This window comes from Siphateles boraxobius, unplaced genomic scaffold, assembly GCF_051911475.1.
Source record: "Siphateles boraxobius isolate OS27281-9 unplaced genomic scaffold, OSU_SipBor_1 53, whole genome shotgun sequence".
Lineage (NCBI taxonomy): Eukaryota > Metazoa > Chordata > Actinopteri > Cypriniformes > Leuciscidae > Siphateles > Siphateles boraxobius.
In genome coordinates, this window is record NW_027509175.1 from 9240167 (window position 1) to 9312255 (window position 72089).

Sequence of the window (72089 nt, forward strand, 5' to 3'; positions counted from 1 at the left end):
GAGTTAGGATACTACTTCATCGAAAAAAAAAAAAAAATCCTGACGTGCTGAACGTCAGGGTTCTGAGGGTGGTCCCTATCGTGAAAGACCTGAGTTCACTGCACAAGAACACGGTGCCCTGTCTTTTCCGATGCCCTCAGTGGTCTGCTCTACTAACCCTGCCTTCACAGGGCGTAGAGAGACTCGGCGAGCGATTTCCCGAGGGACGCTCGCCCCCTCCGAGGAGGGTTGTGGAGTGCCCAGACCAGCTGTTCCCTGCCAGTACGTTACAGGGCGCTGTGTCTGTCACTGGGGATGTTCAAATCAGATCCGAGGACTTGTTTGTCATGATAGATCTACAGGACGTTTACTTCCATGTATCTATCCTCCCTCAACACAGGAAGTTCCTGAGGTTCGCTTTCGGGGGCGAAGCGTACCAATATCGGGTTCTTCCGTTCGGCCTAGCACTGTCACCCCGAACATTCACGAAGTGTACGGATGCTGCTATAGCCCCGCTGAGGTTACAGGGCATCCGCTTTCGGTACTATATAGACGATTGCTTGATTCTAGCTCAATCGGAACAACAGGCGGTTCGGCACCGAGATGTCGTTCTTGCTCATATCAAGTGACTGGGGCTGAGGCTCAACGCCAAAAAGAGTGTTCTTTCTCCATTACAGAGAACCACTTTTCTAGGTGTAGTGTGGGATTCAACGACGATGCAGGCACGATTGTCACCTGCTCGTATTGCTTTGATTCTCGCTGCAGTAGATCAGGTCAAGCTAGGCCAGTCATCCACTGTAAAACAGTTCCAGAGACTGCTAGGTCTCATGGCAGCTGCGTCCAACGTGATACCTCTTGGCCTCTTGCACATGAGACTGTTACAGTGGTGGCTCAGGACCAAGGGATTCTCCCCAAGGGGAAATCCGCTTCGCATGATCGTGAGTTTGCGACGGTGTCATCACGCCCTGATCATGTGGAAAGATCCTTGGTTTCTGTCCCAAGGCCCTGTGTTAGGAGCTCCTTGTCGTCGCGTTATGCTAATGACAGATGCCTCTCTCACGGGTGGGCTCAGGGTCTGTGGGAGGACCATCATCGTCTGTGGCACTTAAACTGCCTAGAGATGTTGGCGGTGTTTCAGGCTCTGAAACACTTCCTCCCAGACCTAAGGGGCCACCATGTTCTTGTCCAGACAGACAACACATCGGTGGTTTCTTATATCAACCATCAGGGGGGTTTGCGTTCTCGCCCGCTTTACAAACTGGCACGTCAGATCCTTCTATGGTCCCAGGGGAAAATTCTTTCTCTGAGAGCTTTTATCTCCCGGGGTATTTAAATCAGGGGGCAGACATCCTGTTAAGACAGGGGCCGAGGCCCGGGGAATGGAGTCTTCACCCCGAGGTGGTGGAACTCCTATGGAAACATTTCGGTCTTGCCGAGGTAGACCTATTTGCTTCTCGAGAAACATCACACTGCCCGCTGTGGTTCTCTCTCAGCCATCCAGCCCCGCTGGGGTTGGATGCGATGGTACATCCGTGGCCGAGGTCACGCTTGTACGCTTTTCCCCCGATCGCTCTGCTCCCAGGAGTTCTGGAGAGGGTTCGCCGGGACGGGCTCAGTCTCCTGCTAATAGCCCCGTTCTGGTCGGCCCGGGTATGGTTTGCGGACCTAGTGTCTCTCCTCAACGGCTCTCCCCTAGAGATACCGATCAGGAGAGATCTGCTCTCTCAGGCGAGTGGGTCGATCCTTCACCCCCGTCTAGAGCTATGGAGGCTGTGGGCTTGGCCTCTGAGGGGGCCCAGCTCATAGATTCTGGTCTCTCGGCTGAGGTCGTTGAGACCATCCTCCGATCCAGAGCTCCCTCCACGAGGAAGTTATATGCCGCGAGGTGGAAACTTTTCACCTCTTGGTGTGGAGAGCGCCAGCAGGACCCAGTTAACTGCCCGGTTGGTACAGTCCTGGATTTCCTGCAGGACCGTCTCTCCACAGGGTTATCCCACTCCACACTGAAGGTGTATGTGGCGGCCTTAGCTGCTTACCACACCCCTTCAAGTGGAGGTTCCCTCGGGAAACACCCGCTTATGTCTCGCTTCCTTCGTGTCACCTTGAGGCTGAGGCCTGCAGTTCGCACAAGGGTACCAGCTTGGGATCTGGCCGTCATCTTAGAAGGTCTCTCCCTTGCTCCTTTCGAGCCCATCGAGGAAGTTTCGGAAAAGTTTCTTACTCTAAAGACTATCCTTCTCGCTATCTCATCTCTAAAAAGAATTGGAGATATTCAAGCACTTTCGGTGGCTCCCTCGTGCCTGGAATTTGCTCCTGGTTGGTTAAGGCCTTTCTCTTTCCGAGACCAGGTTATGTTCCTAAGGTTCCAACTGTTTCAGTTAGACCTATAGTTCTGCAGGTTTTCTGTCCTCCGCCTTTTCTGACGTCAGACCAGGAGAAAATTAATTTGCTGTGCCCAGTTTGGGTTTTGATGCTTACGTCCACAGAGCTGCCCTGTGGAGGAGATCGGAACAAATGTTCGTCTGTTTGGGTCACCTAAGAAAGGGTGTCCTGCATCTAGAAAAAGGATGAGCAAGTGGGTGGTCGAGGCCATCCCACTTGCTTATGGTTCGGCCCATCAGCCTTCACTTTGGCTGTAAGGGCTCATTCCACCCGGAGTATGGCTGCTTCTACAGCTCTTCTTTCAGGAGCTTCTCTTCAGGACGTTTGTGATGCGGCAGGCTGGTCCTCACCGCACACTTTCGTTAGATTTTATTCCCTCGATCTTAGCTCCACTCCCGGGGCTAAGGTTCTCTCGTCGGTTTGTGTCTCCTAATGACACACGACGGGGATTTGGTCGTATGGGGATGTGGGTATTGCATTCCCACTGCGATTTCACGCAGCGGTAGTCCCTGAAGGGGAACGTCCCGGGTTACGTATGTAACCCTAGTTCCCCGAAGGGACGGACGCTGCGTGTCCTGCCATACTCTCGGCATCCCCTTGGGTCGCTGCTTCAGTAACTTTTAAGCTGGAGTGTTGTGTACTCAGGGGATATTTATAGCTTCCTGGTCGATGACGTCACTCGCCGTACGCTCATTCTCTCCATTGACTGATTTCATTCATGCTTCAGACGCGTCACGCTGAGGGCGTTCCCACTGCGATTTCACGCAGCGTCCGTCCCTTCGGGGAACTAGGGTTACATACGTAACCCGGGACGTTTTGCTGGCATCCAATGGGGAAGGTCTGTTACTGTGCCCAAACAAAATCTTAATGAAAGCTAATTTTTCTCAGATATCATCCCCTAATTTGGAACACACCTTATTTAGATGTATGGTTTAGAATTTTAATCAGTTTTAGAGTTCAACCTGTTTCATAAAATATATATTTTATATAAAATAATGATAATAATGTTCATAAATATTTTTTCAAAAACTTAAGCCTCTATAAAAAATAAATAAATTGGTTTCACTTTTTGCACTTTCTTTAACTTCAGCAATAATCTGCCTCTTTAAAATGAGACCAAACTTAAGTCTTTGCTCCCAATCCTAAAGTTTTTATGACAGTTTTTTTGACTTGGACATTTTTGTCGTCTACTTTGGACTGAGTAATTTTTTGTTAATGCAAACTGCATGATTTTTGGCACAGGTGTGTATTTTTATTGGAATTTTACCATTTCACCCCAATTTCCTTTTAAAAAATCAATTTTGCACAAGGTACAAAACACATTTCCTCTCAGCGCCCTTTGGACAAAAATGTCCCCATTGAAATCAATTAAAACTGCAATTTTGAATCCCAGGGCCATTTAACTACAAAATGATGCAATCTTTGTTAAGAAGCTTTCATTCTGTTGGCAAGGCTTCAAAATTAAATTATAATTTTTTAGCATATGGCGCCATTTTTTTATAGTTTGGACTATAGAGCAATAACTCACTTAATTCCTGTTTTCTGCTTCTGCATATTATAGAGCCAATTGGTTAAATTATGCCACGATAATTGTGTGGGTGTGTTGGTATGGATGTCTGAGTGTGGCTGGTATGTGTGTTATAAAAAGTGTGCGTGTTTGTAATATTGAGAGAGAAAAACTCAACTGCAAATAACAAATGCAATCACTGTGTTCACCAGTGGAGTTTTGCTGGCATCCAATGGGGAAAATTTGTTACTGCTCCCAAACAAAATCTTACGGAAAGCTAATTTTTTGAGACATCAACCTCAAATTTTGAACACAATTTATTTAGATTTATGGCTTTGTAGCCGTTTTAGAGTTTAACTGGTTTCATGAAGTATATATTTTATATAAAATAATGTTCATAAATTATTTTCATAAACTTAAACCAATAAGTTTACTTTAGCAATAATCTGTCAAGGGTCTTCTTTAAAATGAGACCAAACTTAAGTCTGTGATCCCATGCTTCAAAATTTTATGACAATTTTTTGACAAGGACATTTCTGTCCTCTATGGACCTATGTGTAACTTTTTTTAATTGATGTACAATGGTTAATGTTTTTAAAACTTTTTGGGGTTTGAAGTTGGATTCGACTTTCCACTTTCATGTGTGCGCTATTACTTACTAGTTCGTTAATCAGAGTTTCTTGTTAGTTAATAATAGTTACTAGATTGTTAATATTGTGTTACTCGTTGGTTCTTGGGTAGTTATTCATTAACGAAGGAACCGTATTCTAAAGTGTTACCGAAACCTCAAATAATTAACAGCATTATTATAACCGTTTAAAAAAAAAAAAAAAAGAATAAGTAGCTATTATTATTATTATTTGCATCTAGTGCAATTGGTCAAATCGGTGTCACGGTGAGCAAATTAATTGCATTCCCGCTTAAATCGAGCGTTCGTAAATATTTCCAATAAAAGTTGCGCTCATCCTCAAATGTGTATCACTGGATCATTATGGATCATCGCGAAGTTGTTATGTTTGGTGATGCTGTATTGCATTTTCTCTGAACTAATGTTTTGGTAGGAACGAACGTTTACATCGTATGTTTCTCCAGAATCAGGCAGTGCAAAGGACGTCTATATTCCGATTGGTTGCTGCCGTTTTTCCGCTACTTGCTGCTGAACCGTGCCATAGCTCATTACCATATAGAGCTACTTTCAACTTTCTGATTGATGCTCTGGTCGCTCAAAACTCCCAAAACGCGACGCCGATGGATTTGACGCTCCTTGCAGCAGAGAGAAGCCAGCTTCCATTGAAAATGAATGACTTCCGGTAACTTTGGAAGCTCAAGTCGGCGGCGGTGTGTGCGTACAGTTAGGTGATCCGCTATATGTTGCTCCAGAAAGCAGCTTTGAAGCTGCAAAGGAGCATGTTGCAGTTGCTCCATGATAAAGATGGTGTGGACGACCTGCTTAAAGAAGACTTTGACATTGGCCAAAAGCGGGAGAGCTTACTAAGTCGCCACAAACATCTGATGAAAGCACGCAGCCTCTTAGTTACCTATTAGAATTCACTTCATATAGTCGATTGCAACGGTTTTAATGCAACCAAATCATATGCCCACGAGGATACAGCTTGAAATATTACATTATTAATCTACAAATTGATCCCTGAGTAAAATAGTGGTGTTAGGCACGCCATCTGGAGCGCATTTGACCACCTTCTCCATCAAAGCAAAAAGGGCATGCAAAAAGTCTTGCAAGGACTCCCCCTCTTCCTGTTTACGGGAAAAAACTGTTTCTGAAGGGAAATATATGAGTGTGCACACCCATATAACTCCTTTAACACAGAAAACCCCTTTTATGGATCCTCCCTCTCTTCCCTTGGTCAGGAATAAAAAGAGCTTCCATTCATGATGATAAATTTCGAAATTTCATTGAAAAAAGTACTCACAGGTAGTTTAAAAACTGCCAGTCTCGAGAAAGCTTCCCTTGATCACTGCTCGCTGCTGCTTTGCCGCTGTAAAATAAACACTCACCAAAACATTCAAATAAACAGCACAAAAAGAACACCCCCCCCCCCAAAAGAAAAATACACCTCCAATTTCAAACACACGCAACAAGAAAACAACAGAAAAAAAAACAGAAAAAATACACCTCCAATTTCAAACACACGCAACAAGAAAAAAACAGAAAAAAACCCCCAGAAAAAATACACCTCCAATTTCAAACACATGCAACAAGAAAAAAAAAAAAAGAAAAAACAGAAAAAATACACCTCCAATTTCAAAGACATGCAACAAAGCATCCAATGATTGGAAGCACACACCTCTGTCTGAAACCAAATCCTGATGACTACTCCAAACAAATGGAAAAAACAAGCAGAGATGTGTACAAACAATCTTCTTTATTTGACACTCAAAGAGGTTTAAATGTATAACCATTAAAAAAAACACAAACATTTGGGGGGAAAAATACAGAAATTACAAATACAATAACATTTACACAAAAGATAAAGTTTCCTGACACCATACAGTGGTCACCTGTTAAAATCGTATCTTAAACGGTCAAAATCAATATCCCATGGGATAAGGCATCATTTGGGAAGGAGAACGATGTTCCAAATATCCAAATAAATCTAAACAATTTCAAGGCAAACAACCTAAATTCACACCTTAATACAAATTTGTGAATTAAACCAAATTACCATCACTCAAAATAAATAACCAAAACCACAATCCACACAGTAAACAAACAAAAATAATATAAATAAATAAATAAAGTTAATCCTCCCAGTCACAGCAGATAATAGCCCCTGTTGGTTATAAAGGAATTGACAACAGATAATCAACGGTGGCGATAGCTCACTCACAGTACTCTAGAGCACGTTGAACAAACAAATGAATTGCTCCAAAGATGGCTACTGCCTATATACGCGAAGTGTACTGTCTTTATCTTCTTATTAAACTGTCTGTACACTTACAAAGTTCTCAATGCTTCGGTTTTCAGGTAGAGGCCCTAATTATGCTACCGTGTTATTGTGGGGCTATTTTGAGCCTTGTTGTGGTATTAACTAGCAATTTTTATTTATACTTATTCGATGCCCCATACACTAGCGTTATAAGCTAATCTGTGGTTAAACTAAAACTAACATTAAAACTGAGTACAATCGATTATCATGAAAACGCATCCCAGAGAACGGTCGACTCGGTACCCATGTGTTATTTAGCCCTAGGTTCATTTTTGGCCGGAATTGTCCTTAAGAAAAACTGTAACTGTGTGTTTATGTTCTCATAGATGTGGTTACAAGGATGTTTATCCAACTGGCCCAGGTAGCTTTAATGGATTACCTAATCTTCTGAAAATAGCTAAAGTAGTTGTTGTTTTTTTTGGCAATAAATCTGTCAATACATAAATTCAAAGTGTTCATATCGAACTACTTTCAGTTGGCTTTCTTGAACTATCAAGTGGACAGTTTGAAATTGATTATACGGTTTTTTTATGCTTTTAAATTTCACAAAAATAAATCATTAATTTTTTGTTTCATTTTAACGTGATGGCAAAGTTCGAAACCCAGAGCCTGAAAGATGCAAAGGATAAACTGGAAACGGATGAAAACCCTAAACTAATGAGAAAGGGCATTAGCACAGACAATCATGCCCCCTTGCGTGAGATGAGGTTTCACATTCAGTCCTACTACATGGTAAGTGTGCAAACTAAAGTTTTCTTTGATATCGTATAACTCAAACTGTAATGTATATCTGAGATGCGGTCTTATCTCTCTTACCAGATTACAAGCAAGCATCTAGCTGACCAGAACCCAATGGTGATTCGCTATCTGCTAATCTATGAAGCAGCTTTGGAGATGGAATGAAACATGTTGCAGTTGCTGCAAGAAAAAGATGATGCCAACCTGCTTAAAGAAGACTTTGACATTTGTCAAAAGCGGGAGAGCTTACAGAGCTGCTAAAAACGTCTGATGAAAGCATGCAGCCTCTTGGTTACCTTTTAGAATTCACAATATATAGTCGATTGCAAGAGTTTTAATGCAACAAAATGCATTTTATCAATTTATTATTCTATTTAATCATAAATTCACTTATAATAATAATTTAAACCATGTATATACTCATTACATTTGATTAATTCATTGATCAGCTAGTTTATGTTATATTATAATATTTTATATATATATATATATATATATATATATATATATATATATATATATATATATATATATATATATATATATATATAAACAATTCAATTACTGTTTATAGTTTTATATTGTGTTGCCTCCATTTCAAGGGTTTTAAATCACAGGACAATGTTGTAAAGCAGAGATTTTCCATTTTTACTGCATGTATGATAACACTTGTTGAATTTGTGCTAGCCAGACAAAGTTTTACTGAGTATTGCAACAGACATAACAAAGATTATTAAATAAACTTTACTCATTTTACCATCACTTTGTCTCCTGCTTTCTGCTCTTCCCTGGCTTCCTCAGTCTGCCTCTCAGACTAATATCTTACTTTGTGCACTGGCCCTTTATCAGCTGTTTGAGAAGCTACTTTTAGCCCCTGAAGTGCCTCTTATTGCAATATGAATGCACTCACTAGTCCAAGATGTGCTGAAAAAGCTTCCTGTACTACTTTTAAGTCTTAAGCAATACATTGCAGTTTCCTTTCAGAGTACTTTCAAGCTAGCAGAACTTGTATTTCAACAAATGTTGAAAATTAAATTTCATGGTAGTATCTTATCAGAGTATCAGTGAGACAGCAGAGCTTGTTTCAACACATTAAAAATTAAACATCATGGCACCACAAAATTCCATAATCAACTGAAATGAACGTGTTTCAGGTAGTTGTCCTCTATCAGCAACAGACACAAATAAAAACTGTTTTTTTCAGTGGGGTTCTGTATTGTTTGGACAGAATCAGAATCAGAAAGAGCTTTATTGCCAAGTCTGCTTGCACACACAAGGAATTTGTTTTGGTACTGAGGCTTCCAGTGGACATATACAAATACAAGTACAACATGAAACATAATACTACAAATTATAAGAATAAAAAAAATAAAAATAAAAATATATGAGAATAAAACTATCACAGTTGGGTTTAGTCAGAATAGACATTTTCAGATTTACAGATTATGAACCTATTTACAGTGTTTTGAATATTATAAATAAATAAATCTACATATAAGTATCACCTGAGTTGTAGGATATTGCACTAAACAGTGGGAGTATTGCACTTACAGGCATATGCCTTGGGAGGAGTGTTAACTGTTCAGGAGGGAAATGGCCTGTGGGAAGAAACTGTTCCTGTGCCGAGATGTTCTTGTGGCCAGTGATCTGAGTCTCGGTCTTGACGATAACAGTTCAAACAGGTGGTGTCCAGGGTGAGTGGAGTCTGTGATGATTTTACCTGCTCTCTTCCTCACTCTGGAAGAGTACAGGTCCTGGAGGTTTGGCAGGGGGGCACCAATGATCCTCTCCGCAGTCCGGACTGTCCGTTGTAGTCTCCTGATGTCTGATTTGGTAGCTGAACCTAACCAGACAGTGATGGAAGCGCACAAGACAGACTCAATGACGGCTGAGTAGAACTGAATCAGCAGATCCTGTGGCAGGTTGAACTTCCTCAGCTGGCGAAGGAAGTACAGTCTCTGCTGGGCCTTTTTCACAGTGGAGTCAATGTGATTGTCCCACTTCAGGTCCTGAGAGATGATAGTGCCCAGGAACCTGAATGACTCCACTGCTTCCACAGTGCTGTTCATGATGGTGAGTGGGGGGAGTGCTGGGCTGTTCCTCCTGAAGTCCACGATCATCTCCACTGTTTTGAGCGTGTTCAGCTCAAGGTTGTTATAACTGCACCAGGCAGCCAGCTGTTCAACCTCCAGTCTGTAAGCAGACTCGTCACCGTTTTGGATGAGACCGATGACAGTGGTGTCGTCTGCAAATTTCAGGAGCTTGACAGTGGGGTCTTTAGAAGTGCAGTCGTTAGTGTACAGGGAGAAGAGCAGTGGGGAGAGAACGCACCCTTGGGGGGCGCCGGTGCTGGTGGTGAGAGTCCTGGATGTGTGTTTCCCCAGTCTCACTCGCTGCTGCCGGTCCGTCAGGAAGCTGGTGATCCACTGACAGATCGATGATGGTATGGAGAGCTGGGTCAGTTTGGCTGTGAGAAGATCAGGCATGATGGTATTGAAGGCCGAACTGAAGTCCACAAAGAGGATCCTTGCATAAGTCCCTGGTCTGTCGAGATGTTGCAGGATATAATGCAGTCCCATGTTGACTGCATCATCCACAGACCTGTTTGCTCTGTAAGCAAACTGAAAGGGATCCAGCAAGGGTTCAGTGAGGTCCTTCAGGTGGGCCAGCACCAGTCTTTCAAACGACTTCATGACCACAGACGTGAGAGCGACAGGTCTGTAGTCATTAAGTCCAGTGATTTTGGTTTTTTTGGGGACAGGAATGATAGTGGAGCGTTTGAAGCAGCAGGGAACTTCACACTGCTCCAATGATCTGTTGAAGATCTGCGTGAAGACCGGGGCCAGTTGGTCAGCGCAGGCTTTTAAACAAGCAGATGAGATGCCGTCTGGGCCTGAGGCTTTCCTAGTCTTCTGTTTTTTGAAGACTCGGCTCACGTCCTCCACACAGACCTTAAGCTCAGGTTGGATGGCAGGAGGGGGGAGTGATAATTGGAGTGCAGGAGGTGATGGTGAAAGTGTGAAGTGCAGATCAGACCGGGTGTGTGGTGTGAATGAGGGCTTTTCAAACCGGCAGTAAAATGAATTTAAATCGTCAGCCAGGTGTTGATTGTCCACAGATCGAGGGGATGGTGACTTGTAGTTGGTGATGTTCCTCAGGCCATTCCAGACTGATGATGGGTCGTTGGATGAAAACTGGTTTTTCAGTTTATCAGAGTAGTTCCTTTTAGCAACTCTGATCTCCTTTGTCAATCTGTTTCTGGCCTGGTTATACAATATTTTATCCCCACTTCTGTAAGCATCCTCTTTGGCATGACGAAGGTGTTTGAGTTTCCCAGTAAACCATGGTTTATCATTAGTGAATGATAAGAATGTCCTGGTAGGAATGCATGTATCCTCACAGAAACTTATATATGATGTTACAGTATCTGTGAGCTCATCCAGATCATTGGTAGCAGCTTCAAAAACAGTCCAATCAGTGAAATCAAAGCAGGCCTGTAGATTCTGCTCTGCTTCATTAGTCCATCTTTTTACAGTCCTTATTCCAGGTTTAGCTGATTTCAGTTTCTGCCTGTAGGTCGGTATGAGATGAACCAAACAGTGATCAGAGAGCCCCAAAGCTGCCCGTGGGACTGAGTGATACGCATTTCTTATTGTGGTGTAACAGTGGTCCAGTATATTACTGTCTCTGGTGGGACATGTAACGTGCTGTCTGTATTTTGGTAGTTCACGGGAAAGATTTGCTCTGTTAAAATCCCCAAGAATGATTAAAAGAGAGTCTGGGTACCTTTGTTCCGTTTCAGATATTTGTTCAGCCAGCTGTTGTAGCGCCGCGCTCACGCATGCGTCTGGAGGGATGTAAACATTCACGAGAATGAATGCAGTGAATGCACATTCAGCAGTGTCTATCTGGATTTATCAATTACAGTACCTTTGAAAAACTTGCTAGGGAACAGAACAAGCTTTTGGAAGAATCTGCCATAAAGGTGATGAAGACTATCTCCGGTTTGGTTGTTTTTTATTATTTAAAATCCCACCCTCTTCATTACCATAGTTCATGTTACCGGTCTAAACAGCGAAGGATGAGATACAGTAACTGTATAAAATGATAAGAAACACACATTAGTGTCTGCAGCGTTCTGGCGCTTTCTTTTAAAGACTTTGCACTTTTTTTTAACCTTTTCAGGTAACAGGTAAGTATAACTCATTCAAAACAGGTCATGCATACATAATTCAACTCACAGCATTTAAAGGTGCAAAACGCAAGTATCTGAGTTTTTGCAGAACTACGCCCCCTCTGGCGACAAGCGAAACAGCAACCAGAGTTGTGCACGCTCATGGACCACATGCACACGCACGCATGCACGAGCACGAGCTGTTCATAATCTGCCGCACAGATCTTTGGTGTACAGCCAAAATGTCTTCAGTGGTAATAAAGTTATAAATCTGCAAGTCATTTCAAATATATGGAAGGAAAGACATTTGAGTAAATTACTCTTATGTGTGAGGGGAAAAATGGGGGTAGTAGAAAACTTTGTTTATGTTTTTACTGTATCCATCTATGATTGTATTGTTATGAAAACACATTCATAAACAATATAATTGATTACTTCGCAAAAGCTCAAAATAATAATCATACCATACACGGTTGGTCAACAACGTTCACTCAAATGTCTCAAGGTAATAAACAATCAAATGTCACCATGACGTTTTCATAAAAGCCAAACAGGCTAATCCGCCGAAGACTTGCGGGGTTCAGCCTGTTATTGATCTGCTAAGTAGAATATTCCAATAACAATACATCCTTTTTCTGTTATAATTTACTCAAAATTTCTGTCTAATTATCGGTCATTTTTTCAGCATGTTATATCACACTCAAGAATCTTGAACTGTTTTGCTAATCACTAAACTACATGTAGATGTATTTAGTAGATATTTTGACAGGGACAATACACACTGACAAACATTAATGTGAAATGTGTCAATACTTTATTCAGTAAATAGTTAGTCTGCTAAACAGTAAAGTAAAGTAAAAATATTTACCCCTTTACCATTGTATTTCCCTTCCTGCAATGTTCAGAATAAAACATGTATTTAATCACAATACCAAAATATTTTACGTTTTCCTCGTTTTGATAGAATACGAGCTCCCACATACCTCATATATACTACATACAAAATGTACCACATTCACGGGAACAATTTGCTATTTTTACCGAAAAATACAATATAGCCAATGCAACGGCGTTCTTCCTTGTTGGTAAATGACATGAACACCTTAGCATGTTAGCAATGGACACAAGGCTAACGTTACCGGTAGGCCATACACAAAAACATAGTTAGCATCTTTTATTGGATATGTTTTATGTTTCATGTTGTACTATTCTTCCGAACACAATTCCTAGTTTATGAAACTGTTCACTAACAATGGTAGTAAAACCAATTCTGATTGTACATGTATCTAGGTTACGCTAAAGCATTACACATTTTACGCATCGTCATTTGTTGTCATACATAGATTGGCTGTATCAAACATTAGAGACTGGGCTATATCTTACCGTTTTAGCAAGAAAAAAGCCAACTGAGGATCCCGTTTGAGACCAAGAGCAGACCGGAGATCTCTCCATTTGTTGAATGCCTTCTCGAGGTTGACTCTCGTCTTACTCCGACGCCTGTCTGACTCCAATTTGGACCTTTTGGTGGCACTAGACAAAAATTTTCTTTTCTTTACGTGGAGTTTGCGTTGGGGTTTGGGACGGGCATGACGTCACGCCCAGTCTCAAATTCGAACCCGAATCCCCCTCATTTATTTTACTGTACAGGATGATAGAGGCAATTGCAGTGATCAGAGAAGGGCTCATTCAGCCCATCAGGCAATTGTTTATGCATGTATGGGTTAGAAAACGTGTATTTTTAACATGAATTGTTGCGCAATGCACCTTTAAATGTATGTCCATTGAGTCAGCTAATATAATATATTTGACCATTTTTCTTCTATATTATACTTTTAAGCAACTTCAATAACATCTGGACAGGGCTCTCAAGTTTTATCAAAAGTTTAGAGTGAGATTTAGGGGAGGAGCCACCCAAATATTTGCAGCAGCGGTCCCTCGACCCAACCAAATTCGCTTCAATTTTTGCTATAGCAGTTCAATTTTGCCTATTGTTCATAATTGACCAGCACAAATGAAAATTATAACAATTGTTAAATCTGATAAAAAGACAAATTCATCCAAATAAAATAAATAGTTATATTTAAAAAATACAAATTTATTGAAAAATAAAAATAAATTTGACCCCAAACAAGCCAACTGAACATCAGTGCTCAATGTATATAACATTGTGTCATAACATTGTGTCATAACAACTTGCCCTGAGCATGTATGTCAAGACCCAAACCGGTCACCTTTACAGGGGTCATCGGATGCCCATTTTCCACAAGTTGGTATGATTCTTTTGGGTCTTCATGTAAAGTTTGTAACATACTTTGGTTAAAATTTCTCAATGGTTGTGTAAAACAACACCCTTTTTACCTCTTCAAAAACAGCTCTGTTCACAGTGACCCGTTTCGGTGCATGTCTCTTTAAATGATAATGAGCAACAACTTTTTGGCTTTTTGAGGATTAAAAAAAAGTGAATGGATTTTTTTTCATTGCATGGTTATTGTGTCCACACTCTGCAAAGACACATTTATTTGCAAATACCATATAAACGTGTATTTTGCATCCGATGACCCCTTTAAAAGCAGTTGGAGAGTTTTTGAATGCATCAAAAAATTATTTAACACGAATTTGGCTATACTCCTCAACATCAGCTCTCACTGTCTTTGATCACAGGCAAGAGATATCGTCCAGGAATCGTAAAATCAAAATTCTAAAAAAAAATAAAAATAAATGAAGATGTCCGCAAACCGCATTCATCAGATCGTGCTCTTTCAACTTCCACTCCGTGTGTGCGCGTGTTGTCTAGTAACGAACTTGCTTGCAGCGGGAACAGATAATTTACCCGGAAAAAACGAATTCTAATTTCTGATTGGCTGGTAGCTAGCTTTTAACTCTGTATAACTCGAGACAGATGCTATGAACTCGGCAGAGAACTTCCCTCCGTTTGCCTGCGTCTCGTCCATTAATTGTATAGCGGGACAAGTTCCCTTACTCCTCAGCGTGAGAAATACAAGGTGTGGCGTGTGAGCGTGTGAACGGGTTGAAATGCGTGTGAGACTTGAGAGCCATGTCTGGATACAACTTTACATGTGTTTTGTCTTGTACCATCACACTGTGTTTCCACTCAACACTTTCAAGGTTTGCTTTATCTATTTTATAGATATATTGAGTTCTGAACAAAGAGAAATCAGGTCAGGATGCATTCTATGAAACAACAGAATAACTTCGATGGAATAACCAATCAATAATGATTAACAGTCTCACTTGATGTAGGTATGTTGTTGTTGTTTTTTTTTTCCTTTACACTTACCAGTGTACATTTTTAAAGAAAACATCATTTTGATTTTCACTTTTCCACATAAACAAAATGGTGTGACTAACTCAATATAAAGCACATTATACAGCTCAATCTGGAAATTCTATCAAGATTACATAGGAAATATAGTTGTTGTTGCTGCTGCTGCTGCTTCAATTCTCTTACTTGCACATCACATTTTCTACGAGCATTGTGAATTTGGACTGTTTACTTAGCTGGAGATTGCATCGAGGAAACACAGATAAACTAATCATCTGAACACTTACAATCAGTAAAACTGCATTTATGCTGCAGTCTAAAAGCATTTATGAATGTCTCAAGTATACTGATCGATATTGATCCATACAAAACATTTTACAAACCTGTATAAAATGATGAGAAACACACATTAGTGTCTGCAGCGGTCTGGCGCTTTCTTTTAATTACTTTGCCCTTTGACCAGAACGTCATTTCTCATCGCTCTAGTGCAATGCGCCACCTACAGGCCTATTTCAGAATAAACTTAAATCTATAGAACATTAGAATAACTTTTTTAGACTCTTGAACCAGACTCTTGAACCTCAAAACTTGAACCACTAGCTATGTTTTGCATGCCTGACAACAATAGCAATAATAGAAAATTAGTACCCATTATTTGGGATTTTAGAAAATTAGGGGTGTTAGTTAATCCAATCATTAAATACACATTTGAGGTAGTTTTTTATTGCTTTATTGAGTATTTCCAATTTATGCAACTTTACACATTTACTACTATTATTAGTTACCAACTCCACAAGCCCTGAAATATATTTTGTACATTTTACCCTTACAAAAATTTTATATATGGCCATATATGTACTTATATTTTAAATAGCATAACATATCTATACATATATTTGACTTATCTGAGAACACAATATAGCCTATGCCTGCAACATATATGAACATTTATGTGTCCAAACATGTGCAGAAAATATTTGAGTTCATCCATAGGCCTATTATGATACCATATATCTGCATATATTACAGTATAGTATTGGTTTCTCGCATAAGGTCTATATGCACATAAATGTTAAATATATGTAGCCTAAGACGTATATATGTATGCATATATGTACTTATTTCAATGAATCAGTATCACATGCATGTTTACATACATTTATTAAACATGTGGGAAACAAATATGTATGTCACATATTTATACTTAATGTTGTCCATATGCACCAGAGAAACGTGGGCGCCGTCATCTTTAGAATATTGTCTTTGAACTTCCGTTTTTGCGGTCGCTCTGTATATTTCTATGGCATCGCTGTCCAGGAGTAATTAGCTGGTGAAGTGGATTTACTTATTGTAGAGTTAACAAAAGTTATCATGAGCATTGTAATGTTTATCATAAGCATTGTAAAGCAGATGTCTTAACAAATGTCGACGGGGAATTTTTTACGAGCAGTTCATTCATACCTATGCAAGATCGCTGTGAAAATACAGACCGGAAGTCAAAAGACGAGCGCAGAGCTGAAAAGCGGCGGGGCTACATAAGGTCTATAGGGGAAAATATAGGGCACTTAGCCTACATGAAAACGGCCATTTTTGCAATATTGTTTCATATATATGTCTATGTGTTTTATATGAATTTTGCATATATTCTCATATAGGCAGCAGACATATGGGCACTGACTTTAGGCTATATATGTAATTTACTTATATTGACATATATTACATTTATGTATGGGTAATCCCCTGGATCATGCTACAAACATGGTGATCTTATAGAACATGATGGACAGTGGCTGTGTTTTTTTGTTTACATAGTCTTGCTTTAAAGGTCATTAATATAAGATAGTATACTGCAAAAACAAAAAAACAGTTGACTGTAGAACTATTCTATTGCTGTTATATATAAATATTGTCCAAGATTCCCAAATATCTGATATGTCCTATTCTTACGTTTATATGTTGGTATTAATTAGTGTTTGTAATGCTATACTAAAGGTTTTGTGGGAAAAAAGTAGAAAACTTGCCTAAGTCTGTGAAATAAACTGCTAAAAGGGATTTGATGATCACTAGTCTAGTGATTGTACGTTATTCTGTGTTGTCATCATTCAGATAGGATTTGATCTTTAAAGTAACACCAGGTAACTTTTGCTCTCGGGGTCCCCCTACAGTTGGGAAACAGTATTGTCCTCTACTACTGTCGTAAACTCTGTCATCGTGCATTTGTTGACAACCATGATAGCCCTGAACACTGTAGGAGGAGGTCACATGCAGGTGTTCTGCTTGCGTCGCGTGTGAAATGTCTTCATCCCAGGTACAGTGGCATATATTTCAGCATGTCATATGAATATAATTTCATGGGTTTTATTTTTTTTCTAACGACAAATGATCGCGATGATCACGTTTACAAGCCAGTGTCATTATAGTAGCCTAGTCTATTGGTTACCGTTTTACTGAATCTATATGATACTTCAATGCAATGTTTGAGTGGTAGATAATAACCATATATCGTCAATATTATAATATCAAGCTACCATAAATAAATCTGCAAATTTTACAAATCGATTTGCATTATAGCTTGAGGCAAGACAAATAATCATTACCTGATTCATGAAGATAAACCGAGGATAAGATAGCTTCCATAACATAGTCAGGCAGACAAAAAAACAGTCTGGGGTGTCATTGGTTGTTGCGTTAAATGTTACCCAGATACAATAGTGCTATTTTCTGATTGGCTAACAACACCAGACGAACAACACCAGAGGAGACGTGCTTGAATTCATGCCTGTTCCACAGTGCGCGGCCAGAGTTTTGGGCGCTGCGGCATATTAAATATATTACAAATAGTTTTTCAGCGTGAGAAATACAATGTGTGGCGGGAGACAGTGACAAAAGACCGAAATGAGTGACTGTCACGCTCAATGCGTGACACTTGACAGCCCTGCGATTTTAAGGAAGTGGGGGTGGTGGTGGAAGTGAAGTATATGCCGTAAAGCAGTCGAGTTTTGTAGTTCTCTTTGTTCGCCGGTTACTACCCGAAACCCGAAGTTTAAAAGTATGATTAAAAACGCTACAGACCCCGTCAGGCTATGGCAGACGTGTCATTCAACCTATTGTAAGTCGATGTACCATCACAAGAGACTTGGAAATATATTTTGAAGGTTGAAAAGTTACCTGGTGTTACTTTAATGTAGGCTACTTAAACATTTTTTTACAAAGCAGCTGATATTGCCATAGCGACAGCAAAAAGCTAGTGGATAGTGATGGAAGTCCGGCTCTTTTCAAAGAATCCGCTTTTAGAGCGGCTCGTTCGCGAACGACACATCAACACTAGTGGACTGCCGAGTCGCTTTCACCCCGAAAATGGTGGAAGCGTAGCGCTGCTGCTGGGCGCTGGTGTTGCAATTGAACGTTATATACTGGCTGTATCCCCCTTTATCACAGTTTCAATCAGTTAATTATCAACCTAAATTTCTAAATTAATCTAAGTCAATAATTATTATTATTTATTTTTTTACTAATGAGCACTTTCTGATACTTTAATTAAAATGTCTCGGGTTACTTGACTGTAATCCTGTTCCCTGAAAAAGTGGGTACGAGATGCTGTGCTAATTCTAATGCTATGGGAACACCTTTGACTGGCTGTAAAGCACGTGTGCCTTTTCAGAGGCTACAAATAGATGTGCAACAGGTACGTTTCAGGTATCACTTTGTCTAGACACAATTAAGCGCAGCATCTCGTTCCCGCTTTTTCAGGGGGTTTGGTGAGAGCTTGGATGTTGACTCAAGGGCATGTGAGCCCGGTGTCACATGAACACCCAAACTATAAAATCGAATGAATGTACACAGAGAGGACCAGACTGCAGCATCACAAAGCCTACTTGTTGCAACGGGGCGACCCTTAGCTTTGAAGACTACTACATGAAAGACTACTACATGAATAGAGCTGATGTTATTATTTTACTTTCTGTTTGCAACAGTTACAGCCACAGACATAAACACTACATGCATCCCGCATGGCACCTCTTCTTCAACTATCTTTTCAGGGATAAAACCATGGATAAAACATAACACTTGTAATACAATGACACCTAGTGGTGACTCAGGGATACTACAATTCCTTTGTCAACATTAAGTCATTGAATCAACATCGAACTCTGATGTTGATTCTACATCATTTTGCACCCTGTTTTAATATTGAAACAACATTGAAATCCTGTCCTGGAATTTCAATGGTATTTCAATTATCAGGAATATTGAAACAATGTTGAAATTTCAACTGAACTAAGGATCAACGTGATTTCAATGGAATTTCAATCGTTTGTAAATGTTAATTTAAATGCAATGCATGTCTGAGGTGGGACAAATGTCTTTTTCTGGAGGTTAAATATGTCATTATGTTGTGGGGTGTTCAGAAAATTAATACATATTGGTAAAAAATCCCAAAATGTGTAAGTCCAAAATCGTACCGGTTTCGTGGAATGACTCCGGTTGAACACATACACAATGCCCGTAGCCTATGCCCGTATCTACACAAATATTCTAAAAGAAATAAGGAAGCCATGCCTATTCATTTGTATAGAAACAGGTTATGCCGGTAATGCCAATGGTATCCAAACAAAGTCGAGAGCGTACTTTAAGGGGTAAAACGAAACTATTGTGATACCTTGGAAATGAAACTTACGCACATAAACTCTCTAGGATTCACTTTACCGGTAAAGAACCAGCATCTCTCTGAGACAATCCAAATCCAATCGAGGAGTGCGCGAATAGGCTACAGCACCTGACATTAACAACCTTTAGATTTGACATTTTGACGTTGTTTAAGGATGGAGAAAATGAGTTACACGTTCAGTCAGCAATATGAGGAAAAAATCCGTCCTTGCATCGACACTATCGACAATTTACGGTCTTTGGGAGTCGAAAAGGACCTGGCGTTGCCTGCCATCGCCGTCATTGGAGACCAAAGCTCGGGGAAGAGTTCTGTTCTGGAGGCGCTGTCAGGGGTAGCGTTACCCAGGGGAAGTGGTAAGGACAACACATAAAATTAAAACACCAATATTAATTGTATTGCTTTTTACGAAATTAACTTCTAACTTCCTATACTGTGGATGTACCATGACTATGGAAGTAAAATAATGACAAATGTTCTTGAAACAAAAAAGCTTGTTGAATTGCACTACTTGCAAAAATATATTTAATTAACTGTATTGTTAGGGCTTGCGGTTTTTATGGGCTGAAATGCAACATGGTTGTAGGCCTATATTTAAGATGTGAATAATACAATTAAAAACATTTCACACACATTTATTATTAAAAATTAAATAATCCATATGCACCTTTCAGATTTCACTTCCTAAATATTCATTCTGTTTAAAAAATACAACCTAAAATATCCGACAGGCAATTTTCGGTCCATTTTAATTCGCTTCTACAAATTCAGCGGTTCAAATTGGACAAAAAATTCAACATTTGACATCCGGGAATGGTTGGAATACGGAGCCCCTAAAGGGACGTGGTAGTGAAAAAAATTTATAATGGGAGAATTTTTTTTTTCCAAATCTTTTGCGTTCCCTCGCAGATGTAGCCTATTTGCGTTCCCACACAAAACTTTGAATTCCATCCCACCAACGTTCATCTTCCCTCGGGAAAAAAATCCATCCTTCCTTTACCAGCAATGGCCCCTTTGGCTGTATCAGTACCACATGATCGGTAACGTTACAGCAAATGGGTCTGGGTGGATGCAAGAGGAGGACTTTTTGGTCTTCCTCAAGCACTTCCAGATTCACATCAAGTCCTCACTGGGCAGTAAAGTACTGCTGCTAATTCTGGACAACCATACCCACCTTTCTGTGGAGGGGATTTATTTTCGCAGGAGCCATGGCATCATCCTTCTCTCATTCCCCCCCACACTGTTCCCATAAGCTGCAGCCCTTGGATCGCAGTGTATATGGGCCACTGAAGAGGCTGGTATACAACTGATGTGACTGCTGGAAGAAATCTCATCCAGGAGCCACAATGACCATTATGATCTGCCAGGCATTGTGAAGAGTGCCCTTCCCCGTGCAGCATCACCGGCAAATTCAGGCAGAGTTTGCATGCACTGGACTTTGGCCTTTTAATACAGATTGTGCGCCTTTATCAGTTTTTTCATATATACTGGCCCTGATAATCATCACAAATACTTCGCTCTTGCTCCATTTCTTTAAATCCGTTTTTATGCATTAATAGACCATTTTCGAACCGACGTCACAGTTACGTCACGGCGCTAGCTGGAGGCAAAACAAAGGCAAAGCTGTAGCCAATAGCTACAAACCAGCACAGATTCGGCAACATAATAAGGAGCTTAAATTATTATCATTATTATTAAATGTCATCTTGTTGTGTTGTTGGGTGCAAGAATCAATGGAAAATGAATATCCTGTATCTGGAATTTTTATTGCTAGAAAACATTAAAATTGCACCGTAATGGCACTCTTTACATTTTTGTCGTCTTCATGTCGCTGGCTAGGCAGAACTGTTACAGTCTATGATCGTACCACACAAGTCTTGTACATTACCATTCATCACATAGTTATAGGAATATAAAGATTTATATGCCCTCAGATACTCTTTACGCTCGGTTTCTCTATCCTATAGGTGTAGAAGTCAGGCCACTCAACCGAAGGAAGCCTAGCGTTAACGTTAATCCTGTCAGATCGTCCATCCATTGAGTGAGTGTGTACGGGTCAGCCAATCTGGTTCCGTCCGTTAAAATTAACTTTTGCAAATAACAATCGCGGTCCTGGACAATGAGTGACCTTGCACATTAGGATAAAATCGGATTTTCTCCAGTCATTGTTAAAAAACAAGCTAACAAAACTTGCAAACTAACGTTAGGGAAGCGGCCAGAGTGATCGTTCTGCAACAACCTAAGCTCCGCCCACAAAAACGTCACCTTACCAACTGAAAAGGGGTCTAGTCTCTCACTCGTTGTTCTATAGTTTTCTTCGTCAGCAGCTGCTTGCGTCCCCTGCTGGTGAGGAGAACTAACAACTATTGAGATTATTACAGTTTTTCTCGATTGCTAAGACACATTTCTTGAAAGCTGCTCTCCTTTTCTCTAAACTGTGAACACAAAACCCAATTTTCAAGCTACATTCACAAAACCTCAGACTCTTCTTCCAAAACCAAACTTTCACCTCAAAACAGTTCAATCTGTGCTCAAAACTGAACTATGTTGTCAAATCGTGCCCCGAGTCAATCAAAATTAAAAACACTACCGAACAGTCACTAAACACTACGTAGAAAAATAGAAAACACAATGCTCAGTACATGAAGCTGGAGAAATAAATGTTTATTGTTCACTGTAGGCTAAATGCATGTTGCAAAACAAAACAAAACTGTGCATTTAGCACTTGTACAAAAAGACAAAACAGAAATCTTGTGTATTTACACATAGCACTTGTAAAAACAAACAGAAATCTTATGCGTTTGCCACTTGTGTACAGTAAGTGTGTGTGTGTAAAAATAAAGTACAAAAATATACAAATAAGTGCATTACTCAGCCACAGCATCATGTCTCCGTACTGGGTCAGGCCACAGGACTTCATCCACATCACAGGCCACATTTTGTCTGGCCAGGCAACGGGAGAAAAACCCCCTGGCATGCCGTATCCAGGCTTGGCGTGCCTCCACACCGATGTCACCACAGGCAAGTCCCATGGCTTGCAGGAGATTTACCCTTGTGTAAGGTTGGCGTTCATATACCTTCCACCGCCATGAGGAGAAGAATTCCTCAATGGGGTTTAGGAAAGGGGAGTACGGTGGAAGGCAAAGATTGATAAAACCTTGGTTCATATTGAACCACTCTCTACCCTGGAGGGCTCTGTGAAAACTCACATTGTCCCAAACAACAACATAGATGGGATGCTCATCCTGCTGCCCTAACAGAGCATCTCGCATGTGATTGAGGGAAATCAGGAGCTGGTGAGTGTTGTAGGGCCCCAGGTTGGCATGATGGTGGACAACCCCATGATTGCTGATGGCAGCACATAATGTGACATTGCCACCACGCTGCCCAGGAACACCAACAATGGCCCGATGGCCAATCACATTACGGCCTCTCCTTCTCCTTTTGGTGAGATTAAACCCAGCTTCATCCATGTAGATGTATTCATGGGGTCTTTCCATTGCATCCAGTTGAAAAACCCTCTCTAGAAATAGATATAGTTTTGTAAGTGATATGGAAAAAGTGATTTAGGCCACTACAGTAAATCACAACTTAGAGTAATCAACATTGAATGTGTCTGGATATATGCCAACCTGTACATACTGGAATCTTTGCTCAACAGTAGAGAGGCTGACACTGTTGATACCCTCAAAATTTACATGGTCCTCAATGATCTTTTGCTGAATTTCACTCAGTTTAATGGCATTGTTCTCACGGACCATATCAACAATTAGGGTCTCTTGGTGTGTGGAGGATTAGTGACCCCCCATGTGGCAGTCTTTCAATTCTACAAAAATAGAACATGGAGTTACAAAAAATATACATTGAATACCAGGCCTACAAACAGTTAGACCAACCCTCCATTACAATTCTACAGTACATTGGTACAGTGATGTACTGAAACATATATTTACTTACAGTATACTGTGGTACAGTATAAAGTATGTCATACAGTAATTGCTGTCAACATTTACATACTGTATTATAATGTCAAAAAAAGGTAATTACCTGTTCTCTTCTCTAAATCTTCAGATTATGGTGGACACAGTGAGTCTACTGATGTTTGGTTGTACCCTTTGTCCAGCCTCCCCATGCTCATACCATGGACAAGAACATGGTCAATCACAGTAGCTCTGATTTCATCAGATATTACTGTTCTTTGTCTTCGCTGACCACCTCGACCTCCTCTCACACGAACTCTTCCTCTCAGATTTCTGTCCATTGTAGGGCCTCACAAACCAGTGCTCTCTGAACTGGCTTACTGTATATGTCCCTCACATCATTAGCCACAAGTGTGTTCAATTTTGAGTTGTTGTGTTCAAGCGGTGACACCTTTGCTTTAATTGTGTTTGACTTTTGTCACCTGTGCTCACCATTATGCAGCACGGGTGCATCACAATGAAAATGTGTTGGCAAGTTGTGTCTAAACAGGTGAAAAGTGCTTATAGTTTTGCCAAAAGAGTGATTGATTCAATCAGTGGTTTCAGGCAACTGAGCATTTGGTTCAGACAATAGGGTTTAGTGTTTTAGCAATTGAGAAAAACTGTAATCAGCATTCCATTGATATTCCCACAACACTTGATATCCAATGTTGAATTTTCTGTCGAATTTGAACCACTGAATTTGTGGAAGCGAATTAAACGAACCAAAAATTGCCTGTCGAATATTATAGGTATTTTTAAACCGAATGAATATTTTGCTAGTGAAATGTGAATATGGATTACTGCATTTTTAATAATGAAAAGTTTTTGATAATGAAACGTTTTGAATTGAAATATTCACAGTTTAAATATACAACCATGTTGAATTTCAGCCCATAACAAATGCAAGCCCTAAAAATACAATGCATGAAAATGCAAGCACGTTTAATGCAATGCATATTATTTCAAGTAGTGCAATTCAACAAGCTTTTTTGTTTCAAAAACATTTGTCATTATGTTCCATACATGGCACAGTGGTGGTACTCTCTATACCACAATAAACAATAATTTCCATATTCATATGCCATGGAATGTATGTACATGGTAGAGTACTGTATGAGACTTTGAACAACACCAGATCTCTCATGAAAATTAACCTTGGTTTTACTACACCCCTAATATTCCTTTGTAAGGAATCGTTACACGGTGCCCTCTTGAGCTCAAGATGATAAGAACTAAAGGCGAAGAGAAATGGCGTGGGAGAATCAGTTACCAGGACTACGAGGAAGACATTGATGACCCAGCAGAAGTGGAGAAAAAGATTCGTGAAGGTAGCAAATGCTTAGAATGCATTTGAGGTCTTCCAAAAAAGTATAGATACATTTATTAAATTCTTACATCTAATTATGTTTGTAGCCCAGGATGAGATCGCTGGAGTAGGTGTTGGTATTAGTGATGAACTCATCAGTCTGCAGATCCATTCTGCCAATGTTCCTGACCTCACTCTCATTGACCTCCCTGGGATTGCACGAGTGGCTGTCAAGGGTCAACCTGAGAATATTGGAGATCAGGTAAACTTTTTATATATATTTTCAAATTACATTTTGTTGGAAAGACACGATCATTAATCAAATGCCTTTCTTCTAGATTAAGAGACTGATCAGGAAGTTTGTTACAAAGCAAGAAACTATCAACCTGGTTGTGGTGCCATGCAATGTTGACATCGCGACCACAGAAGCATTGCAGATGGCTCAGGCGGAGGACCCTCAGGGCGAAAGAACTTTAGGTGTGCATTTCTCATTGCATTTCAATGCTATACATCAGTAAAACCATAGGTTACCATGCATATTCTGATTATATTTTTGCTACACAACAGGCATCTTAACAAAGCCGGATCTGGTGGATAAGGGCACTGAAGAGACAGTGGTAGACATTGTACACAATGAGGTCATTAACCTTACCAAAGGCTACATGATTGTAAGGTGCAGGGGACAGAAAGAGATTACAGATCAGGTCACTCTTAATGAGGCCACAGTAACAGAGAATGCCTTCTTCAAAGACCATCCTCATTTCAGGTGGGTAAATGGTCACTCTAATCTGTTGAGAGTGGAGCTGAACGAATGGTTTAGTGTCAAACTTTTAATCTACAAATACATATATCAAACATGATATATATATATACACACACACACTAAACACCCACAATATGATCAAATATATATCAAACAGTATAGTGTTTACTGAGAACCTTCATGTTAGCGGCATGGCTAATGTTTTTCATGCATGCTTGTTTGCACAACTGTACTTAGTACATATATATATATATATATATATATACACACACACACACACACACACACACACACACACACACACACACACACACACACACACACACACACACACACACACACACACACACACACACACACTAAACACCCACAATATGATCAAATATATATCAAACAGTATAGTGTTTACTGAGAACCTTCATGTTAGCGGCATGGCTAATGTTTTTCATGCATGCTTGTTTGCACAACTGTACTTAGTACATATATATATATATATATATATATATATATATATATATATATATATATATATATATACACACACACACACACACACACACACACACTAAACACACACAATATGATCAAATATATATCAAACAGCATAGTGTTTACTGAGAACCTTCATGTGAGCGGCATGGCTAATGTTTTGCATGCATGCTTGTTTGCACAACTGTACTTAGTAAATCAGGTAGTGTATGTGATCATGCAATCATTAGTGCAAACAGATTAGTATACTTGTTATTTGAGATTTTAGTAAATCTATGCTGTTCTAGATTGCATGATGTATATATGCCATTTTTCCTCAGCAAACTCTATGAAGAAGGTTTTGCTACTATTCCCAAGTTGGCTGAGAAACTAACAATTGAATTGGTTCATCACATTCAGGTGAAATAATTCATTTTAACACAAGAGAACTACAGGATTTTTAGACTTATCATAAACAGTTAATTTTCATAATTGCTATGTAGAAATCCCTGCCTCGGTTAGAAGAGCAAATTGAGGCAAAGCTCGCTGAAACACAGAGGGAACTGGAAGCATATGGAAACGGACCCCCATCAGATCCTGCCGAAAGACTGAGCTTTCTCATTGATGTGAGTACAGCCTTGAAATCTACTATAACAAAGTATGGATATTTAGTAAAGGGTCATACTGATCTTCACTGAAATCTTCACTGGTCACTGAAATCTTTCACATCTTATCATTATACTTAGAAAGTTACAGCTTTCACTCATGATATGTTCAGCCTGACCTCTGGGGAGGAATTAAAGTGTGCTTCAGATCTACTGATTTTTCCAGAACTTCGGGAAGAATTTGCTAAATGGAATGGCTTCTTAAATCGTTCAGGAGATTCCTGTGAGTGAAGCTTTTACTTGGTATCTCCTGATTGTACTCTTGCTTTTGGCCAATGTGCTATGTTATTACTTTGCTTAAAATGCTTTATAATTTTCACATCTGATGGATCCTGTTTTACCAGAGTTGCAATCAAGAAATGACCTGCCTAAATTGCTAAATTAATCTTAAGTGACTTCAGTTCAGAAAAAAGCACTTTTAGAAGCCAAACTCATAAGTAAGTTGTGGAACTGAATCTGTTTTTCTGAAAATGTTCGAAAACTCTGTGCAGTCAGGAAAAAGGTTGAGAAAGAAGTTGATAACTATGAAGCCAAATATCGGGGAAGAGAGCTTCCAGGATTCATCAATTACAAGACCTTTGAGGGGCTTGTCAGGGAACAGATCAAGCTTTTGGAGGAACCTGCATTAAAGACACTGAAGACTGTCTCTGGTTTGTGTTGTTTTCTATTTCAAATCTATTTGTGCAGTTTTCAGTCTTTTTCTGGTTGTTGCTACATCCATGTACATATAGTAATGTATACTATATACATAAGTTATTCCGACTGTACTGTTCTACTTGAGGATACTCCCATAATGCACTACATGACCAAAGTATTTGGACACCTGCACATTGATCATTAACATATTGGGTATATACAGCATTGACAATTTTCACGTGGGCCTCACTTTGTGCACGGGATCTTGTTCATGCTGAAAAAAAAATGCAAATGGTATTCTCTCTGTTGCCTCAAAGATAGAATCTTAGAATTGTCAAGAAAACCAGGACCAGGAAATACCAAACACAATGAACTTTCCAGTTGGAATAATGCATTTGAAGTTAGTTGTGTTGCCTACTGGATAAATATCAAAGATTACATTAAAAGGCAACCCATGAACTTAACATTCTCTCCTTGAGTAAGGCATGCAACCCAATGTTGCTTCAGGTGGATTTTCCTTCTACTAAAGGAACTGTAAATTAGTGATCGGTGCAGTTGTTTGTGGCATGTGGCAAAACTGTTTTCATTGGATAGCCTAATCAACATTGAAGTGAAAGTTTGCTAAAGCAGTTGTGCCAACAGTGTGTTTGTGTTAAAATAGATGTGGTCAGGAAGAGGTTCATCCAGCTGGCCCAGTGCAGCTTTATTGGCTTCCCTAATCTTCTGAAAATAGCAAAGGTACTTTTTTTCCATGTGTTGATGATGCTAATAAATTCTACAGAATTACAAGTATAGCATTAATTTTTATAATGTTCAATTATGCCTTTAAATCAAAATACAGATTTAAAGAAAATTGTGTTCTTGTTTCATTTTTCAACTAATCTTTTATATACTTTCTTAGACTAAGATCGAAGCCATCAAGCTGGATAAAGAATCCATTGCAGAATCCATGCTGAGGACCCAATTCAAGATGGAGCTCATTGTTTACAGTCAAGATGGCACATACAGCCAGAGCCTGCAGGATGCAAAGGATCAAATGGAAGAGGCGGAAAATAACAAGCCCTCTAAAAAGGTTATACAAAATAACAAGTTTACTTTTACGATTGTGAGCCCAGAGAGTCATGCCACCTTGCGAGAGATGAGGTTGCACCTTGAGTCCTACTTCACAGTAAGTGTGCCAACTAAAGCGTTCTGTGCCATCAGTGGAAGCTCAAACTGTACTGTATATCTGAGATGCTGTCTTATATACCTCACCAGATTGCAAGCAAGCGTCTAGCCGACCAGATCCCAATGGTGATCCGCTATATGTTGCTCCAGGAAGCCGCTTTGGAGCTGCAAAGGAACATGTTACAGTTGCTGCATGATAAAGATGGTGTGGACGACCTGCTTAAAGAAGACTTTGACATTGGACTAAAGCGGGAGAGCTTACTGAGTCGCCAGAAACGTTTGATGAAAGCACGCAGTCTCTTGGTTACCTATTAGAAATCACTAATATAGTTTAATATATAGTCGATTGCAACAAAATTAACGTTTAATATTGCTATTTGTGAAGCTACTTTTAGCCTCTGAAGTGCCTCTTTATGCAATACTATTGTACTTGCCATTGTCCAATGTCAATAAAGTTGTGTACTACTTTTGGATCAAGCACAGTACATTGTAGTGTCTTATAGTATCTAGTGGTGAAGCATCAGAACTTTTATTTCCAAAAAACTAAACTTCATTGCACCTTTTTAACAACCAAAATGTCAGAAACAGTATACAGTTCTTGTAGTCTATTGATTACTAAATTCTTAAGAACACTGCAACAGATAGTCTTTTAAATACTATTATTCTTCCTATTTAATAGGAGTTCTAGAATTTAAAATGGTTGCTCACAGCTCACTTATCTTTATTAAAGCAGTTTACCCAAAAATTAAAACTCCATCACAGAAGAAAAAGTCATGCAGGTTTGGAACAAAATGAGGTTGAGTAAATAATGACAAAGACCCACTGATTACAACATACTAGAAAAAACGATTCTTCAGATCCTTAAATTGATACCACATTTCTCATTTATTAGTGAATTATAAACTACAGTCTTCTTTGATTGCAATGAATGAAACTTAAACAATCCTAAATGACTGGACCACAACATTCCTTCTCTGGAGAACAACTAAACTATAGGCCAATGTTAACAGGGGTCCGTGTGGCACAAACTATTGTACAGCAATAAAGATTATGCTCATTTTCTGTCGTGATTTGCACCTTACAAGGGAAGGCATTTTTAACCACAGCATGGTTAAAAAACAAAAACTAAATAGTACAATAAAAAGATGCTTGATAGCATAAACATTCAATACATATATACATTTGTACAATGTTCGTCAAACAATGACAGATAGGACAAATATCTCTGTGCCACAAAGCAAGCTATTGGAAGAAGCCAGACACTACTTGTCTGTGTGGGATTTAAGCTTCCTCTCCCAAAGTTTCTGATGGTCTGAGAATCCCTGCTTTCCTTTGTTGAAGGAATTGGGTCCAGCTGATGTGGGCGTTTCTCTGAAAATCAAAAGGTTGTCAACAGTACTGTATTATACAGTACAGTACTATAACTTACAATTAAAATGAAGTTCAATTGAATTCAAATGAAATCCAACCTGCCAATATTCTTCATCCTCATCTTTGCTTCAGGTGGCATTTCTTCAGGCTCGCTCTGAAACATAAAATAAAAAAGGTTATGAAACTGGCATTTAAACATACAGTGAATGCAAAATTAGTAGGCAAGTTGATATTCTGCTCATATTTTTTTGCATTTGACCAATTCCAAACCTCATTCATCTTAACTATAGATCATATATAATCATTTATAAGTGATATATAATTGTTAACGAGGGATGGAAGTGAAAATCGGCTTATATTCTGATGTGCTTAATAAACAGGTTTTCTTTTACAGGTAATAAGGGCCAAAAAAAGATTTAACTCACAGTGAAAAGTCAAAAATTATGTAATGCCTATAAGGATGCAATACTACAGAAATTTCAAAATCATAACGAGACCAAAAAAAAAAAAAAAAAATGATGATGATGATCAGAATATCCAACTTGCCTAATAATTATGCACATTAAATTATATTAAATTAAACATTAGTAATTTGTCAATACGGTAAATATGTAAGAAACAAATTTAACGAGCACAGCACATTATCAATTATTACACAACTTGACATGCAGCATTATTATTAAATTACTATATTAATGAATGACACATACATCATCATCCTCGTTAAAAACAGATGCAAGTCCAGCTTTCTTGGCAGGTAAGGCAGGTGTGGGTTCTTTAGGTTTCTAAAATAGGAGGAACAAAACATCATTTTTAAATGTTAAAAACTCAAGTCATTATTTAGTTTAATCTATATAGAAGTATGTACACAGAACAACAGACATACACTTGCTCCAAGCTTGATAGAGATGGACGTAGGCTTCTTCGCAGTCATGCTAAACCCCGATTTAAACATTTTAGGGGCAGCTGGCTTGCTTTTAGCCTCATCTTCTGGATCGGTCTCATGAGCAGGCCGCTTTCGCAGACTGTCCCCTGATGCCGTGCTGGAAGAGACAGTCTTAGTTTTCACACTGCTTCCCTTCTCTTCTGGTCCTGCTGGAGGCGAAACAACTTACCAAGGTGAGCGACTGTTGCCTTGGAGACCAAAGGTGAGCTACAGTTACCTGAAAGATGAGGGACGCCAGGAAGACCTGCTCAGAGAGAAGCTGTTGAGGCTAAAATCTAATTGATTAGCTTGATTCATTTGATTAGAACTAATTGTCAGATAAAACAGTAATACCAAATAAAATGGAACTGGCTGCTTTCACCAAAAGACTGGAATTTGAAGTGTTAAACTGTACTTTTGTCTTTGTTACAAACATTACAATATTGCAAAACCATGGTACACATATGGTAATAATTCATATGGAAAATATCAAAGTACTATGGCATTACTGTCTGATGATACCATATATGTACCATGGTACTGCCATAGTGATGATTGTAAATGTAGACAATATCATAATTATGGTAAATAATAGTATGGTTGAAGTGTTAAAATGTGCTATCACCTATGGTATTTACATCATACCTTATGGTAGGATCACAACACCATCAAATATCAAAGTACTATGGCAGAACCATGGTACAGATATAAAATCATCACAGTAATAACATGGTACTTTGACATTTACCATAGGGATTATTACCATACCACCTATGGTATTTACATGGTAGTCCATGATAGAATCACTAACTTACGCCATATAATTACCATTGATTAACGTAAAGGCATTTCTAAGAATATCTCAATGATAGTATAATATGGCAAGTCCATAAAAAAACAAGTTACTAAAATTCATGTACTATGGTACTCAAATGTAAGTTACTTCCACGAATGAATTATGGCATTAACGTTACTATTTTACAAATCCAAAAACTCATGGTACTTTTTTTGAACTTGTCTTTGTGAATGTATCAAAGGTCCACCGATCAAAATTCAGCCGGACAATGTGCAACATTCTAATGCATTTGGTGTTGTTAAGGTATATTAAATATTACTGTTAAATGTTACGCATCTGAAACCATAGCATGGAACAGAAAACAGCTCGTTACCAGCTAACTTAGCTAGCTTGCTAAATTTAGTTAACAAAAAAGTCAAAATCTATCGCTATAATTTTATTTTTTAACTACATTCAAAAATACAAGAACTACACATATTCTCGAAGACTTTTAAGAGTTGATTAATTGCAAAATTAAAACAGTTTTGACAGTTTCACCTCCTTCTTTAGAGGGGCCTTCGCTGCAGCACTTCACATTCGCCATCGTATGAATCTGCTTTAAGCAAGTACGGCTCCCGGATAGGACAAAACACCTCTGCAGTCGCAAGAAGAAAAGAAAAACCTCCTTTGTACTGCTCCGGCTCTTCCACTGATAAACATCGCCATCTAGCGTACAGAGTGAGCCAACGACCCCGTATAATAATCTATACGGGGTATATGACAAAATCCTGGAAATGAAGTGACAGACTCACATGTGCCAACCAAGTGAGAAATGTTATTATCTAAATCTAAATTATCTAAATACCATATATTCCATGGTATTTAGATAATATTCAAGATAATTCATAGAAAACTATAGTGTTACCATGGTATCATGTCCAAAACACCATTAAAACAAAATATATAGGCCTATAGACGGTATGCAGGCTGTCTAAGTTTTATTCTCAGCATTTCGCATGTGGCTATTTTTGGTGTTGTCAAGTTTTATTTATTTATTTCTCCTGTCATCAATCAACTATTTCCATAATAACTTAGATCATGCCCTTTTATATCTTTATTAAATGTTTTCTAACAAAAAATATTATTATTTTTTAAACTTTTTTTCCAATGAAAAGTTTGCCTATAAATTGACAAGTGAAGGCCGAGTATGGTAACCCATACTCCGAATTTGTCCTCTGCATTTAACCCATCCAAGTTAGTGCACACACATTAGGAGCAGAGTAGTGAATAGTGAACACACATACACACACTGCAAACCGACACACACCCAGAGCACTGTGCAGGCATTATACTGTGGCACCCAGGGAGCAATTGGAGGTTAGCCTTGGTCACCTCAGTCATTCCGGGACTGGAATCGAATCAGCAATCTTTGGGTTACCAGTCCAACTCACTAACCATTAGCCCACGACTGCCTCTATAGTTATTATATACATTTATTCAATAAATTCAGTGTAAATCATCAACATTTTGGTAACAGTACAGGCTTCATTACCTTCAACTAACCAATTTGATACAATATTCATTAATCTTTGTTAACGTTAGGCCTACTGCTGTTCATTGTTAATTTATAATATTAACAGACACAGCTTTTGTTTTTAATTATGTATTAGTAAATGCTGAAATTAACATTAACTAAGATTAGGCCTAATACATGCGTTCGAATCCTTTAGTTCATACTAACCAATAGTAAACTAATCTTAACAAATGGAACCTTATTGTAAAGTCTAAATATTTTTTCCTAGTTTCAAGTTTGTTTTTATTCATATAGCACATTTAAAAAACAGCAAACATGGCTGACCAAAGTGCTGAACAAAACACAAGATACAGAGACAAGGGAAAACCACACATTCATGACTGAAGCTCGCAATAAATTAAAAGCTAGAAAAAACCGAGATATTTCATCTGAGAACCCAGATATTTCATATGAAAAAAGGCATTAAAAACTATTACCATACGTTTTGGCTTTCGGATGGGACCTTGGTGTATATGTAATTCTCTATATTAATGTCCAGCTTCATTTCCTCTATGTGTTTCTATACTTTTCCTTGCACAGTGCTGCGGAAAGTTACTTTTAAAAGTAATGGGGGAAATTGTGTTACTTTTATTGATTGGGCTTAATTGTTTGTTTTTTAATTAAAATTTACTTATTAAAATTTACTGCATTTTTTTTACTCTCAACATGAGGACAAGAGAGCTGTCAGTCAAGAAATGGGAAAACAAAGTAACTTATTTGTAAAAGTAACTCAGATATTTTGTTGTACAGTTTCAGAAAGACTGTATCCAGCATGGATGATTTTCACCTCCAACCTAAACTAAGCTTAATTCTTTTTAAAGATACACATGCATCAGCATTTTTATGTTTACATTTGAATGTTTGCCACTGATTTGGGATCTGCAAAAGATGCAAGCCAAATTCAAATTTGCATCGCCCGTATAGGCATCTCTTATCTAGGCATTTTCTTATCTAGAGGCTTCACATTGTGACCAAATCGGTTAGCATAAAAAGGAAGAACTCTGGGTACTTTTGGAAAAAGGTTTATTGTGAAATGAATGTGTGAAAATTGGGCAGCCTGGCCACAGCAATGTCATGTGCCTTTAACACACAGCTGGCGGTGCTGTTGTAACCCTGGATGGGTGGAGAAAGAGGAAACCAACCCTCACTTCATGAGTGGCCTTTTCCTTCTTCCCCGATCTCCATCCCGCTGTGGACAGCCGTCCCGGGCGGAACAAGAAGGCAAGGAGGGTCAACTGCATGACAATGTAACTTCCAAAAAGGTGGGCGAGAGGGGAGAAAACAAATAAAGGGGGGGGGGGAACAGAATGGTTTAGAAGTGACATCCCATAGTCCTTTTTATTGATTGGTCTTCGAAACAATGGATGTCCTGACACCATGGGGTCTGCAGATATATTTCAGTCTTCTTCACCACTCCCTCAACGGAGGGCCACTTACACGGACAAGATGTGCTTGACGAAAGCTGTAAGAGGAGAAGCAGACATGCATAAGGAAATATCCTCCCTACTGGCTCGCCATACAAGGCCCGAGGTGGCTTCTAAAAATAATGGTTGTAATGATACAGTGACAGGTGAGCTTATTATATCATTCATATCAGTGCAGAAAAGACCGCCAGTACAGTCACTGTTATGCAGTGTGTCCTAAAATAAGTTAAATTCTTAAAAATATAGGTTCCAAAAAGAGGTTTTTGCAGTGATGCCATAGAAGAAGCATTTTTGGCTCCACAAAGAACCTTTCATTGAATTGTTCTTAAAAGAACCATGTTTTTTCTTAGTGTGAAGAACATTTTAAAAATCTAAAGAACTTTTTTCACTATAAAGAACTTTTTGGGTAATGGAAAGGTTCCATGGACGTTAAAGGTTCTTCACGGAACCATAGATTCCAATAAATAAGCTTATTTTTAAGAGTGAAGGGTTAAATCAGAAGGGGTTTTCCAAACACATACCCTCGTAGTGGATACTGCCGTTCTCATCCTCCTGTCCCTGCATGAGAGAGTCGATCTCGGGCTCGGTCATCTTCTCACCTGTCGGTGCCATGAAAGGTATTGGTTAAGACAAATCTTTAACATATATTAAAAAGTATCCATGGTATTATTATGGTTTTTGGACATGGTAACGCATGAGTACCTTAGATTACAATGGTACACTTTAAAAAATGCTGGGTTGTTTCAACCCATGTTTGGGTCGAATATGGAGAAGCCCAAACCGTTGGTAAAATTTGTCCATATTTGACCCAAATATGGGTTGAAACAATCCATTACGCAGCACAACTGGTTTCAACATTGATAATAATAAGAAATGTTTCATGAGACCCAATTTAGCAAATTACAATGAATTCTGAAGGATCATGTGACACCGAAGACTGGAGAAATAGCTTAGTCATCATAGGATATAATTACATTTTAAAATAACAAAATATTTTGAATTATTATAATATTTTAAAATTTTGACTGTATTTTTGATCAAATAAATGCAGCCTGCACAGGAGACTTATTTTAAAAAGAATAAAAAGTCTTACTGACTCCAAACTTTTGAAAAGTAGTCTATATGTCAAAATACATATTTTCTGATCACTGTGCTGCCTGTGGTAATTTGTTTTTGTAATTTTCTTTTACTTGCATGGTGTTAGTGACATAATAATTGAATTTGTACTCACCCAGTGTTGACAGCACAATACGCAGCTCAGCGCCCATCACTGTGCCGTTGCCCTCCTTGTCGAAGACACGCAGACCCTCAACGTAGTCATCAAGGGTACCCTTCTGGATGGCGTCAACAGTCTTCAGCATTGGCAGGAAAGCTTCAAAGTCAATTCTTTTGTTGGCATAATCTGTGTGCGCACAGTTCCACACACACATCACAAATCAGGGAGGGTTTGTAAAGCATTTCAAATTGTGTCCATTCGTTTTAAGCTAGCATTATATAAAGTAAAAGTCTTACCGTCAGGGGATGGGTCACCCAGGATTGCCTTCACGTCCTTGTTGGTGGGGTTCTGTCCCAGGGCGCGCATGATGTCGGCAACCTGGTTGTAGGCAACCTTGCTGTCACCAACTCTGTCGAAGAGACCAAAAGCCTCTTTGAAGTCTGTAACAGAAGGACACAAGGGACCTTTTCAGTTGTCTGTCTGTCTATCTATCGATCTATCTATCTATGGACATTATTGCTTTTAAAACAGGCCAGGTCAAGGAAACTTTGTGTCCTAACATTGCCTCCTACACATCCCTCCTTTGCCAACTGCACATGAAGCAGAGGAGGAAGGAAGAGGAATTAAAAAGAGCTTAGCAACTGCATTTCCATGGGCTGTGAGGGAGACTAAGTTGAAAGTGATCTGCTGACAGAAAAATAGCATCCTACGACTTCCGTGCTCCAGCAGCTGTTGGATGAAGGTGGCACTTAATGCGTGACGTGACAGGCGATACCCTCAGAGAAAGTAGCCCTGGCCATAAATGGATATGGCACTTTTCGACTGACCCAAGTCAGAAGCAAGAATGCTGACAGCAACGTAAACTACACCCACAACCAACCGCATACTTTTTGACCCTAAATGAGTAACACCAGGCTGTGAACTGTATGCTTGAGAGGATGGGTAACTATGAATTCTTTCTGTGGAGAGGTAAATGTATGCTTTTGATCAGACTACTTTGGAACAGGGTATGGGAAATAATTCCCCATTCTACTCAATTTATCAGTCTTCATGCTTTTTAAGCAGATTTGATGGCATACTGAAATATTAGCATCACTGAATCAACCTAAATATATTAATTTATACTAGCAAAACTAATTTTTTTAGTTAAATCAGATAAAAATGGCTCTTTAAGGTAACAATAGCAGGTTACCACTTTTTACAGTCTTGCCAGGATATCACAATACAGTTTCCTCCAATATTTTGATTTAACATTAATCGATTACTTTACCTTGAATACTCATTGCTAGGATATTGGCTGTTTATTGGTACTTATAAAGCACATATTGATGTCTTATTCTTCATGACCATATTCTACATCCCTTAATCCACCCAATACCCAAACTTAACTACCTACTAACTATTCATAAGCAGTAATTTGAGGCAAAAGTCATCGTTAATAGTGAGAATGGTACCCTAATCTAAAGTGTGACCAGAAATACAACTGTTCTTTGTTAGTTCATGTTAGTCAGGTTCATTATCTAATGTTACCAGATGCAACTTTTGATTTTAATCATGTAATAAATGTTGAGATTAACATTAACTAAGATTAATTGAGGCTTTAGAAATATTTTTCATTGTTAAATCATCTTAACGTATGTAGTTAACTAATGTTATCAAATGAAACCTTATTGTAAAGCGCTACCATTTTTTTAGTATAGTGTTATTAAAAAAGAGCCCTATATATATTAAAGAGCTTCCCAAAGTAATTATTTACTTTAATGAGGAAGAATTGTCTTTCATCTTTAATTCATGACATTTCACATTTCTGACATCCCCATTATATTTATAACAAGGAGAAGGGAGAGTTGTACTTTGTCAGTCAATTATAGTCATAAAGCCATTTTCCCATAATAATAAACTCCAATGTGAGAAGACTCACCCTCAATCTGGTCAGCAGAGAATTCTCCAGCCTGCCAGAAAGACAACAATGCATCAGTCCCGTTGGCAAACCTGCCAACATCTCACAATACACACTAGTCTAGTCTAAATAATGAGATATTTTATAGGTATTTTAAAATACATTTGGAAACATAAGCTCTCTTTGGACATCAGCAAAATAACCGCTTCAGAAGTGCACATAATATCCAGCAAGAGAATAAATTATCTGCATGATTTTCTCTTTAACAGTGACAAACAGATTGGGATTGGGGGGTCTTGCCCCACCAAAGTCAATTTGAAAATCGAAGAAAGGTGTCCTAATTCCTTTCAGTGGGCTTATTGACCGTTTTTGAGCCAGACGAACATGAAAAAAGGTAGGATAAAATAGCAAGCGTAATCCAAGTACACACCATGATGTAGTTTTGTGGTGCAGGAGCAGAGGGGCAGAAGCCAAGAAGCCGGAGTCCCAGGAAAGTGGTCCTGAGCAATGGACCAGCTCCTTCTTATTTATGCTATGCTAATGATGTCACGGGGCGGATCTTGTGACGCTGTGGAACTTCTTTAACTTTCTTAGGTCAAGCTGGACGGAAGGTTGCTGCTCTCTCCAGTGTACATGTGTGGTGGTATTTTTAGATTATGCTCCAGGCTGCTTGTAAGACCCTTTGGCTTTGGTCAGCATTTTAATTTCATGCATTATATCTTTATTTACATGGTTTCTGCATATTTTCATTTTGTATCCCTGGTCAGGGATGATCCTGATGCCACCTGTTATTTGGCTCTGTGCATGAACTGAAGGCAACTGAGGAAGGCATTTGATTACACTGTTGATATTTATAGCTTGCATATGGTGGTCTCGGCCACTTATGGTTATATGGCAAGCCAGTAAAAACACTCCTCAAAGACTGTTACCACAGCATGAATGAACTTGCACTTCGGCCACATTCCTCTCTCAAAATATAATAATTATAATCTTAAAAACAGTAACTGAAAATTTTCTTGTAGTAGAATTCAAATGAATTGTTTTTATTATGTGATTGTGAATAATGTGAGCAGTTCTTTGATAAATGTAATGTTTTGGGTGTTGTTTGAGAGCTACCAGCTACAATACTTGAAAGTGAAACCAACTTTCAAGGTAATTCCTGGTTATGTTCAGAAGGTGACCGTGTTTTCACCAAGTACATCATGTTCCTGGATCAACATTCCAAACAACCAATCAGATTTGAGGGACAGGTTTACTGTCAATGTCAAGTTTAGGCTTACAACCAGGGTTTAGTGCTGCTTATCCACCCATTTCCCTCTGATCTTAGGGATAAGTTATGGGTGGGGTTAGGTTTAGGGGTAGGGGTAGGGATAGGGTTAGGACTGAAGTTTCAGACAGGAATGTTGTTCCAGGATCAACAAAATATGTTGATCCAGGGACGTTTTACTTGTCAAAATCAATATTCAGTGCTAACTGCATTCTGCAACCACTGTATGCTGTATACTTAAATATTAAAAAACAGTATTTGAACAGTGGTTAAAACCTGTGAACTTTGTAGTTGTCAAACATTAGTGGATCAAGTTAACAGTTAATGCGATAAATTTACATCTATGGTTACACCTGTGTGAACTTGAGAACATACTTCATCCACTAGTAAACTACCATGACAACAGTTGATTCAAAGTCATTGCAAAAATGGCTCAGAAAAGTGAAGTTAGTTCTAAGAAAGACTTCAAAGTATCATTTTTCTGCAGATGCGACTTGGTTTAATATTCTGTCACCTATATGAAGCGAAAACGTGGCTTGTGTCCACATACTATACATGCTTTCAAGTTAAATGCCACCTATGGATGTCAAATCCGCTGTTTACTATTAAAACATCAATGTGAAATAGCTAAAACACGTCATACATTTGGCAGCTCAATCATTAGGTTGTTCTGGCTTTCTCATAAGGGTAATGTCATTGCTTTTTAATGAAAAGGGATAGTTCTCCCAAAAAATTACAATTCTGTCATCATTTACTCACCCATGTGTGTTCCAAACCTGTATGAGTTTCTTTCTTCTGTTGAGCACAAAATAAGATATTTTGAAGAATGTTGGTAACCAGACAGTTGATGGAGCCATTGAATTCCATTAGTAGGAAAAAAAATTGTCAATGGCTACCGTCAACTGTCTGGTTGCCAACATTCTTCAAATTTTATTCTTTTGTGTTCAACATAAAGAAACTCATACATGTTTGGAACAAACAAAAGAGTGAGTAAATGATGACAGAATTTTCCTTTTTGTGTGAACTACCCCTTTAAGAGTTTTATATACTACATTTCATTCTCATGTGATATGAGTTTATGCTCTGATATCACACACTAACAGAGAACCAGTGCATGATCAGAGAAAGACTAGTATATTTATTAGGAGGACCACGGCTTTACCAGCATGTGCATAAGCTCCTCGCATATGACTTTACAATAACTGGAGTGTTGTGTGTACGTATATGTAGTACTTCAGAACTACATTTGTGATACTTTTTGGAGCTTAAAGCTTGTACATTCTGCAAAATAACTCATTATCTACTAGTTTAATCAACATTAGGGATAAAATATATTTTTCTTTGTTTGCAAACCAAAGGTTTTTGACATGAGTTTTTTTTCCTTCTTTTTTCCCCACGAATCAATGAGCCTGCCTTTGTTTTTTTCCAGAGGTAAATCATTAATATGCATCTCCAGGTCCCAATTTCACCTTTTTGGAAACACTACACTGAAAATAAAAGTTTAATAGAAATATCTAACTTTAATCTAAGCCTGGGGTCTCCAACAGGGGGTCTGCGTTGGCACAGCAAGGCTTCACGAAATATTATTTGATCTCAGCTGTTTCATGCTCCAGTCAATTAGATGTTTCTACAAACTACCATTGCAAGAAACATTCCATTCCCGCCCTGAGACATCGACTCTTCTCTCTGAACGCTGCAGAAGCCATGGATCTGCAGACCTCGCCCCTGCGCAGATGAGCTCTATATTTAGCCATTCTTTTAGGGGGTGTAGAGTTTCTCTGAGAGGAACGGTAGCACCTCAAGGGTGGTTGACACGTCTCAGGCCCTTACACCCCCATGCCCAACTAAGCGAGCAAACTTCAGACCGTAACGCTGCTGCTCAGGTTACTGGTCTCTGTTCTGACACAGGTTCAGTTTCTCAGATCTCTGGGATCGCCGGTGCAATTACACTCCACATAGAGCGAGACTGGCCTCGGATTAGCTGGAAGGAACACGGAGGAGTCCAGTGTTTAAAAAAAGCTGTCGTATTGGCCAAGCATTGTCCATCAGCCCTTGAGAAAGTATGAGCCTTATTTGGATTTGCCAGAGGGTTTCAAGTGAGAGTAAATGACCCGTCAACTCACTGATCTTTATATGTGAAATGCATAGTGGGCACCAGAAGACTGAGAGCGCTAGTGAAAAAGCTTGTTTTGCATTTTGATTACAAATTATATTTTCAGTAATTTATGGTAATGGTTTAGGATTTAGACTTTCAACACTTGTGGAAAAAAGGTAAAACAATCCTTTGTTCACTTCAAACTAATAAATAAGGCAAGTCTGCATCACCCTGATGGGATGTTGATGGACTGCGACATTTCTAATTACACCATTTGGGAAATATTTAATTCCTTCTCGACTTCCTTTGGATTGCCAGTGTGACTTAGAATGAATAAAAGTAAAGGGGATTTCACCTGCATTTATTTGATCAAAAATAGGATTCAGAAAAAACAGTAATTATGTGAATTATAAACAATTTTTTAAATATATATTATAAAATGCAATTTATTCCTGATCAATGCTGGATTTTCAGCATCATTACTCCAGTCACATGACCCTTCAGAAATCATTCTAATGCTGCTCAAGAAACATTTCTTACCATTATTAATGTTGAAATTTTTACTGCTTATTTTTTGAGGATTCTGTCTAATAGAAAGTTCAAAAGATTATTTTTTTGTAGCAATGTCAGTGTCTATAATGTTACTGTCAATTTAGCGCATCCTTGCTTAATGAAAGTATTAATTTCATTAAAAAAAAAACTTACTGACTCCAAACATTGACTAACATGCGTTAAACAAAACTACAAAAAAGCCAGTTTATGATAAGCTTTTCATCTTAAGTGTTAATATTTTTTAAAAACAAAGCACTCTGATTTAATACTTAATTTCCTCGATGTGCAGCATCTGTTAATACTTAAAATGTGATATGACATTATGAACATGTCATTATTTGTATTAATGAGGCAGAGCACCGGTATACAAATGTTTTCCAGAATCAAGACCTGAGATACGATTTATGGAATTTCAAAAAGTGAACATTTTAAGCTGCTACCCACTGATCGAACTGCTTAATTTGCAAACCGACAAAAAACTAACAAAAAAAAAAACAGTGGATTTACAGTGGATCATTGACTGGTTTGAAAAATGCATAAAGGAAGTACAGCTAAATGAAAAAAAAAAAAAGATTATTAGTTCCTTGGACTTTCCAAAGATCTGTACTAAATCATTAACTTGCAGGGTTGTATAGCTCCATCCAGTGGAGACAAACGTCTGTGGCACTTCTAGAAGCCTTGACATTGTTGAAGGAGCAGTAACGTTAAGCGATTTATGGACACTGTTGATATTTGTAAATCAGCCCAAAGAAAAATTCATTGGCTTGCCCGCAAAACGCACAATACAATACAAGAGTGGATGACTATCTTCCGTGACACTCAAAACTGCACTGCAACTACAACAGCGGTATATATTGGTTGTGTAAAGCATAGCAAAACTAATGTTACTTACATACGGAACAGAAACAACGCAACATCGACGTCTGTTTTCAGGCCTTCCCGCTTCGGTCTCGCCAGCGCTGGAAAGCCTTTCTAATATTACCGCGGGTTCTAAAGCTCTTGCCTCATCATAACCCTTCTTTTTCCAGTAATATTCCACTGACATTTTCTCTATTGTTATGGGTCAGCCATAGAGAGAGTAGTCTTTCTTCAAACATCCCTCTCTCTCCTCCCCCATCATGAGTGGACTTCATTCAATCCCTCAACTGCTGATTGGCTAACAAGTGTGTTGTGCTGCTCGGTCCGATCATAGAAATCATGATATCTATGGGTCCGATCCACTTTCAACAGCGTTTCTCAGAAATTGCTATTACCGCACCTTTAATGTGATGCGAGAATGACAACAAAGATAAAAATGTACTCTTTTTCTTATTTTTATTGCTGTGCAGATGAAAATATTAACAGATTGTTCCACCATTTAAAAAAAAAAAAAAAAAAATCATTTTGCAGCACATCCTCTGATATCACTACTAGTATTATCAAGAAATAAAAAAGACATTACTAATACAGAAAGCAAAGCATTGAAGGAATAGTTCACTCAAATTTAAATGATCCCATGATTAACTCACTCTCAAGCCATCCTAGATGTATATGCATTTCTTCTTTCAGTCAATCACAATCAGACTTATTAAAAAATACCCTGGCTCTTCCCAGCTTTATAATGAGTGAATAGTGCCCGAGTTTTTGAAGCTCATCCATCAATCATGAAAGCAATCCATATGGCTCCAGAGAGTTCATAAATGGCTTCTGTAGGGACAGAAGCGACAGCTTTTTGTAAGAAAAACATCCATATTTAAAACATTATAAACTATAACTCATGGCTTCCGGCCTTACACGCGATCACGAGTCGAGTTCCGGCGAAAGTGACCTTTGACCTGACATATAAAATAGGCGTAACATAAGCATAGGAGAGAATTGTTGAATGCAGATGCGCAGAGAAGTCACGAATTAGAAGTATAAAAGTCATAAAGAAAAATTAGGATTTTAATGTAAGAGAAAAGGTGCAACATCACACGTTGGTTTTACTTTTATGATGGATGGATGGATGGATGTGCTTTTTGGAGCTCAGGCACTATTCAATGGCATTACAAAAGTGGGAAAAGCCAGGATATTTTTTTAATATAACTCGTTTGTGTTTGGCTGAATGAAGAAAGTCACATACACCTAGGATGGCTTGAGTGTGAGTAAATTACAGCATATACATTTTTGGGTGAACTATTCCTTTAAGCTAACTGAAAGCATATTGACACTGTATTTTAGTGTTATCTTGAAGCAGTCACTTTGTGCAATTAGTTCACAAATTGAAAGAGATGTTAAACTTTATCTTGTTGTCATATCGATATATATTCTAACAAACACATCAAAATAAGTCATTTTCAATGAGTCTTAGTAATACAAATAATACTAACAAACATATACCCATAACATCAAAAATACACAAAAACAAAATAAGTTCAATCTGTTAAGCATATTTAAAAAGCTTCCCATTATAGTTCCAAAGAACCCTCATCTATAAAGCCTAGATTCCATCCAAAGCATGCAGACGCACAAGCAGAGTGAGACAGTACTATTCCACCATCAGAGGATGCGTTCTTCCAGCTCTAGGAAGCTCAAGCAAAAAAACCTCAGTGATCCGGAACAGTCTGGAAAGAGGCACTTTGAAGTTAGCAAGGGTTTTATTTGCATAATTAATGTCTGGATAGTCAAATGTTTCAAATCAGAGGTGTAGTTACCTTTACAACTCAAAAGCAGGGAACTTGGCTTTAGTTGGCTGCAGCAAGTCAACCAGGAAATAAATTGTTCCTGCCATTCCTTCATGAGACAATATGATAAATAGTGAGGTGTTTAGTTATTAATTAAACCGGTGTAAAATAAAATGTTTGTAATCCTCACTATTCAGAATTTGAACACAAAACATACACAAACATAAAAACAAAAGAAAAAACTCACTTCTCATAAATAGATAAAATCATTTTAAAAATCATTTCAATTTTGGGGTCAGTATTTAAATAAATGCTGTTGATTTTTATTTATTTATCAAAGAATCCTGAATATATACACTGTATATATATATAAAAAAAATATATATATATCATGGTTTCCACTAAAATTAAGCCATTCAACATTGATAATAAATGAGTATATTAGAATTATCTGAAATAATGTTTAAGTATGTTAAACCGTTACTTTAAATTGTAAAAAATATTTCGCAATATTGCTGGTATCAAATTAAAGCAGCCTTGGTGAGCATAAGAAACTTAAAAAAAAACTGACCTTACAGACCCCAAACTTTTGAACGTTAATGTAAATATACATGTATAATGTTTACTCAATGTTTACTCTACCTTCAAACAATGAGAATGGTGTATCTGGAGTCCGGCAGCCATGTCTTCCATAATTCATGCACCAGTCTCCGAACTGCAGATGAGAAGACATCAAATCCCATCATGCCTCTGTACACACAACAGGCAATGACAGGTCCCCTCCTGACAGCACAATGATTTATCACCGCAGAATATGCTTAAGCATATGCTAATGAATTAACTCCATGACAAAGTTATTTTACTATTATTATAGGGATTTACTCTTTAAAATGATTGTAGTTTTCCCTGGAGTCGACTTATAATGCTAGTCAAGGTCTCATGAATCAAAAATAAAATTTCGTATTTCATAAATGAGTACTTCATGAAAATGTATTGCTACTGTACTGTTAAAATAAATGGACTTAAAAACCAATAAACTTTTATTAGACGCGTTCAAGAAAACGAACATGTATTCTAAGCTTGAGAGGGGTCAGACTCACCATGCAGGCTCTGTAGAGGTGTTTGAGATCCTGCGTGACCTTGTAAAGGGCCAAGAAGCCATACGCGTTTCCAGCAGCTCCATGACAGAGACCGTAGCCCTTCTTCACCAAACCCCTCTGCCAGATCACCTCTCCACACTGCAGAGCATCCTCCAAATACTGCCTCACACCAAACACCTGAGGAGGAACACGGCTTATACAGACTTCTGTTCTGGACACCAATATGACGCTTCCATGCGTTTGCAAGCAATGCATTCGGCAGAAAATTATTCAAAAGTATAATCTTAGATACTTGTGAATAACTTCAAATTCTTCAAGTCCAAATACTTTGAGGCTTCTGTGTAATGTGGTTTACTCACACTTGATGGGACTGTAATACAAACAGTTAAAAACTAGGGCTTATGCTGAACTAAAAAAATAAATAAATAAAAACCCACTTTCCACTCACTGGTGAAAGGAAACATTGTCAACCTCAGAATTCTGCACTTTCTAAGGTTTAAGAAAATCATAACAATGGCAATGACAGGATTTCACGAGTAGCTTGTGAACAGTGTTTCCTGTGCTGCTGTAACGGACAGAATAGGACATAACCTACATTAAAGAAAAGCTCTATTCAATCCATGATAAAGTGAAACAAGACGGACTTGGGGTATTTTGCAAAAAACAAACAAAAACACCACACATGAACTGGTTTTGCAGCAAGACAATCAAATTTTATAAATACTAAAGAATTAACTAAACTGACATTTTTAAAAATAAAGCATTTCAATAACTGATTGATAATAATGCTAATTTAAGAGAAAAAATGTCAGACGTAGGGATGGGTATCATCCAAATATTTTCAATATCGATTCCCGTTCCTGAACAAAGCTTTTTTCGTTACCAATTTTATGAAATCCGTTATATGGCATATAGCACTGGCAAGTCGACTAATCATTATGAATGTGTCAGGAAAAAATAGCAAGGAGACATTTTAATTGTTTATTAATAAACTAGTGTTTGAGTCAGTGTTGACTACAAAGATGAAGTTGACGTTGTTGACTCATCTCCGCGGTATAGTGAACGTGTGCGCGCCTATAGAGAGTTTACGTAATCAGAGTATTTGCCTTCGTTTCAAATTGGTTTGTTTAAAAGTAGACATTTCAAGCTTTCCATATGCCTAATTCTCATGTCTGAGGCAAGTAGCCTATACGCTGAGTTTTGGTTCATTTGTGACACGCTCCAGTTCTTGCAGTTCGGAGACGGAGCAACTTTCTGCTTTCAAGTTTATTCCGTGCACTGTCAAGTGCTTTAAGTGTCAAGATTTGATGTGTTATCAGTCTTGGCAGCAATCATATTGTCGCAAATATTGCATCGTGCGCTGAAGGCATCGAGACTGGTCAAATGTAGCCACACTTCGGATCTTTTCCACTTCTTTTAATCTATAGGGGATGGAACGCTTACACACTAAAGCCTCACGTGTGAGCCACGTCTCCGGCGTAAACTAGTGTTTTTCCTTGATGCCTCGCCGCAGCCAATCATGCAGCATACTTATTGGCTCAATGATCTTCATGAGATTAAAATGAAATTTGGTACCGAACGACAAGACATTTTTTGATACTCGTATCAAACTCAATACCCATCCCTAGTCAGACAGACTTAGAGGTTTTTGCAAAAACACACACATATATATATATATATATATATATATATACATATATATATATATATATATATATATATATATATATAAATCATGAACACACATATATAATTTCACACTTTTAAAGAGTGACCGTTTGAGACTACAGATGACTAAAACTTCAAAATAAATCACTGACGTTGAGATCTGTACCTTAAAAGCCTGTATCAACATGTAGATAACTCCTGGAGAGCCGTGACACCAATGCACAAGAAGATCCCGAGAATCACCGACACATGGTGGGTAATTGCCTGATTGAAACTTCAGCTGACACACATAGTTCACACTGGGTTTGACTAGATACGAAAGCCTGTCCTCTGCAACAAACCCAGGCTAAAGAGAGAAAATTAGTTTGTTTGAATGACTAAAGTTATAGTTCTTTATTGACTGAGGTAACAACCAATTGTTGGGTAATGTATGTATTGTGAGTGAGCTCACCTGCATCAGGTAGTAGTAGATCCCTGACAGGCCATGGGCGGCACCCACATACTCCTCCTGATACCACTCATACATTAGAGGGCTTTGTTCCTGGATCTTGTTCCTCTGAGACTGGGTCTGCCCTGAAGCCATTACAGCATCACAGATCTGAAATAAATGCACATGAGTCTTGTTAACTAGGGCTGTCGCGGTGAAGGAATTTCCCTTGCGGTAATTTTGAGTGGCTCGATAGCGCGATATGCCGTATTATTGGCATTTATTTATTTGTTGCTATAGAAATAAGCGTTACAATGTGATCAGAATGCACAAAAACGAGGACCTTTTCAGTAACCAATGTAATCGAAACTAAACAGCGTCTCTGCGCATTGAAAGGCTGTCACTCAGCGCGCAGCATTGTTACAGCAACGAACTATCTTTGAGTGAGTCATGACCGTTCATTCAACAAACACATTCAAAAACGATGATTCATTAAAAGATAGATGTAATGAAACAAGGTGTTTTTTTTTAAAAGTGACCAGCAATGCGTCGCATGGGTAACACTGAAGCTGATGCTTCACTTAGAGACCAATGGCATTGATTCAATGTGTGACTCGCGTAGATTTTTTTCTCCCCTCGGCTTCCTCCTGCTGTGGAATACTGATCAGTGCTGTAATCGCATGCGCTCAGTCGATCTTATACACTGTCTGTTTAGGCTTAAGTGCAAATCACCATGATAAACAGTCTTGTTATCATTATTAACTTATTTAGCATTCAATACACATGCACGAAGTTCAAAACAAGAAGGGTATAGCCTTATGAAAAAAGAAAACGCGTGAAAATCACGGTTGCTTGCATTCCTCTGTGGTTGGCTTGTCAGTAGTGCGGTACTACAATATTGCAGTATCGCGACAGCCCTATTGTGAACCTGAAAATATTTTGAGATTGTCAGCCATTCACATGTTGAATGGTCAGTTCCAAAATATATAGTAAGATTTTTTTTAATTCTTTTGAATTTTATTTTGAAAATAATATTGAAAAATATAATCAAGTCATTTATTCCTGTGACGCAAAGCTGAATTTTAGCATCATTACTCCAGTGTCACATGATCCTTCAGAAATCAATCTAATATGCAGATTTGCTCTTCAAGAAACATTTCTTAATATTATCAATGTTGAAAACAGTGCAGCTTAATACTTTTTGGAAAAAAGAGGATATGTTGATAAAGAACAGAATTTATTTGAAATAGAAATGTAACATTATAAAAGCCTTTACTGTCACTTTATCAATTTAATTAATTTTGACCAATTTTATTCCTTGCTGTATAGAAGCATTAATTATATTAAAAATATTACTGAAACCAAACATTTGAAAGGAAGTGCATATATATATATATAACTATTTCTACATTTATGACCAGCCATTGAACACTGTACATCCTTTAAACAAGAAATAATGTAGGCTTTGCTTTATCCATTTGGATTTGATTGGATTATGAATGTTAGGATACAAAATCAACTTTTGAAATTGAATATAAACAACAGATATTTGTGATATATTATTTTTCACTGCCTGCATGTTCATGGTTACATCAACAGATGACAGAAGTAATTGTATAGACTGAGAAATGCATTACATTTGACTTAAAACTATGACTTTTCTCAATAAGACCAGAGGCATTTATTGATGTAATAAAAATTGTACATTTTGGTCATGTTGAGTATAAGTTGTTTTCTTTATCATTCATAACTCATATTAACCATGCATCCGGTGTTAAAATATGATTTAATGCACTTTTGTTCAGGTTTGAGGCCAAATAAATGTGACTGACCTGTTGAATGTATTGAATGGGGATCTTCTCCTGCTGAAATTGCTGGTTAATGAACATAAGGGAGTAAAGGTAGCCCATTCTCCCATAAAGCAGCTCATCAGGAAGACTGCCCTTCCCCTGCACTACAGACTGGTATAACTGCAGCAGCCTGGAAACATTCGAGCAAATAGATCACAATAAGATCCTCTGGGAATGAAACCCTGTCAAGACAGGGAAAGAGAAACAGGACACAAAAAGAGCTGAGCTGCCCTATAGACCAAAAAAATCCTCCACATTTCACCCTCATCCTGGAATCCTAGTATGAGATTTTTAATGAACACAAGCTCTTGGGAGTATTCCAGGACAATTCTATTAAAGTAGTATTAAGCTATAAACAAGAGGGCAATACAAAACATACAACACAAGACATTAGACTCAATGTGGACAGCAGACAACAAACAATACATTTTGATAGTTATTCCTTCAACATATCGTATTTTTGGACTAAAGTAAATTATATTTAACTCTCCTAATTTATTTAAATAATCAACATTTCCAATGTTTATCACATTTACATGGGTCAGTGACAAATAAGGAGGTCCGAGAGAAATCCTTTAAAGAGTAAAAGCAGTGACCTTTAAAGAGCCACTGATAATCTTTTCCTTTAAGAAATTCAGTTCTTTAATAAGACATCTGATTATTAAGTCGAATCCACAAAAACTATCAAAATACATTTTAATTCAGAAATACCAAAATGGTCCCTATGAAGTACATTTTAATACATCTTTGAATAGAAGAAACAATATATAATTCATTTTTAATATGATTTAGATGCGTAATTCTAATTTGAAGAGTAATGTCACCGACCCAACACATACACAAAGATGGAGGTAGAGCAGGGTCAGACCTGTTCACACACTCCTCAGCCTCATGGGGTTTCTGGAGGCGATGATAGACCACCGCCGCTATAGCCAGCGGCCCTGCATCCCCGCACAAGAAGGTCACCCAGCGCTGGGTTAAACTCCTCAGACTGTGGTTGACATAGTCCAGGGCCCTCTGGAGGTAAGAGGGATCTCCATAGACACTGTGGAGATGCAGGTAAAGCAGGGCAATGCCTGCAGTTGGGGGAGGGGGACTTAGCAATGCGGGCCACGAAGTTTCATGATATAAAACCATGAACATGAGTAGTGAACTAAAATAAAAGCATTTAAAACAAATACTATAATCATATTTCAATATATTGGAAAAAGTTATACCAGCGCATGCCTTAAAGGAATAGTCCACCCGAAAATTGTACATTTTTTTCACCTTCATGTCGTTCCAAACCTGAATGACTTTTTTTCTTCTTCTGCTGAACACAAAGGATGGTATTTTGAATTTGGTATTTTTTGTTCTTACAATGGAAGTTAACAAGAACTGAAACTGTTTAGTTACCAACATTCTTCAAAATACCCTACTTGTGTTCAGCAGAAGAAAGAAATGCATTCTACTACTTATAAGCAACTTGCAACAGGGTTCTACAAACATTCCCACGGCAACCGCTTGCGTGTCATGCTGAATGCGATTTTTTTGTTTAAAAACGAACTGTACATAAGAGACGGAAAGATGCAGATAACCATACATTATTTAAGGTAATTTCTATTCATTACGATATTGACATATGAACTGTTCATAAAAATAAACACTAGATGTCGCCTTGGGGTTCTAAACATGCGTCAAAACCGCCGCCATCTTGGAACAGGGGTATTGTCATAGGAAGTAGCTAGGTAACGCTGAATTCATGGATGAGGCCCGACTTTTGTGTTGCGTATGGATGTTTACACGAACGAAATCTAAAAACCAGACAGCAAGGGATTACATTTCACAAGATTGTGAATTTTTTTTTATTTCTCTGGACTCTATAATAAATACATGTCTGACCGTTGGAACGAACCAAAACAACTAGAAAAACCCATTCATGACGATTTATGGTGATTTTATTTCCGTTAGACATTTTCCTACATTGACGCTGATGAGGGGCTCCCCTGTTTCAAGATGGCGACTCTGTTGACGCATTCGTTCCAATGAACTGCCGTAGCCAAGGCGACATCTAGTGTTTATATCTATGTGAACTGTCGTCAAGTAAGCTTAATGCTTTCCCCGTTGCGAACATGCACTCTTCTAAACTGTAGCCTACTGGTGCTGCACTGCTCTAGTTGACTGCTGCGTCTTTTTCCCGAAAATATCAGGTTAACAACAAACCTTTAGAAAACGTAATTCACACTGCATGGTATCGGATGTTGGTATGGAAGCATTTTAATGAGTTTGAATACACGCGCCCAGTATTATATTTATATTGGTGCATCCCTATATTGTTGAATATCTAAAGTGGTTGAGTAAATAATGACAGAATTTAAATTTTTTGGGTGAACTATCCCTTTAAGCAGCCCCATGTATAGAGGCTGATTCCAATGATCTAATGCCATATACAATTTCACTAAACATGCATTAATAATTCTTTTTTTAATACATCTGCTAGTGTGTTCTCACCTGCCCAGCCAGTGTAGCCAGTACAGTCTCTGGGGTCAGCGGTCTTCAGTCCATTCTCCATGATTGCCATAAGCTCACCAATCTTACTGCTTACACAGCTGGCAAAATGCTGGGTCAACTGCACAGAGGAAAAATAAGATTTATAAATCAGATATTATAACGAATACAGGCATGACAAGAGGGTAAACAGTGTATTACTGTAATTCAGGGAAGGCTATGAATGATTACCATATTCATATATACTATGGTATACCAAATATTTTAAAGATCACCATAGTATTTGTAAGATTTAGTAGTACTGTGCCGCTTTTGGGAATCACTTACATTTCCCTGCATGTCAAACAGGTCTTGTGCACATCCAGGCCCAGTGTAATCTAGGTAGGGATTCTTTAAGGCCCGTGGTTCAGACATTTTTGGAGTGATCTGGAAAAAAGCACAGACTCAAAAAAATCAATAGATATAGAGGATAGATGCACTGTCTAAAACTGATAATTCTGGTCCTCGATTCAGATTGGTTGAGGCGTGTTCGAAGCTACTGTTATGATGGCAGCGTAAAATAAAACCATACACCGTGACCTCATTACATCAATATTACTGCGCCACTGCGTCTGTTGAATTGTTTCTGAAGAACTAACGTTACATTGCTTGAAGGAAGATTCAATTTGTTATCAAAATGATGTTTTTTGTTGCTGCGTGTTTATTTTATGAATAAATTAATTATTTTATGGACCAACCGTTTTATAATAGCAATAACGTTATGCCCCGTGAAGCCGTGGTTAATAGTGAATTTAAATAAGCTTTAGCCGCCTTTCCGCGATCTCAGACATTCGGAGAAGTAAGAAGAGAGATGCCAGCCGATTACTTCCCAAATAACGTTACGTAGCGAAAAACATTGTTTATTTACACTGTGATAATGCACAGTCGCACCAATATAACCAAGTTAAACGCCGTCATTTCGAATTAATTCCACATATAGCTCTTAATTAACGTTGGACCTTTGTAGTCTACTGATAAATCACCAAAACAGGTCAAACATCTTCAAGATATCGTAGAAAGACTTTGATTTCCGAACTGGTTTTCGTTAGGCTCAGCCATCGCTGTTAACGGAAAAAAAAGTTTATCCTGCGTGGGCCAATCCGGAAGTTAAAACCCGGAAGTGTGACATTGACCAAAAAAAAATATATACGTGCTGCTTACGCGTGCGGCGTGAAACAGGCTTCTTCAAGGCCTTTCGCATGAATACGCACAGGCCCGTTACACAATAGTAAGATGGAGATGATCCCACCTTTGCTTAACTGTCCGGTTAATAAAACTGCAATCATGTATTTGTGAATAATATTTATGAAGTAAAACTGAGGTCTAGAAATACACGAAACCATTTTACACTCTCGAGCGATACGAGGCTAATTGTAGCAAAAGCACAGAACAAATATACATAGATTATACATTTGTTAATCAAATGCGGACTAGCTACATAACTTAAAAAACAATGTTTTTTTTTAGTAACAGCGAACATACCGTAAATGAGTGCGCTGTAGAATTCTTCACGTCTGATCACTAATGATGTCCGGTTCTTGAACGAATGGTTCTTTTGAACCGGTTCTTTTTAGTGAACTGGTCGAACTAATTCACCAAAACGGAGTAAACCGTTCTAAACGGTTCGAGTCTCGAGTAAGCACTAATTCACAAGTTACTAAAGCTACTCACTTTCGGTCGTGCCTAACAGTCACTCCGACTCGAAATAAACCAGTATATGTGTCTCTAACAATACAGTGAACTGAGATATGCTGTGCAGCGCGAACTGATGAGCTCGAACTGCTAATACTGAGCATGCGTGCGGTGCTCGAGTCGGGACAGACCGGAAGCTCTGCTTATATGTCTCACTGCAGCCATCTGGTGTTCAGGAGGTTTACTACACTATTTAGCTGAGGCCACTGAAGTGAGACTGTTCACAGCTGAGAATAAATAGCAAATAACTTTTTTGTTTTTATTTTGAGATTTCCATTGCATTAAGTGGTAAGGCCAAAGTTTCATTTTCACAATGTTATGTAAACTGTGATCCTCAATAAGAAATTTAAGATGCATTGCTTCTATTATTGTACTAGAATGCCATTCGATTATGTGTGTGTGTGTATATATATATATATATATATATATATATATATATATATAGCTACAGTTTCTCGCTTCTCAATTAAGAAGGTATTAAAAATAATAGTAAAATAGCCTACACATTTTTATTACAATAATTTATATGCTTAATATTTTCAATAATATATAATTAAATGCGAGTAAATAAAATACATTTGCATTCATCTTGTTCAGCTTTCAACTTTGACTAGTTAATTCATTTCATGAATTCTAATATTAAGACACAGATAAAGTTCAGATACTTAGAAAAGCATATCTCATCTTCCTCTTCACAATACCCATAGATTTTCTATAGGGTTAACGTCAGGCGAGTTTGCTGGTCAATTAAGAACAGGGATACCATGGTCCTTAAACCAGGTACGGGTAGCTTTGGCACTGTGTGCAGGTGGTAAGTCCTGTTGGAAAATGAAATCTGCATCTCCATAAAGTTGGTCATCAGCAGGAAGCATGTAGTACTCTAAAACTTCCTGGTAGACGGCTGCGTTGACCTTGGACCTCAGAAAACAAAGTGGACCAACACCAGCAGATGACATGGCACCCCAAACCATCACTGACTGTGGAAACTTTACACTGGACTTCAAGCAACGTGGATTCTGCGCCTCTCCTCTCTTCCTCCAGATTCTGGGACCTTGATTTCCAAAGGAAATGCAAAATTTACTTTCATCAGAGAACATAACTTTGGACCACTCAGCAGCAGTCCAGTCCTTTTTGTCTTTAGCCCAGGCGAGACGCTTCTGACGCTGTGTCTTGTTCAAGAGTGGCTTGACACAAGGAATGCGACAGCTGACACCCATGTCTTGCATATGTCTGTGCGTGGTGATTCTTGAAGCACTGACTCCAGCTGCAGTCCACTCTTTGTGAATCTCCCCCACATTTTTGAATGGGTTTTGTTTCACAATCCTCTCCAGGGTGCGGTTATCCCTATTGCTTGTACACTTTTTTCTACCACATCTTGTCCTTCCCTTCGCCTCTCTATTAATGTGCTTGGACACACAGCTCTGTGAACAGCCAACCTCTTTAGCAATGACCTTTTGTGTCTTGCCCTCCTTGTGCAAGTCGTCTTTTGGACAGCTGTCAAGTCAGCAGTCTTCCCCATGATTGTGTAGCCTACAGAACTAGACTGAGAGACCATTAAAAGGCCTTTGCAGGTGTTTTGAGTTAATTAGCTGATTAGAGTGTGGCACCAGGTTTCTTCAATATTGAACCTTATCACAATATTCTAATTTTCTGAGATACTGATTTTGGGGTTTTCATTAGTTGTCAGTTATAATCATCAAAATTAAAAGGAATGAACACTAACAATATATCAATTTATGTGTAATGAATGAATATAATATCAAAATTTCACTTTTTGAATGGAATTACTGAAATAAATCAACTTTTTGATGATATTCTAATTATATGATCAGCACCTATAGGGCATTTCAGAATGTTTGTAAACAATAGGCACCAAGATACTTCCGGGTGGCAGAACGTGAGCGGCTTCCACTGACCAATTGAATAGATCCAGCTGGCTACTGTAAACAGTTACCTAGTTAAAATCATTTTTGTTGATCAAAGTTGAAACAATGGCGAAAACATGTTGTGTTTGTGGTTGCGCAGCCAGATATACAGCAAAAGGTGTAGGGTCTTATCGATTTGGTCAGAAAAAAAGTAAATCTATCCAGCGGAACCTGTGGGTTAGGAGGTTAAAGCGAGTAGACGTCGTCAAAAGTAGTGCATGTCGTCTTCTTTGGAAGAAGACGACGTCCCTTGGCCTTTGGAATTAAAAAAGCCCTACATCATCACATTCCCTTCACCATACCTAGAGATTGGCATGGGGTACTTTCCTTAAGATCATCTCTCAATGCAAATCAAGCAGCTATTAGGCTAACTGAAATAAAACCATGTATGGTGAAGGGTATGTGATGATGTGGGGCTATTTTAATTCCAAAGGGCAAGGGAACTTTATCAGTATGAATAGTATCCTGGATCCATGAAATAACTGGCCTTTAAAAATTAAAATCTGCCTCCCTTTATGGGAATTTAACATATGGGGTGTCCTGACTTATGCACACTGTATTTTAAGGATAACATTTATTTATTTACGATACATTATTCATTCACAAAGAAAATTTGTGTCCTAAAAGGTTGGATTTTTCCTCATTTTTTAAATTAAGCAATTAAAATCAATTTCTGAGAGATGATTTTCTTGTTCCTCTTTTTAGTCAACTTTAGCATGGGTGTGTTCACTTATGCTAAGCACTGTAGCATTTAACAAAAGAATGAACTAAAAGAAACGTCTCTGGTTACGTATGTAACCCTAGTTCCCGGAAGGGAACAAGACGCTGCGTGACAACGCTTTGGGAACGCCCCTGCGTGAGTGCTTCATGAGGCATGTATGAAATCAGTCCAATGGCGAGACGGAACGTCATAGGCGGGTGACGTCATCGACCAGGAAACTATATAAGCACCCCAAAACACAAGCGCGTCAGCTTCTGATAAGACTGAAGCAAGTGCTCACGGGCATGCTGGGAGTATGGCATAGACACGCAGCGTCTCGTTCCCTTCCGGGATGGCTCAGAATGCCACGAAGGAAACGGGTTACAAGTGGGTGTCTCCCGAGAGAAGCACCACTCAAAGGGACGTGGTAAGCAGATAAGGCCGCCACACACACCTTCAGTGTGGAGTGGGATAACCCTGTGGAGAAACGCTCCTGAAGGAATTCCAGCATTGCACCCACCGGGCAGTTAACTGGGTCCAGCTGGTGTTCTCCACACCAAGAGGTGAACATTTTCCACCTCAAGGCATATCATTTCCTAGTGGCCGGAGCTCTGGAGTGGAGGATGGTCTCCACGAGCTCAGTCGAGAGACCAGATTCTATGAGCTGGGCCCCCTCAGAGGCCAAGCCCACAACCTCCATAGATCTGGGCGGGGGTGAAGTATCGACCCGCTCGCCTGAGAGAGAAGGTCCCTCCTCATCGGAATCTCCAGAGGAGAGCCGTCGAGGAGAGAAATTAGGTCCGCAAACCAAACCCGGGCCGGCCAGTACGGGGCTACTAACAGTAGACTGACCCCGTCCCGGCGAACCCTCTCCAGAACTCCTGGGAGCAGAGCAATCGGGGGAAATGCGTACAGGCGTGACCTCGGCCACTCCTGTACCATCGCGTCCAACCCCAGAGGGGCTGGAGGACTTAGGGAAAACCACAGTTGGCAGTGTGATGTTTCCCTGGATGCAAATAGGTCTACCTCGGCACGACCAAAATTTTTCCATAGGAGCTCCACCACCTCGGGGTGGAGTCTCCACTCCCCGGGCCTCGGCCCCTGCCTCGACAGGATGTCTGCCCCCTGATTCAAATACCCCGGGATATAAATCGCCCTCAGTGAAAGAAGCTTCCCCTAGGACCATAGAGGGATCTGGCGAGCCAGCTTGTATAACGGGCGCGAACGCAGACCCCCCTGATGGTTTATATAAGAGCCCACCGATGTGTTGGAGAAAAGTGGTCCTCTGTACTGGAGAAAGCACACTCTTCTTGGCGTTGAGCCTCAACCCCAACTTTTTGATATGGGCGAGAACGACATCTCGATGCCGAATCGCCTGATGCTCCGATTGAGCCAGAATCAACCAATCGTCGATATAGTTTAAAATGCGGATGCCCTGCTTTTTCGATGGATCCTGAAACACTAGAGTGTGATTATGTTGCTGCCATGGCGATGGAGCTCTGATCTGATAGGCTGATGTTCAGCGATGCATCTGACTAAAAAAAAAAAAAATACAGATATTATTATGCATGTTTCATGTTATCCAACGTTACCCTGACTTTCTTTGTGATTTTTAAAAGTCAATTAATAGATCTAAACAATTGTTAGTGTTTGAATGTCTCAGATAAGGCAACACACTCAAAACAAATCCTAAGTTTATCCAACCGATAATCATTTTTAATTAAGCATTTTCGCATAACCGGGTACCGGTTTTGAATTATCGGATTCACCAATCTTTTGGGCGTTTTGAGAATTGCATGCAAGATCGCCATGAATGCATGGTGTCTGAGGGAAGATGAGTCAACAACGCTGTTCAAAGGTAAAATAACTTGCCTCCCTTAATTAGTAAACTTTATTTAACATAACAGCCATTAATGCACAAATGAGATACATGCTTGATATGTAGTGTAGTCATGTAATCTGTCAAGTTCTGGGCCCAAAAAAGAGTAAATTTACATGATTTAAAAAAAAAAACAATGAATGAGTGCATGCTAAAAATAAAACCGCAGAATTGAAGGATGTACGGTTGTCATTATGTAGTGAGATGTTGGTTGTTGTTAAATAACTCCTATAATATTTGGACTTTCCAACTGCAAAATCTCCCTGAATGGTCATCAAAAGCCAGTTTAAGGTAATGCACAAAAGTTACTTAAAAGTAATGCATTACTATATTGCATTACTTCCTAAGCAAGTAACTAATTGCGTTTCTCACATAACTTATGTTACTTTGGTGTTACATTTTCTCACCTGCTTGTTTTTTCAACAACAACGACAACGACAACAACAACAACAATGACAACAACAACAACTCTATTTTTGGAGAGAGAGAAGAAATGTTAAGTTTATCTAAAGTCATTTTTGCTTATTGGTATTGGATTGGATAATCGAAGGTCAACAGCAAAGACATTGGTAAATAAAGTCAGATTAATAAAGTATTTTTGTGTTATTTAATTTTTGCAGGTTTGCGTAATATTCTGAGTTTGCATTTCACTGCTTTTATTCATTTTGATGAATACTGCATCTGTTTTTGTGCAAGTGAGATGAGTAAATTCCTGCTTGCATTTAGACTAGAACAATAAGCATCATGTTTACAGAGCGCACACAACGCCTCCGCGTTTACTCACGATTACTTACAACATGGGGACAGGACTAAGTCAGTCAAGAATTGGGAAAAAGTAACTTGCATGCATTACTTATTTGAAAAAGTAACTCAGATATTATATATTTTGTTGTAAATTTAAAAGTAATGCGTTACTTTAGTTACTTGAAAAAAGAAATGTGATTACATAACGTCTCGGTTACGTATGTAACCCTAGTTCCCTGATAGGGAACGAGACGCTGCGTCAAACGCTGCGGGAACGCCCCTGCGTTGTGCGTCATGAAGCACGTATGGAATCAGCCCAATGGAGAGATGAAACGTCATAGGCGGGTGACGTCATCGACCAGGAAACTATAAAGCACCCCAAAAACACAAGCGCATTAGCTTCTGATAGGCTTGAAGGAAGCGCTAACGGGAGTGCCGGGAGTATGGCGGAGCGACGCAGCGTCTCGTTCCCTATCAGGGAACTAGGGTTACATACGTAACCGAGACGTTCCCTTTCAAGGGAACTTCGAGCTGCGTCAAACGCTGCGGGAACGCGAATACCCACGTCGCCATAGGACCAAATGACCGTCATGTGAGACTAGCGCACAGAGGACGAGAGCACCTGTGCCCCAGGGGTAGAGCTTAAGTCTAGGTCATAGAACTTAATAAAAGTATGCGGTGAAGACCATCCAGCCGCATCACAAACATCACTCAGGGAAACCCCCGACAAAAGAGCTTTAGAAGCAGCCATACTCCTGGTAGAGTGAGCTCGGACAACCAAAGGTGAAGGCTGGCCAGCCGACTCATAAGCAAGTGAGATAGCCTCAACCACCCACTTGCTCATTCTCTGTTTAGACGCCGGACACCCTTTCCTGGGTGGCCCGAAACATACAAAAAGTTGTTCTGATTTCCTCCACAGGGCAGCTCTGTGGACATAAGCGTCTAATGCCCTAACAGGGCAGAGTGAATTAAGTTTCTCCTGGTCCGATGACATAAATGGAGGAGGACAGAAAGCCTGCAGAACCGTAGGTCTAACAATATTAGTAGGAACCTTAGGAACGTAACCTGGTCTAGGATGCAGAAAAGCTTTAACCATGCCAGGTGCAAATTCCAGGCACGAGGGTGAAACCGACAGAGCCTGCAAATCTCCGATTCTTTTTAGTGAAGAGATAGCAAGCAAAAAGATAGTCTTAAAAGTGAGAAACTTCTCGGGAACTTCTTCGATAGGTTCAAAAGGAGCTAGGGAAAGACCTTCTAATACAATGGCCAGATCCCAAGTCGGCACCCTCGTACGAACTGCTGGCCTCAGCCTCAAAGTGCCACGGAGGAAACGAGTTATAAGCGGGTGTCTCCCAAGAGAAACTCCACTGAAAGGGACGTGGTAAGCAGCTAGTGCCGCCACATACACCTTTAGTGTGGAGGGGGATAACCCTGTGGAGAAGCGCTCCTGCAGGAATTCCAGCACTGCACCCACTGGGCAGTTAACTGGGTCCTGCAGGTGTTCTCCACACCAAGAAGTGAAAAGTTTCCACTTCAAGGCATAAAGCTTCCTCGTGGAAGGAGCTCTGGAGTTAAGAATGGTCTCAACAACCTCGGTTGAGAGACCGGAGTCTATGAGCTGGGCCCCCTCAGAGGCCAAGCCCACGGTTTCCACAATTCTGGGCGGGGGTGAAGTATCGTGCCCCCCGCCTGGGAGAGTAGATCCCTCCTGACCGGGAGCTCCAAAGGAGAACCGTCCAGGAGAGAAATCAGGTCCGCAAACCATACTCGGGCCGGCCAGAACGGGGCTACTAGTAGTAGACTGACCCCGTCCCGGCGGACCCTCTCCAGAACTCCTGGTAACAGAGCAATCGGGGGAAAGGCGTACAGACGTGACCTCGGCCACGGCTGCACCATAGCATCCAACCCCAGGGGGGCTGGAAGAGTGATGGAGAACCACCGATGACAATGAGTGGTCTCCTTGGAAGCGAATAGGTCCACCTCGGCGCGACCGAAACTCAACCAAAGGAGCTCCACCACCTCGGGGTGGAGTCTCCATTCCCCTGGCCTCGGCCCCTGCCTCGACAGGGAGTCTGCTACCACATTCAAATACCCAGGGAGATACATTGCTCTCAGAGATAGTAGCTTCCCTTGGGACCACAGGAGGATCTGACGGGCCAACTTGTAAAGCCGGCGAGACCGCAGGCCCCCCTGATGATTTATATAAGAGACCACCGACGTGTTGTCTGATTGAACTAACACATGATGGCCTCTCAGGTCTGTTAGGAAGTGTTTCAGAGCCTGAAACACAGCCAACATCTCTAGACAATTTATGTGCCACGAAAGATGATGATCCTGCCACAGACCTCGGGCTGGGCGACCACTCATGACCGCCCCCCACCCTGTGAGGGAAGCATCCGTCGTTAGCGTTATGCGACGACAAAGAGCCCCCAGCACAGGACCTTTGGATAGGAACCAAGTTTCTCTCCACATGACCAGAGCACGAAGGCAGCGCCGCGTGACTTTGAACGTGCGGAGCGGATTTCCCCTCGGGGAGAATCCCTTGGTCCTGAGCCACCACTGTAGCGGTCTCATGTACAACAGGCCGCAAGGTATAACGTTGGACGCTGCTGCCATCAGACCCAACAGTCTCTGAAACTGCTTGACAGTGAGTAGCTGGCCTAGCTTCACTTGTTTCACAGCTGAGAGAATCGAAGCGATGCGGGTCGGAGAGAGTCGCGCCCGCATCGATACCGAATCCCAAACGACACCCAGAAAAGTGGTCTTCTGGGAAGGAGATAATACACTTTTCTTTGCGTTCAGCCTCAACCCCAACTTTCTGATATGAGCGAGGACGACATCTCGATGCCGAACCGCCATCTGCTCGGTCTGAGCTAAAATCAACCAATCGTCGATGTAATTGAGAATACGAATGCCCTGAAGCCTCAGAGGCACTAGTGCTGCATCCATGCATTTCGTGAAAGTGCGGGGAGATAAAGCTAGGCCAAACGGAAGAACCCTGTACTGGTACGCCTCGCCCCCGAAGGCGAACCTCAGGAACTTCCTGTGTTGTGGAAGGATGGACACATGGAAGTATGCGTCCTTCAGATCTATCGTGACAAACCAGTCCTCGGACCTGATTTGAGACACGATCTGCTTGATAGTGAGCATCTTGAATTTTAGCTTCCCTACCGAGCGATTCAATATGCGCAGGTCTAAAATTGGACGCAACCCCCCATCCTTCTTTGGAACGATGAAATATCGGCTGTAATAACCTGACTCCAAACTGGGAGGAGGAACCCGTTCTATAGCCTCTTTTTGAAGGAGCGTTTTCACCTCTTGTTCCAATACCAGAGCCTGCTCGGGGCCCACCACTGTGTGCAGAACCCCTCTGAATTTTGGTGGACGACACCTGAACTGGATAGCATAACCCTTTTCTACTGTCTGCAGGACCCAATGAGATATTTTTGGAAGGCTTTTCCACTCTGCCAGAAATTCTACTAAGGGTACCAGCCTCTCGAGACTGGCCTCTGGTGTAACTTGAGCAGCAGACGCAGCGCCCTGTAACGGCGCACCGGCAGGGAACAACTGGTCTGACCGCTCTGAGACCCTCCTCAGAGGGAGCGAGCGTCCCTCGGGAAAGCGCTCGCTGGGATCGTCTGTGCCCCGGCATAAAGGCGGGGTTGGCAGAACGAGCCCCTGAGGGCACCGAGGAGGAATGGGCACCGTAAAAAGAGGTGAACACCTTTCCGCCTCGGTGGGGACCACCCTCAGCATCCTGAACGGCTTGGCGTCAGGACTTCTTCTTAGCCGAAGCCTTCTTAGCCAATATAACTGTCCTCAGATCAGTTCTACTGGGAGAAGGCTTCGGCTGAGAGTGTCGCGGCTGAGCCCACTGTCCAGCAGGGGGAGCACGAGACGCGACACTCTGCCTCTGCTGCGCTCTATGTGATGAGCTCGAAGACGGCCGGGGCTGCTCCCGCCCAGCAGCCCCAGGGACATGAACTTTAAGGGGAAGAAACTTTTTAAAAGCTGCAGTTTGTTTCTTTTCTTCTTGGAATTTATCGATAACTGAATTCACAGCATCACCAAACAACCCCATGGGAGAAAGAGGAGCATCTAAAAGAAAAGCTTTTTCTCTCTCTTTAATATTAGTCTGATTTAACCACAAATGTCTTTCTGCGGCCACCAGAGCTGCCATAGAACGACCCATTAATTTGGCCGATTCTCTGGTGGCACGCAGGGATAAATCAGCAGCCTGACGCAGTTCGCGAACTACGTCAGTACTGACCTCCTCACTCTCACTCATGTCCCTTAGCAGATCAGCCTGGTATGCCTGCAAGATTGACATAGTATGCAGACATGACGCAGCCTGACCTGCTGCCGAATATGCTTTACCCACCAAAGCCGAAGTGTTTCTTAAAGGCTTGGTGGGTAATGCCGGTGCCTTAAAAGATGATGCTGCTTCGGGGGAGAGATGGCTCGCAAGCGTCTCTTCCACACGAGGCAACGCACCATAACCATGAGCCTTGGCTCCCATAATATTAGCGTATGTTGAAGTCTGGGGACTAAACACTCTATATGACACCGGTTTTCTCCATGATTTCGACACCTCGGTGTGGAGATCATGGAAAAACGGCAGGCACCGGCGTGGAGGCTGCACACGTGACGGCAAAAATCTCTCATCCAACTTTGATTTAGAAACAGACTCCTGTCTAGTCACTGGCCATTCAATATTAAGTTTTTCAACAGCTCTTGTTAACACCTCCATAAGCTCATCACTCTCAGGAGTGTGGGGTGGCGAATCCTCCACATCTCCCTCAACACTAACAACATCAAGTTCCTCAGAACTGGATAGCATTGGTGCCTCAGCCCGAGCGGAAGAAACCGCAGCGCGTGCTTCCGAACCCGGGACTGAGGCACTGGATCTCACAGGTGAAGGGAGAGATAAGGCAGAGCCCGTCTCAAACCCCGCTGTGAGATCCATCTGCGATCCCCACGATAAGCGCCGCCGCTCTGCCTCGGCAGAAGCGGGACCCGAACCGCGGGGAGCGCGCACCGAACTGCTCTCCTCAAAGAGCGACCGGCGGGAGCGGAGCGTCCTTAACGGCAAACGCTCGCAATGCTCACAGTCTGCTCCCTCGAGAGCAAACTGGGCATGCTGAACTCCCAAACAAACAACACAAAGATCATGTGTATCCCCGCTCGTTAAATAACGCGAGCAGGGAGGAACACACTTTCTAAACTGCTGTTCGTCCGCCATAATCTCTCAATATATATATATATAGGGATAAATTGTTTGTGTGGTGCAGGGTATGTAAGACAGACAATATCACACAGGGACAGATTCACATGTAGCGCGACTGAAAGCACAGAAGCTAATGCGCTTGTGTTTTTGGGGTGCTTTATAGTTTCCTGGTCGATGACGTCACCCGCCTATGACGTTTCATCTCTCCATTGGGCTGATTCCATACGTGCTTCATGACGCACAACGCAGGGGCGTTCCCGCAGCGTTTGACGCAGCTCGAAGTTCCCTTGAAAGGGAACTCGCATTACTTGTAATATGTTTCCCTCAACACTGGAAATGCAATCCACACTTTTTCTTAATCCACCTGTAGGAAAGAAAAAGCACAAGTGAGTCAATTGTAATGTATCAGTTGTTACTCTGAGACGGCAAATGGAGAGAAAATAAGAGACACCTACTTATGATTCCTCATGTATCTCCTCAGTTTCAGTTCAGTTTTCATGGCTCAGAGTGTGCTCAGATTTGCAAAGGTAGCCTGTGATCACAAGACAGAGATTTCTCAACAAATTTTCACAAGATCAAATAAGATGCTTCATATACCTTTTAGCTCTGTATTCTAATTGTCTCCTTAGTCCTACGATGAAATGTGGTGTAGGATTAACTTTAAAACAATTTTCACACAGACACTGCAAGTAAATTTCACAAATTAATTACAAAGAAATGGCACACTGTATGTAACACACTGATTTAAACACGACATTTTAAAGTAGAATGACTAAAACAGTATTTTCTTGTAAAACATATTAGGCTACAATAATCTTGTTATATTCTGTATACTTTTTAAGGAAAGTAAGTCTTTTTAGTATAATTCCAAAAACATCCCCTTGTGAAACAATACTGATTTTTTATAAAGTAAACCTATGAATAAGTTGTATATTGTTAGTAATATTTCAAGTTGAACGCTGAACCACTCTTTATCCATGTTTTCACTGTTATACTTCTCAAATAGTACAGAATCTCCGGATCAGAACACAGGCGAAGGCAAAAAGCAGAAAAAGGCGCATTACGCACATGTGAAATAATGCGATAAAATATAATCAAACATTAAGCAAAACTGTTACACAAAGAAGACTGTGAAGCTTTAGGGGTGAAATCGATACCCCATCATCGTTCTGAATGCGATCCGGACGCTGGCTAGCTGGCAACAAAGAGTTAATAAAAGATAATATTAGAAGATATAGAGTGACTGACGACTGCTATTTATATTAATTTAAAAGTGCAATCTCAGAGCAACAGAATGTATCTCAAGATGAAATGTAAGCAGTAAAAGCACAATCAGCCTCATATTGTCAAGGGACTGTCAATGTCATGGGAAAGGTCCACTGATGGGCAAAGGCACCAGAGAGCTTTACAGATGTGCTCAATCCTCCACATGCAAACCTCCGCCAAATTGAGTTATGAAAATTTGATCAGAACGTTAATGCAAAAATGGCCCAGTACAGTCCACTCCCACCACTGCCAACAAAGTGGATAATCAGACTGCCACTCTCCTACTTAATAGAAGCATGACAGAACTCAGCCGGAATACTGATCTCCTCTCTATTCTTCACTGCTCTCACACTAACCCTCAAAGGACAAAGTTCAGCCTGCTCTTTGTGCGGAACGACCTACAGCATGGAACACGGTTTGTTAAAAAGAATAGTTCCGTTATGTTTTTGATTACGGTGCCATTGAATGGGTTTGAGCGTGTGGGTGGTCATTATGTTTGAATATCTACAGGATGATTACTGTTGGTGTCAATGGCCAACTTAGCACTGTGAATGACGACAGTGTACGGAATTTGTAGTCTGAACAATGGCTTTCTCTGGTGGCAATCACCTGTATAATTACTGTGCAGTTCGGGAACAATAGCTAGATCTAAGAGGTAATTGCACAGGTATATAATCCCTGTCTCTCACCACTCAGAAAAGTTTTAAATATCCAATAGACGCACTTGGAGATTAATATTGAGTGTTTTGAAAAGCCCTAAGCGCGTGTCCCTTTAAACAAAGGATTTGGTCTTGAGAGCTAGGAATTACTTTAAGATGAAAATATATTCATATTCTTATTCTTTTTCTCACGTATATGTCCACTTGGATGTTAAGTGAGTAAATTACAAATCATCCTGAAAAGTTTTTTTTTTTTTTACATGTGGAGGCCTATCTAAGATGATTATGTAAATGAATAATGTACAGACAAACGTTTATCATGTTTTAATTTTAACTCTCAATTTTAATAATTTTAGGCTACGTGTATATTATAGCTTCTGTTAAGAAAAAGTAGTGCATTACAAAAAATTAAATATAATATACTGAGGTCATTTTTGATGAGATGCAATATGGCAATTGATATTGCCAGTGGTAAATGAAATAAATGCTAAATAAAACATCAGATGAAACATTTTACTTAAATAAAAAGTAATGCCGTGGAAATTTGGATTAAACATTTAAACGACAAAATCACTTTGCAAACAATGTTTTAACTAAAAATAAAATAATAAAAACAATTTTAATTAAAAATAAAATTATAACTGTTTATATTATAAATATAAAATAATAAGTGTTATATAATAATAATGTAATAACTGTTTTATTATAAATATAAAAATACAACTTAATTTAAAATATGAATACATATTAAAATTATAACTATGACAAGTTACAACTATAATATTATTATATATTAATAATAGGCTTATATATATACATTCTTCAGGGCAGATTTCCCCCCCCCCCATTTATAAGTAAAAAAAAAAAACTGGATTAATTGAAAGCTCTTTATGATAACCTTCGTTCAGCGAAAACTTTCAGTAGACTTACACAAACCTTGCGACAGCTTTGCAGGCTTACCAACGTTTCACACCAACTCTGATCAGATCCCAGACCAAATCAGATCCCAGGATGCTGGATCGTAGCAGGCCTATAGGTGGCAGTATTGTCATAAGCATCGTATCCGAAACCTATGAAACACAAGGTATATTTGGCCTGACTCCTATCTCACTCATTTTCTTTGTCTCCACCCAACAAAGTGTCTCCCTCTCTGAAACTACACCTGCGATATCAGTGAGCCACACACCCCTAAACCAGACAGTTTGCTTTCTCATTTCCCAGACTGGTATCCACCCTCCCCTTTGAAGTCTTTGGACTCTCTCCGTCAGTCTGGCCCTAGCTGAGGTGCTAACTGTTAGAAAATAGATTGTTTACCATACCTCCCATATTAACAACTTCTGCCTGCTGCTTTCTCACTACCAGCTCTTGAGACTGCATAGCCTTCCTAATCAGAGAGCAATGCTAACAGCCTCTGTGGACAAGTCCCTGAATGGACTTAATAAACACACTCCTCATTAAAAAAGAACTTGATTTAATTGCATAGGGGGCTGTGGCTCCATGTCTTAGGGCCCCAGTGGGAGAACTCTTAATCAGGGGTAAAGCCATACTTATTGTTCCATACCAGACACCTGAATCTGAAAGCACAGAGAGAAGGGACGGATCTATTTGTGGCACAAGGACTGTGAGTGGTGGCAACACCAAAGCAAACAAGCATTCAATCACATATATAATCTATATAATATATTATACAGCATCTGTAGTATAATTAAAAACAAAAGAGTTGCAAGCGGTAATTATCAGGGTCCAAACACATGGCCCATTTTGGATGATTAGCGATCCAACTGAAATTAATCGTATATGTGGTTTTAACAGAAACGTCCAGCTTAAACCCTCACATAAAGTTTCAAAAAGCAAAAAAGTTCCTCACAAAAAGCAACAGGTATCAAAAAGGGAAACTGACTTTCAAAAGAAATAACTTACACTGTAAAAAATAATTCTGTGATTGAATAACTGCGATTGCCAGCATCATACCGTAAAAATACGGTATGTTACTGTTTTTGAAAGTAACATCTAAATACCGTTTTTTCAGATACAGTATAAAACTGTAATTTAACAGCATACAGCTGTTTAAACAATAACAGTAACACGCCATATTTTTACGGTATGATGCTGGCAACCACAGCTGCCAGTAATTTACCGTTTTTTTTTACAGGATTATTTTTTACAGTGTACTTTTAAATAAAAATGTAAAAAATGCCCCTCTAAATTGTTTACTGTCATAAAGCATGTGATCATAATGTGGTGTAAGTATGGACTCATAACATTTCCATTTAGATTAATTGTATATCAGGCCAATTTCAAATGAATGTGAAGATATCATTTGCAGCTCAAAACTTTAGCTGAAGCATTTATCTTTTTCATTTTATCATTCATTTCTATTATATGTGTAACTTGTGGTTTTAGTGTTTGTTTTATTATTCATACCAAAATAGTAAATTAGTGTAAACATTTTATAATGTCTATTATATTGAAAAAGAGAAATAAAAGGTTATCTTCATTTTAACTGCACTGTAAAAAATGTTCCTGTAAAATAACAGTAAAGAGCTGGCAGCAGAGACGCCAGCAGTATACCGTTATTTTTACGGTATTCATACGTAAAATGACTTTACGGTAGTAGTCTGTAAACCAGAAAAACTGTATATTTCTGTATTTCTATAATTTACAGTAAAGAGCTGGCAGCAAAGACGCCAGCAATATACAGTAATTTTACAGTAGTAGTCTGTAAACCAGAATTACAGTATATTTCTGTAGTCACACTGTTAAATGATTTCACAGTCTAATACAGTAAAAAAATAAATGCAGCATATTTCTGTGATTATTTGGAAATTACAATAATATTGTTTAGGTTGTTACTTTAACTTCTCACAGTATACTGTAGACAGGCACAATAGATAATACAATGTCTATAGGTCTGAGAATAATGAAGTTCATTGCAATCAATATTGAATAAATTAATACATTTAGTTAGTTTTTTTAAGATATGCATTATTGTGAATATTATGCAAAATAAGCAATACAAACTTCAAAATCAAAAACCTTTATTTCAAAGAGCAATGTCAATATTAACATAAATACAAAAAATGGAAAAAATGAAAATAAACCCTGTTGGACAACACTGAGAAGAGTTTTCTAGTAGCAAACAGAAACAGCCTAGTAGTATCTGCTTTAGACCATGGCAATTAACTTAAAGACTATTTAAGGAACATTAAAGGAACACTCCACTTTTTTTGGAAATAGGCTCATTTTCCAACTCCCCCAGAGCTAAACTGTTGAGTTATACCGTTTTTGAATCCATTCAGCCGATCTCCGGGTCTGGCGGTAGCACTTTTAGCATAGCTTAGCATTGATCATTGAATCTGATTAGACTGTTAGCATCTCTCTCAAAAAAATGACCAAAGAGTTTCGATATTGTTCCTATTTAAAACTTGACTATTCTGTAGTTACATTGTACACTAAAACAGACGGAAAATGAAAAGTTGCGATTCTCTAGGCCGATATGGCTAGGAACTATAATCTCTTTCCTGCGTAACAATCAAGGAACTTTGCTGCCGTACCATGGGTGAGCAGGCACAATGATATTACGCAGCGCCTGAAAATAGTCCCCAGCTATAACTTCCAAAGTGACCGGCACTAAGTTTCAATCGTGGCGTAATATCATTGCACCCATGGTACTGCAGCAAAGTTCCTTGATTGTTACGCAGGAAAGAGATTATAGTTCCTAGCCATATCGCCCTAGGAAATCGCAACTTTCCATTTTCCGTCGGTCTTAGTACACAATGTAATTACAGAAGAGTCAAGTTTTAAATAGGAAAAATATCGAAACTCTTTGGTCATTTTTTTGAGAGAGATGCTAACGGTCTAATCAGATTCAATGATCAATGCTAAGCTATGCTAAAAGTGCTACCGCCAAACCCGGAGATCGGCTGAATGGATTCAAAAACGGTAAAACTCAACTGATTAACTCTAGGGGAGTTGGAAAATGAGCCTATTTCCAAAAAAAGTGAAGTGTTCCTTTAAGACCTTTTTGATTACACGAGTAAGAACATTCAGCATCCAAGCATCTTTGGCACTTTTTTGGGGGGGAATCCCACAGGCACATGTTTTTCCTCTTAAAATAGTCCTCTGAGTTAGATTAAAATTTCCTCAAAAGTCAATTTAAAAGATTTACATATGTAATCTGCAATGTATTCTCTGCTGTCTGTAAAAATATATACTTACATTATAACATTTTGAACATACGCAGAATTGGCAACATTTCGAAAACAAACTTAAGAACATTTTGAAAATGTACATTAAGGCCATTTGAAATAGTGGCCAGTAGAACATTTATAGTACAGTAGAACATTTTGACAATATGCATCATATGCATACATAAAAACATTTAGGGATGAAACTGTAAGGTAGGCACCTGTGCCACTGCGAGCTAGACTTGCAGGTTAACTCTCAAAATTGTCCTGTGAGGTAGGCTTGTGTTTTTACCTCTTAAAATGGTCCTGGTGAGGTAGGCTTGTATTTTTACCTCTTAAAGGGGTCCTGGTGAGGTAGGCTTGTATTTTTACCTCTTAAAAGGGTCCTGGTGAGGTAGGCTTGTGTTTTTACCTCTTAAAATAGTCCTGTGAGGTAGGCGTGTGTTTATACGTCTTAGTACTTGTGGATCCAGGAGAGATGACCATCACTTTGGTAGCTGCTGCTCCGCTCTGCAGCATTATTCCAGTGTTGCCACTGTCAAACAACAACAAACAATCATTATCATAATAATAAATAAATTGTACAATCAGGAATGTACAGTATCCTGATACACTGCAAGCTAATGTTTATAAAGTAATAATATCAGTTCTCTTGTGGCTTAATGTGGCAATGCCAGACTGTCAAAACAAAGAGAGTGAGATTAAAGAGCTCACCGATCTATATGAAGTTCCATTCAAAGTCAAGGAGATTCTTCAGCAGCATGGCGACGTGTGTATTGACTGCAGAAGACTTCTTCTGGACGATCTCACCTTTCTTCTTGGAGACAACCTTGCCCCTTTTGGCCTTGGTCCCTCTCTCTGGATTTATACCAATGAAGCGCCTAAAATCACAATAGTCTAAGATCAGAGTCGGGTTGAAACAACATACTGTTTTGTGTACATTAAATTAAATGCAATGTATTGGGGTTTTTTTTGTCTTTCTTCAATGCACAAATAGAGTGGACTTGAATGACGTATAGAAGTGACATCAAATGGAATTATGATAAAGCCTATAGTACAACAAAATACCCTGTGTGTGTGTGTGTGTGTGTGTGTGTGTGTGTGTGTGTGTGTGTGTGTGTGTGTGTGTGTGTGTGTGTGTGTGTGTGTGTGTGTGTGTGTGTGTGTGTGTGTTGTGGCTTGAAATGTACAGTACTAATACCATTTTATGCGTGTTGTGGTTTGAAATGTACAGTACTAATACCATTTTATGCAAACAATACAAACACATTAATTTAATTGTATATATCCATATAATGATGACAAGGAATGAAGGGGTTTTACCTCTGAATGAATTCCAGAGTGCAGGCTGCCTCATCTTGATATTGAAGGTTGAATATGTAGTAGATTGCAAACACAGCAGCAAGTCCCGTTGCAAATGTTGGTGTGATGCCCTCAGAGATTACACGGCCCTCTAAGGTGATCATCCAACCTTTAATTGTGACTTGCCCTGTTGCACCTGAAACTTCAAGTCATAGCAACATGAGAATGCATGTTACCTTGTATAAACATTTGTAAACTCCAGATGAATGGCCGCTATGATATATAATGTGTCTATCAATTAATCTAACTGAAATGTATACCAGGCAGTATCAGGCGAGGACTTGCAGGAAGACTGAGAGTTGTCTCAACATCAGCTGCAGTGGCAGAAACCTTTAGGGAACAAATACATTATGCTTACCATAATAAGATTTTTAAGAAGAAAAATTATAAAAAGGTCAATAATTAGTAAACATTAGGTGAGAATAACCTAGAGGCAAATGAGATAGGCTTCTGAAGTACCTACAGTCAAACTGCTAAATAGATTTGGCATTCA

General features: G+C 39.4%; 4 protein-coding genes and 1 pseudogene across 9 annotated transcripts; 2 read left to right on the forward strand and 3 right to left on the reverse strand.

The window, feature by feature from the left end:
- The first annotated feature begins 5236 nt into the window (after positions 1–5236).
- On the forward strand, positions 5237–7857 carry LOC143713986 (interferon-induced GTP-binding protein MxB-like; annotated as a pseudogene).
- An 11744-nt stretch (positions 7858–19601) lies between these two features.
- mxa (myxovirus (influenza) resistance A) lies at positions 19602–29126 on the forward strand. The gene is made up of 12 exons (XM_077205335.1): positions 19602–20033; positions 24830–24967; positions 25053–25207; positions 25284–25422; positions 25513–25711; positions 26518–26596; positions 26680–26802; positions 26923–27064; positions 27333–27491; positions 28139–28215; positions 28379–28645; positions 28735–29126. The coding sequence occupies exons 1-12, from the start codon at positions 19835–19837 to the stop codon at positions 28957–28959; spliced, it is 1902 nt and encodes a 633-aa protein (XP_077061450.1). The 5' UTR covers positions 19602–19834; the 3' UTR covers positions 28960–29126.
- A 384-nt stretch (positions 29127–29510) lies between these two features.
- Positions 29511–32392, reverse strand: pcnp (PEST proteolytic signal containing nuclear protein). 5 transcript variants are annotated; one of them, XM_077205341.1, is made up of 6 exons: positions 32274–32374; positions 31131–31205; positions 30902–31058; positions 30726–30800; positions 30114–30169; positions 29511–30015 (listed from the first exon to the last, which is right to left on the reverse strand). In XM_077205341.1, the coding sequence occupies exons 3-6, from the start codon at positions 30968–30970 to the stop codon at positions 29907–29909; spliced, it is 309 nt and encodes a 102-aa protein (XP_077061456.1). In that variant the 5' UTR covers positions 30971–31058; positions 31131–31205; positions 32274–32374; the 3' UTR covers positions 29511–29906. The 5 variants fall into 5 exon arrangements, with proteins under 5 accessions (XP_077061456.1, XP_077061457.1, XP_077061453.1 ...); XM_077205342.1 differs by having other exon boundaries at positions 30902–31110; positions 31179–31205; positions 32274–32362; XM_077205338.1 differs by having other exon boundaries at positions 30902–31107; positions 31179–31205; positions 32274–32357.
- Positions 32393–34294: 1902 nt separating this feature from the next.
- mylz3 (myosin, light polypeptide 3, skeletal muscle) lies at positions 34295–38391 on the reverse strand. Its single transcript, XM_077205343.1, has 6 exons — positions 38259–38391; positions 37850–37880; positions 36225–36368; positions 35944–36114; positions 35234–35311; positions 34295–34750 (listed from the first exon to the last, which is right to left on the reverse strand). The coding sequence occupies exons 1-6, from the start codon at positions 38259–38261 to the stop codon at positions 34722–34724; spliced, it is 456 nt and encodes a 151-aa protein (XP_077061458.1). The 5' UTR covers positions 38262–38391; the 3' UTR covers positions 34295–34721.
- A 4653-nt stretch (positions 38392–43044) lies between these two features.
- Positions 43045–53779, reverse strand: lancl1 (LanC antibiotic synthetase component C-like 1 (bacterial)). 2 transcript variants are annotated; one of them, XR_013195431.1, is made up of 11 exons: positions 53438–53760; positions 52244–52342; positions 51920–52037; positions 50298–50505; positions 49412–49559; positions 47604–47750; positions 47319–47498; positions 45485–45661; positions 45027–45134; positions 44415–44493; positions 43045–44324 (listed from the first exon to the last, which is right to left on the reverse strand). XR_013195431.1 is itself a non-coding variant. In XM_077205344.1 (11 exons), exons 2-10 carry the CDS (start codon positions 52328–52330, stop codon positions 44417–44419), a joined length of 1215 nt encoding a protein of 404 aa, XP_077061459.1. In that variant the 5' UTR covers positions 52331–52342; positions 53438–53779; the 3' UTR covers positions 43045–44324; positions 44415–44416. The 2 variants fall into 2 exon arrangements, 1 of the variants encoding a protein (XP_077061459.1); XM_077205344.1 differs by having other exon boundaries at positions 45027–45099; positions 53438–53779.
- Positions 53780–72089: the final 18310 nt, after the last annotated feature.

Coding starts and splice junctions, on each gene's coding strand:
- lancl1 (XM_077205344.1), bottom strand. CDS start 52,330: ATGTCTGAACCACGGGCCTTAAAGAATCCCTACCTAGATTACACTGGG. Junction 52,038..52,243: donor TGTTTGACATGCAGGGAAAT/GTAAGTGATTCC, acceptor TCCTCTGTGCAG/TTGACCCAGCATTTTGCCAG. Junction 49,560..50,297: donor GCTGAGGAGTGTGTGAACAG/GTCTGACCCTGC, acceptor GAATGTTTCCAG/GCTGCTGCAGTTATACCAGT.
- mylz3 (XM_077205343.1), bottom strand. Junction 36,369..37,849: donor CTCTGCTGACCAGATTGAGG/GTGAGTCTTCTC, acceptor CTTCTGTTACAG/ACTTCAAAGAGGCTTTTGGT. Junction 35,312..35,943: donor TATTGTGCTGTCAACACTGG/GTGAGTACAAAT, acceptor TGGCACCGACAG/GTGAGAAGATGACCGAGCCC.
- pcnp (XM_077205342.1), bottom strand. CDS start 32,319: ATGGCGAATGTGAAGTGCTGCAGCGAAGGCCCCTCTAAAGAAGGAG. Junction 31,111..31,178: donor TGGCGTCCCTCATCTTTCAG/GTAACTGTAGCT, acceptor TTTCGCCTCCAG/CAGGACCAGAAGAGAAGGGA. Junction 30,801..30,901: donor CTATCAAGCTTGGAGCAAGT/GTATGTCTGTTG, acceptor CTCCTATTTTAG/AAACCTAAAGAACCCACACC.
- mxa (XM_077205335.1), top strand. CDS start 19,835: ATGGAGAAAATGAGTTACACGTTCAGTCAGCAATATGAGGAAAAAATC. Junction 25,712..26,517: donor AAAGACCATCCTCATTTCAG/GTGGGTAAATGG, acceptor ATTTTTCCTCAG/CAAACTCTATGAAGAAGGTT. Junction 26,597..26,679: donor AATTGGTTCATCACATTCAG/GTGAAATAATTC, acceptor ATTGCTATGTAG/AAATCCCTGCCTCGGTTAGA.